General features: G+C 43.3%; 1 protein-coding gene across 1 annotated transcript; it reads right to left on the reverse strand.

The window, feature by feature from the left end:
- Window positions 1-6,322: 6,322 nt before the first annotated feature.
- On the reverse strand, window positions 6,323-57,837 carry SLC6A12 (solute carrier family 6 member 12). Its single transcript, XM_083572357.1, has 15 exons — window positions 57,563-57,837; window positions 46,867-47,078; window positions 43,695-43,829; window positions 41,948-42,088; window positions 38,066-38,153; window positions 37,399-37,531; window positions 35,397-35,531; window positions 31,755-31,858; window positions 30,147-30,271; window positions 28,657-28,769; window positions 26,686-26,823; window positions 26,243-26,345; window positions 19,846-19,946; window positions 19,045-19,215; window positions 6,323-9,765 (listed from the first exon to the last, which is right to left on the reverse strand). The coding sequence occupies exons 2-15, from the start codon at window positions 47,072-47,074 to the stop codon at window positions 9,619-9,621; spliced, it is 1,842 nt and encodes a 613-aa protein (XP_083428483.1). The 5' UTR covers window positions 47,075-47,078; window positions 57,563-57,837; the 3' UTR covers window positions 6,323-9,618.
- Between the last annotated feature and the right edge of the window lie 14,252 nt (window positions 57,838-72,089).

Raw genomic sequence — 72,089 nt, forward strand, 5'->3', positions numbered from 1 at the left:
GACTGCCTCTCTGGTTGGATGGCTCTATCAGGGGAGCAAAGATCAATCCCCTGTGTCTCCTCCTCACCTCCCATTTGTGCCATGGAAGTTTTTCTTTCAAAACAAATAGCAGCTGATCCAGATTGTGACTGAAGTGGAGGGCAAAGGCTTAATGCTCCCTGGGCCCTCTGTCAGGGTTGATCTGGATTGAGGTACCCATGCTTGCTATTTACCCTTTCAAATGCCATTCATGCCAGTTGCTAATTGCGTGAAAGGCATTATTTCCTGTTTGGCACTCAGAGGAGCCATCAATGGATGCATTATGAAAAGCACATGACAAAGAGATCAATCATCTTGCACTGAAGATCACTTAGAAGAGGGGTGAGGGGGCCTTTCATGGTTCAAGAGCCACATTTCATCATGGGCAAAGTTATGGGAGCCCGCATGTCAGGAGGGGAGTGGCCAGAGGCAAAAGTGGGCAGTGCAATGCACGGCATTTCTCTTTCTAGCCATCCAAAACCAGAGGTTCTCTCTCTCTCTCTCTCTCTCTCTCTCACACACACACACACACACACACACAGCACCATCCCCCATCCATTCAAGCAACAGGCATGATCACAGCTCAGGGACCAGACAGGCAAAAGCATTCAGAGTCTACAAGGAGGAGGACCAGTGAGATGTGTGGCCTGGGGTGAGGGGATGTCATAGGGAGAGTCTTCAGAGTCAGATTTAGGGTCATGTTAGACCACTGGACCTAAATTTCCCATTCTTGGCTTTGACAAAGAGGCTCACTTTTGTTGGTAATCAGTTCTGAGAAGTTTAATTTTTGGGGGGTGGGGAAGCCAGGTGTTTGCAGACTTCACACCCTGCTCTGAGAGGAGCCATTGTGGAGCTCAGCAGCTCACACTCTGAATTTCAATTCATTTCACATTTAAAGGCGAACTTACCAAATTCTCATTTTCTGAAACAAGATGTGAACCGAAACAGTGATTCCTCAAAATGTGCACTTTCCTGAATTTTGTAGTTCTCCAACCAACTCAGGAGTGCAAAAAGGCATACAGTATGGTAAAATGTATGTGCACAAAAATGCATATATTGGTGAAAATAATGTACAAAATGGATTACATCAGGCAAACTTGCTTTGCAATAATGTGTATTGCCTATAAAAAGTTGTTTAGTGGGAGAAATTTGCTGGTGATGCTACAACGGCAGCAAGAATACTTATAGCAAAGCACTGGAAGACTCAAGATCTACCCACTCTGGAAGAATGGCAGATGAAGTTGATTGACTGTATGGGACTGGCAGAAATGACTGGCAGAATCCGCGACCAGGGAGAAGAGTCGGCAGAAGAAGATTGGAAGAAATTTAAGGACTATTTACAGAAATACTACAAAATTAATGAACTCTGAAAAGATGTTGGATTGAACTTTTGTGGTCTCTAGCTGTTATGATAAAGATAATAGGGATTAAAATTGTTTAAGTCATTAAATTTAAAAAGTTGAGTGGAAAATAAGGCGTTACTTTAAAAGGAATGTTAAGAGATTAGGATTTGCTGGATTAACAAGTTGAACTAGAAAACAAGAAGGGGAGGCATGAGGAAGTCAAAGAAACATGTTATTGAAAAATTGTTACTGAAATTGACTTGTTTTTAATATTTTTCTTTTTTTACTTTTTTCTTTTTGTGTTTGTATAAAATTGGAAAATCTAATAAATATTTATAAAAAAAGAGAGAGAAATTTGCTGGTGAATTTTCATGAGGACTTTTTAAAAGAAATCACAAACTGAAGTAGGAATGTGGGGAACTTAATTTAAGATTGTGAAAATAAGAAACAGAGGGAAACTGAAATTGACAGATTTGGTCATTCCTACCTATGAGACAGGCGATGTCCCTTCTAACTCTATGATACTATGATTCTATGACCCTGAAACTGGAAATTGTGCACTAAATATATATTAAGAAATGATTTAGTTTAATGTACATATGGTGAAACAATCTCTACAAAATAACAGTTCAAAAATGTAGACACCTGTTGATGGCTCCAAATTCATCTTGCTGAGTGGCTGGAAAACAGTCAGATCACTCAAACAGGAAAGATTCCCCACATGGGTAAATACAGTTATTAGCTCCAAAGATAGCACCTGTTGGCCACTCAGTGATTGCTCACAAGTGCTGCATCACTTCAGTCACAGACACTTCCGAAATGAAAGGGCTGCTCAGACCATTGTATATAGACACCATAGCCAAAAGGCATGTATTGTCACAACTATGGTCCATGATGCAAAGCTTCAACGGAAAGATATTTATCTGTGGAGAAAGGAAAAGAAAATTGAACACCTTGAGGGGAAAATTTGAGCTGCTGACTATATGAACATCCGTTGTGAAGTGAAAGGCTTGACATTTAGGAACAAAAAACCCCACAAAACCATGGTGAACTTAAACCATTTTAAATGGAATGGAGCAACATGTCCCATCATCCTCAGAAATGGGTGAACACTTCTCAGTTTGATTTAGAATTGGTTTAGTATTTACCAGCTTTCTTTGTGAGGAAAAAAAAGTCCTAGTGTTGGTGCATACACACTGATGTACCACAATCATGTATGTTATGGCATTTCCCCCTAGAAAGTCTAACATGGGTTCCTTTGCCTCATAACCTATGGCAGAGGGCTGCTTGGAAGGTCACTTTTCACTGCCATAGGAAAAGGGTCATAACTCAGTTGTAGAGCACAGGCTTTGCATTCAACAGATCACAGAATCAGTCTCTGGGAAAGACTCTTTGCTGAAGTCCTGGAGAGATGCCACCAGTCAGTGTAGGCAACAGCCAGATGAATGGTCTGGTGGTTTGACTCAGTATAACACAGCTTCCTCCATTCCAAGCAAACTTCCTTATTCAATTAGGGTGACCATGATTACATACAAACTTGCTCAATGAATTCCAATTTTTAAAAGGATATTATGGCAACACTGTTTCATTTTATTTGATATGTAGGAACCCTTCAAACATCTCATAGCATTCCAATCAAATGCTGGTGCATATTTTTTCCCTGACAATGATTTATCTATCTTCTGTCCATTATTTGGATTTTCTGACTTGCACATCCATTGTCTCTCAGTAGTTAGTGTGTTTCTTGCTTTATACAAGATCACCCATGATACACTTCAAAACTGACTTTTCTCTTCCTCTCCCCATCTTATGGTATTGTATTGTTAAGGTGATTGTCTCTGTTGTTTGTTGCTGTTTTTGCCTTATTTTTACCTGTATTTCAAAATAACTTTCCATGTCAAGCAGAGGGTTTTACATCTGGGATGGAGACCAACAACCCTATGAAATGTTTACAGGAAACAATTAAGAGAATTGATTGGCCACTCACCCATCAAAAGCTTGCTTGGTCAAATGTACTCTGTCTGTGTAGTTCAGAAAGCAAACAAGGTGAATTTTATTGAAAGTTAAGTGAAAGAACTTCTCTGCAGATTGACTACCAAGCTGCTGGTTTTGTGGTTTCACAGCAACAAACAAGAGTTTCATCAAGAGGAAAGGGGTAATATTAAGTAACTTCTATGACTGGGTCTCATTTTTGGCAACTGGTTTGTTGAACCCCGATAGCTTGTGTGCAGGATCTGAGTTCACCTTCTGAGCCAGAGAAGAACTTTGTGGGGAATTTATTTATATTATTCAATTAAAAATATGTTTATACTGCCTTTCATACACAGTAGCATACACATCAGATGTTGATGGCAACATTTAACAGGAGTGTGTAATACCATCTGCATATAATCTTTTTTAAAACAAACAAACATTAAATTTATACTAATCACATTTTTCAAGGACTTCCCAGTTCCTTAACATATTGCAGCATGAATAAAGATGCTGGACATCCCAGCAGAGTTGCCAGGAACGCTGCCTGCATTTCTTCCTGGGAATTCCCTTCCTTTCTACATGACTTTCCATGCCGAAGCTTGATGAACTGGAACAGACAGACGGATCTAAAAATAAACACCCTACTTGAGAGAAAAGGGTTGTAGGTAGGAGGCACAGAACTGTGTGTGTTGTCTTTTTTTAAAAAAAGAATGCTTTTGTTATTTTCTTTTATACTGTTTTTAAGATTCAGTTGTTCTGCTCTCCCTGCTTCCCAAAGGCAAATTCATGCTTTCTTGACAACTGGTGCACTGGCAAATGAAGCATAAAATGACAGCAACATTCACGGTGGAAGGAAAAAAGCGGGGGGGCAAGCTCGTGAGCAAGCCCCTTTTCTGGTACCCATGCAGTATATAGGCTGATCCATTGGGGCTCAGCCCTATCAAGGAAAATGCCAATTTTTCCCCCAAAACGTTTTACCCAACATCTCAATAACATGCTCTTTCCTGTTACACAGATCCTTCTACAATCCATTTTAACAGAGAGAGGCTTTTTCTGTCCATCTCCAATCCGTGGCCAATCAAATCTCTGCACCACTCAGTCAATCTCCATCCAAAAGGATTGCTATGGCCAGGAGGTCCCACCCATCTGTCCCCAGACCGGGGGGCGGGGGATATGTTGTAGTAATTTTGATCTTACCAGAACTACTGGCTGTTAGTCCTGGCTGTGCAGTTTCTCTCTCACTCCTGTTGTCATGATGGCAGCTTTATAATAAATTTCATTTTATCAGGTCTGCAGTCTGGGTTGACCTGAGTCAATACGTTTGTTTTGAGCATGCTCAGAGTTGTTTCCTTGAAGGCCACACCTTGTCCTTGTTAGCAGTCCTGTGTGGCACCTTTAACCAATTAAGGCTGCAATCCTACACATATTTATCAGAGAGCAATCACCATGGAATTCAGTGGGGCTGCTTCTGAGCAATGGACAGTTTCTTTGGCATGAACCCACATTAGACATTCGGAACCATGGTAAGACTCTTAGGTGTTAAATAATAATAAAAATGTGGTGTTTAAAAACCCACTGTTTCTTTGCAAAGGTGACTAGGGAGAGAACCAGAATAGCTCGGAAATACACAACATTTCTCCTGGGAGAAGAGCAACTGTGACAATTTCTCAACCAAAGTAAAATACTTTTCAGTTTACTTAGGTGCTAAGTATTTGTAAAATTGCAATGCTTAAGTGTCCACATTATTTTTGCAAGCACATGTGCTGCCATGAGCAGAGGTGTTCACTGAATTTTAATCCTATGCACACTACTCTGACCTCCTTTCCAGGAGAGGGGAATGGAATGTCCCTCAATTTCCAGTGTCCAGGTTGTGAGTGCCATTGCTTATGAGCCAAAATGGCACCATGCAAATAGCACCCACTGGACTGGGGGTGAAACCACAACACTTGCAAAAATACAAAAAGCAATTAGGAAAAATCTGAGTTGAGAGGACCATACACACACAAAGAATTTCTTCAGTAGTCACAGAATGCTGAACTCCAGTCAGGCCAGCCAACAACAAGATCGCTGTAAGGAGCCTCTACTCCAGCCTTTCCCAACCTGGTGCCATTCATGTGCTTTGGATGACAGCTCCCATCAACCCAAGCCAGCATGGCCTGTAGACAGAGATGATGGGAGCTGGAGTCAGCATCTGGAGGGCATCGTGCTGGCGTATATTTCCATGAGCTCAGAGATGCCTGCAAGAGCTTGGGAGTGCTTAACTTTTTACAAGAGACTGAGGGTAACAATTGGAACCAGGCAGATACAGGAGGAGAGGTAAGTGAGCATGGGTAAGTGATTGAGGCTTGAGATTAGAACCATTTGTATATCTAGTCCATAGAACCATAGACTTGTAGAGTTGGAAGAGACCCTTAGGATCATCTAATCCAACACCCTACAATGCAGGAATATGCAATTGCCCCACACAGGGATCAAACCTGCAATCTTGGCACTATCAGCACCACACTCTTAACCAACTGAGCTATCCAGGCATTTGGAGAAACTGTACCATAGTTTCTCAGAAGTCTGGGGTAGGGGTGCCTGTTCTTTTCCTTTTTCTCCCCCCTACCTTGAAGAAGAATGCCACTTTGCAAGACTGTCTTCATTCTCTACCAACGGTGTGTGTTTGAAAGGTTGAAAGACAAATCACAGGCCTCCTCCAGCAAGAATTTTAGCTGATCTCAAGGCAGAAGGGGCTGGTTCTGTTGAGGCAAGAAATCCGCTGCATGCTCCCTCCTGACCTTCTGTAAAGTATCAGTCAAATATTTTCTCTTGCTATTAAAATGAAGCATAGGTTGTGTCCAACTTCACGGCTCAAAAGCGCCACTCCTTCCATTAAATTCTGTCAGCTGCTAATAGATTGAAATTCTCTGGGTTTTTCTCTTGACCAGAGGTTACGTCTTCTGGACCTCCTCTTCTCCATAGGAAAGAAAGCAAAACCACAACCATTGTTGGTTCCTAATTAAAGAAATGCTGTTTATTGCGTATATCTTAAGTACAAAAGTTTATGAAAAATATAAAGATATAAATGTACATCTATGACAAATAAAACTCAGTGAGCTGGTGTCGCCAGCTCTTTCTTCCTGTGCAGCCTGACATTTAGCCAATGATGCATTCCCCAGTTTGGAACAATCGGAATCAGAAGAATCTGTATTTGCATCAGCCACTAGCCATAGCAATAAAACAAAACAAAATGCACTAAAGACAGAGGTAAAAACTTAACTATACAAAATACATTTGGGAGGTTTACAACAATAATCAAATAATAGAACTTATTCTAATTGCACCTGCTAAAAACCTTGCTTTTTCACTGTCACCTGATCATCTTGATCTGCTAAAAGAAAGGACATGGTAGCAAAGGTTGAGAGGCCTGGCATGGACAATAATAGAGGGGTAATAACCTCACTCCTCAAATCTTTATAAACAGTGCAAGCTAGAAGCACATGAGCCACTGACTCTATACTGGCATCACCTCATGGACATAACCCTTTTTCCAGTGGAATTTTTTGAAATCAAGTACAGCCGAAGGCAGTATATTAATCTTGTGAAAGTGAAAGTGCATCTATATTTTCAAATTGTTAAATTTTGCAAACAGGGTGCCAAAGGAACATGCACGGCCATTGCTGGCAGCTGAGAGATTGTCAGATGGAAGTACTATTTGGCTAGATAATGTGAAGACTTGTGGGGCTGTTGTGATTTGCAAAATAGTGGTAGCTTAGGATTCTGGCAAACGGCATGGACATCACCTGGCTGCAAACCTATTGCCTCCTGTTCTTCTGTGGCACTCTGCCAGGAACTACTGAAGACCGGGAATTGGCCCAAAGTGATAGGAAACACTTCAGTTGCTTCATTTCTGCATACCAGGCTGCTAGGGAAGGCATGGGAGCAGAGTAAAAAACAACCAGTTGTCAATCCTTTATGGGATGTCTTCTGAACACACAAATGCTGTAAACAAGAGTTAGATGGCTTTTTATGAACATTCAAGTTGCTGATGAACACCTTGGAATTAGGAATAACTTCTGCTGGTGGGGGGGGGGGAACCTGACAGATCAAAACTCTGATGAGCACATCATTTCCATGGGCTTTATTCAGTGTTTTCTGTCCACTAGCACAAGGGTACTTGTGCAAGTGGGTGGCTGAGTTTTAATGTTATGCAAGAGGAATCTACTGCAACAGTTGTGCTAGCAGAAACTTGTTCCATACGAGACTGCAGAGTCTATTGTACAACAAAGTTACCAGCAAGCTGCTTATGCATTCTCTCATGCATCAGTGCTCCATTGGTGCAACACATTTTTCCTGTGAAACAAGTATACCACCAAGAGACTTCAACTTAGCGCTGCATTGGGTCAAACTATTGTCTACAAACAGATCCTATGAACATTCGAAGAGACTCTCCTAGGTAAGCGTGCATAAGTTTTGTCATAGCAGAACAAGAAACAGGCAGCTGTTCTGGGTCATTGTGGGACATCTGAATGGTGACTCACAGACCCATATACCTGACATGAGGGCCAAAGGTAGGTGTTAGTGCTGGTGTGCCCTACCAGGCACTTGGCTCTCAACAACTGGTCAAGGAGTTCCAAGTGCTGAAATGGACCCTGGCTCCACATCTGCCTCCTGTTGACATTCGTGGTGTATGATTTGACCATTTCAGGACTAGCCTTTCCATTACTGAGACAGCACACCTTGCCCAATCTAGGGGTGGAGGTGAAATTTGGCTCCACTTGCATTTTAATCCAAGTTTATGTAATTCACACTCCTTGAAGCAATAGGCAAACTGAGATGCAGTAAACCTTTAACTCTTTTGCTCTCCAAAATTCTGCAAGGAATACAAAGGAAACACAATGCAAATATGGGAGAGAAGGGTTGGAATCAATTGCTTATCATTTGAGGGCTGAAAGCAACAACAGCAGCAATTACTGATCATACTCAATGGATTTCCGGACATGAGACAAATAAACAAACACAGGCAATTTCCACTCCTGTTTCCATTTTTGTCAGATTTCTCCAACATCCCTAGCTGCAGCCACAACATTCACAATGCAAAAAGAGTTCCCTCTTGGTGTTTAGGATATTGAATTGACCTTGGTTAGCAGTGAACATTTACACAAGAAATAAATGAAAGCAAACCAGGACTCTGTGCGCAGAAATTGATTTTCTAGCTTGTTGCGTCTTCCATTTCCCTCCCACCCCCACTACCTCTTATTTTATGCCACAGACCATATGCCAACCTCTGTATCACAAATGCTAAGCTAGCATCATGCGGTCAGAGACTTCAGCTTTGTTATCTCCTATATGATCCAGACTGTCCTGCACTTCTAATGCAGTTTTGGCTTTTACTTATATGGCAGTTGCATTCAACTTGCATTTCTCAGGTTTTTCCAGCAATTCAAGGATGTCACACAGAGCTGAATCAAACAATGCATATTCAAGCTGAAATACTGTCTGCCTGCTCCATTTCCTTTCTGCACTAATCTCTTCTCAAAGGGGGAAAAAAGAGAAAGATCTTAAGTGGCTTTGACATGCTCTTTTTCTGACAAACTCATCTTGCTTCCAATTTATCGCCTTTCCCCCCTCCAGGGCCTCCTGCGTAATGGGAGAGGCTGAGTGATCAAGCTCTGGTTTCTACATCCAAGTGAGGATCGTTGCCACTCTTCTTAAGATAAAAACAAAAAAGGAATCTCACCTGCAGCAGAGATCTTTGTGAATTTTAAATTTAAAAACAACGCAACAGTAATCCACCAAATTTGCTACAATTCCTGCAGTTAGGTCATGCAGATATGGCTGAAGATTCAGGTGTTCAAGGAACATGAAATGTTTTTGCCAGGGAGTTAAGCCAGCAGTGGAAGAAACTTTCAGGAAGTCACTGGGAACTTGAACTGGCTAGCTTTATTCACTGTCTTTTCCGACATCTTGCTGCTAATTTATTTCTTATAAATGGGGAGGAGTGTATAGCACAGTGGTTAAAGCACCTGTGTTGCATGCACAATATGCCAGGTTCAGTCCCCTAGCACTGCCAGTAAACAGGAATTCAGGTTTCCTCTGGACCCTTCACAGACAATTTTTCACCTGTACAGTGACTGTTCCATTGGCCCTATTCCAGTCTGTATGCTAAGTAAATGCAAAGGGAAGAAGGTGCTGGCATCTTAAGAGACCCTGAGTAGCAACTCATCCCAGATGTAAGCAGAAGACAAAAGAAATAAGGAGAGATGTCTCCAGAAGGTAAAGAAGTTCTTCCCTGGGAGGTCTAGAAGTTGGTTTCCTTCTCTGTGGTGATGAGCACATCCTTGCATGGATGTTGACCTCCCGGCTTGAAGTACTGTCCAGATAAGGCAATCAGGTGCTTCTTGGGCTGGGGCAAGTCCTCTGCTGCAGAAGTGAGCTGGCGTAACCGCTGTAGAAAGACAAGCAGGGAGCAGACAATGTAGCTGTCAATATAGCTGTAAGCCGACAACCACTCAATAGCCATCTGTATCCATTGCTCTGGGCAAAGACATTCCATGAGCAAATCCATTGTACTTCCTAATGCATGATTATTGGAAGACACATCTAAAAGAGCAGAAGGGAAACAACGTAACATTCTGATCCATTTTGCCTTTAGGCTCACTTTTTGTCGACATGTGGTAGAGCCCAATAAACATTCAGCAGTGCTTACAGATGAGTGGATAGGTAGTGCGGTTGGCACAGGTTTGGGGAGAACAGCAAAGCATCCTGGGACACCTCAAAGTGTGATCCTCCAGGCCTCTCTATCTGGTCCTTGGGACATTCCCTAGGTCACACCTCCTCAGCCACACCCCTCACCCCAGCCACACCCCACAGTGGAGTGATTTTGCCTGGCTGGAATGTGTCCTCAAACTCTGATAGTGCTTCTTGCTCGTCTAGATGAATGACAGAATAAAGGTGTGCATTAGTAGGTGGTTCCCCTGGAACTGCTCCACAGGAGCATGCAGCTGCAGACTAGGTCACAGGCCCTTTAAAACAACAGCTCTGCCAAGGGGACAGAGTCATTTGAAAGACAGGCCCTGCTAGCCTTTTTATAGCTTTGTTAGCTGAGACATCTTGCCAACTCAAGTAGCAGGGCCCCATGGGAGCTGACCAGGGTCCTGACTTGCCTCGTTTCAGACATGACTCACTGGATGAAATTCTAAAATTCATTGCCACGTCCTCCGTGCACCCCAACCCGCAGGAGAACAATATACTAATCCGTCTTATTTCAGCATTAGATTCAGTAGGCCAGAGCAGTATCTCTGCTTGTGATAATGGACAGCTTCAACTACCCTTATGTTAACCAAGTAAATATATGTTTGGCTTGAAATACAGGTTGGCTGTGTTTCAGTTGCTTTTGATTTCAGCAAGTGCATAGCGATAGATGGACTTCAAATGCAACCTGAATCAAATTCCTCCCCTATGCTACTTGTGGCTGGCAATGGTGGTAATGGTGACCTCTTGGTGGGTGTGCTGGGACAAGGTTGGGACAAGGTTGGGAGAGGGGTGGAATGACAGCAGCCCCACAGATACATTCTCACCTGGAGTACCCCTGATCTCACTCTCTTGCCTTGCCCCATCTTGACAACTGCAAAGCTGCCAATGGAAGGATGCTGTCGCCTCCACCCACCAGCCTCACAAGCCACTGCTGGCTGTGCTGAACCTTCTTAAGCTTCACGTTTTTCAGGCTGCTGCACTGCCTGCCTTTCCTCCAGAGCAAGCCCTCAAACAGCTTATTTGTAACCATCATTTCAAGCAGTAGCAGTTCACTCCAGCCATCAATTTAAGGAGCAGGGGACTCCTATGCTCACTGCAATGCCAATGCAGATTAGCTGCCCTACTGTGGAATGCAGAAATGCTGAATCACTTAATACAGTGCCATTTTTTTCAGTCCCATGGAGTTGCTTTCTCTTTTTGATAAAATGCTCAAGATCTGGCACAATCTGGTGCCATGGCAAGAGCATCCACTTATTATTAATACTAGTAATGTTAATATCCCGCCTTTGGCTCAGACCGAGACTCAAGATGCCACACAGACATATAGGAAGTACCTGTCTAAAACAATAGAGGAAAACAGCACCCTTCACTTCCTTAAACTAAAAGCATGTGCTAGCATAGGTCAGTTAAATGTCAGAATTTGCATCTAGGAGTTTTGCAAAGTTAATTAACCTTGGCACTTCACAATTTCAGAACTGGGTACATTGCTCTGATTCATGAAGCACTGGTTAACCCAGCTGCGGTGAGCAACGTGAGGCCTGGAAGCTTGTGATGAAGCCTTAAGAATCTCAGTTCTCTCTCTCTTTTTTTTATGAAGTCTCTAGCCCTCAGGATCGCTGAGAGGAGTTTGAAAAATATGATGGCAGGAAAGTACATATGCCTGCCTGTTCCTATCGTTACTGGAATCCCAGAAGCAAGAAGAAATGCTTTCATTTTTGAAAGTGTTTCCTGGAGTTAATTAGTTACTCTGATGTTTCTACAAAAGCCTTCTAAACATAATAAATCGAGAATTCTTCATGTGAGCAGAAGGCACCAAATCAGAATGATATGTCAGCAAGGGAGTGGGCTGCTAACTGAAAGGTTTTTTTTAATCATTTAATTTTTCAAAACTTTTCAAAGACAAGAATAAATTCACAGAAATGCAGTTTGCTGCAAAGTGTGTAGGTTGTTGTTGTTTTAAATCACTTCTGGGATTGACTCAAAGTATGAGGCCCCTTCCTCCTCCCAAACCCATGTCAAATAGAAGTGACTTTCAGTAACGCCAACATGGTGCACACTTTATAGCATAAAGTAGGAGGAAAGTAGCAGAAGGGATGTAGCTCAATTGTAGGGCAACTGCTTGGCTTGCAGAAGGTCCCAAGTCCAATCACTGGTGCTTCCAGGTATGGATGGGAAAGATTCCTGTCTGAAACCCTGGAGAGACATCGCCAGTCGGTATAAAGGTAAAGGTAAAGGGGCCCCTGACCGTTAGGTCCAGTCGTGGCCAACTCTGGGGTTGCGGCGCTCATCTCGCTTTATTGGCCGAGGGAGCTGGCGCACAGCTTCCGGGTCATGTGGCCAGCATGACTAAGCCACTTCTGGAGAACCAGAGCAGCACACAGAAACACCATTTACCTTCCCGCCGGAGTGGTACCTATTTATCTACTTGCACTGGTGTGCTTTCGAACTGCTAGGTTGGCAGGTCAGCCAGTCAGTATAGGGAAGACTAAATTAGATTGAGCAATGGTTCGATTCAGTAAGAGGCAGTGCCCAACAACCCATTCTCACAATGTCCAGCCAGATGCTTATGGGAAACCTGCAAGCAGGACCTCAGTGCAACAGCTGTGGCTTCCAGCAACTGGTATTCAGAAGCATTACTGCCTCTGACAGTGATGCCCTGTGGTGTAAGGTGATTGGTATGTTACTGGACCTGCCCACCTATCAAAATTGAGCCCCGAAGCCCCATCTGCTCACAGATTTTGCAACACAGCTTCAGTGTGCAAAACACATGTGGGGGGGGAAATATGTATTTCACATAAATATGCCTATTTTGCATTGAAAAGCATTGCAAATGTGTGTTTTATGTACAAAGCACATAGAAAACGTGCCCAATTTCAATGTGGGCTTTTCATGTGCTCTTTAAAAAAATACTCCACACAATGAGGAACGGAACATTAAATGCCAGCAAAACTGCATGCAGATGGAATCAGCCTATTTAGTCCACTCCTAGCTGTAAACCCTCTAGAGAAAGTGTCGGTTTGAAAATGCTGTAAATAAATGAATAAAGCAATAGCAGGAGCTAATCAGCCAGCCTAGGCTGCTCCAAGAAGGTTCCACTTCTCCTCTTGGTCAAATGCAGCTCTGCAGGCCTCTTTTCCTGGTCCTCAGGATTCCCCCGAAGCCACAGCCACTTCCCTGGCCATGTCCCTCATGGCCCCCTGCTCGGCACTCTCCTCAAGTGCTTTTGCCTAGCTGGAATATGTCCTTGTACTATTATAATGCCATTTGCTTGTCTGGATGGAGAGTAATATGTGTCTATATAGGAAGGTAGAAACATCTGACTTCTGCATGGGTGGAATGTAGCCTCCTGTAAGAATCCCATCCATTGCACCGCCCACTATTGCCTCTAGCCCCGCCCACAACTGGAATGATGCCTGCAAGGGCGGGGGGAGAGATCCCCTGCCAAATATAAATGGCACTTGGGTTTCTCACTAGTTCTTCACTGCCTGTATCTTCACAGCTGGTCCATATTTCCCTAGGAGATTTTCTTCAAATCTGAATCTATCATGTGACAAAGCACAAAGAGAGGTTCTGATGCCCCCCCATGACCAGGTGAATAGTGCTATAAACACAGGATATGTGTTTCTATTTGAATTGGTGGCTGTTCTTCACAATGACCTTCTCAATGTCATTTATTATTAAAAGAATTGTTATGACAACTCTGTTCTCATCCGGTTGTACTTTAAGAATTGCATTTTTTTGTTTCGTTTTTACTATTTTTCTAAGCTACTTGAATGATAGAAGAAAATATTAGCTTTCCTGTTATGCAATCCAGTTAATATCAGAAATTAAGCTTGAAGTGCTGTTCTTGCTTTTCTGGGTTTCCTAAAGGCCTGGATTTCATTTCTGGTGGAATTAAGTAACTTGGCAAACCAGATCATCTTGCTGCTAGGATGTTTTGCACTGGGGTTTTTAAAAAGATAATTATATTTGTTTTGTTTTACCTAATTAAAAGTTGTGCAAGAATTGCTCTGAACCAAATGATTTAAAAAAACAACAACACACAAATCTTTATTATTTTAATTTTATTAAAACAGAAAGTGGGGAGAGTTGATATTTGTTCCATTTGTATATATTTAATTGTTCTGTTTTGTAATGTTTTCCCCATCTGTGCATGCTAACTATATTCAGTGGTATTTGTTATGGCCTTTGGCTACGACAATAAACTGAAATCAACAAGGCAATCCAGTACAAATGGTTTAATGCTGTCTATTTCTTGGGTTATTGGTGCTGTAGTTTCTTTTTATTGTCTTAAGCTGATTCCACACCAGGGCCCTTTAATGCTGCTCAGGCATTGCTGTTCCACAGCCAGCTGGAACAGAGGCTGATTCAAAGAAGCCAGAGCATCGTAGGGCAAAATGCATATGACAGAGACATAAAGACGCATTGTGTGGAGGTGTTTATGTATTAATGCTTGAAGACTCCAAGCCGAGATGGGTGAGGTGAAGTGCTTGATTTTAAAGGAAAGGATAGATGATATAGTGAGCACAGCAGAAACCTGGGGGAATAGTGACAGAAACAGTGGGGGGCTCTTATCTTGAGATAAAAGTCTATAGGAAGAACAAGGGAGGGCATAATGAAGCAGACACCAATATGTATGTCAAAGACATACAAGCTAGAAAGCCCCAAAAAGGGCAGACTCATCCACATACTCACTGTGGATGGTAATACCTGGAGCAAAGAGTAAGTTAGTACTGGGAACATACAGTCGTACCTTGGAAGTCGAACAAAATCCATTCTGGAAGTCCGTTCGACTTTCAGAATGTTCAAAAACCGAAGTGTGGTTTCTGATTGGCTGCAGGAAGCTCCTGCAGCCAATCGGAAGCCGCTGAAGCCCCGTCGGACGTTCGGTTTCCAAAAATAGTTTGCAAACCGGAACAGTCACTTCTGGGTTTGAGGCGTTCGGGAGCCAAAACGTTCGGGAACTAAGTTTCTCGACTTTCAAGGTACGACTGCACTAAATGTCCAGAATTATCCTGAGATGCTGAATGAAACTAAGGAAGCATCCATAAGAGGAAATGCAACAATGGCCCAATACCTTCACATAGACTGGTAAATGTTAGTTCACATAAACAAAGAGGTAACATTGCTAGATAGCCTAAATGACTATGCCCTAGAACTGAGGAAAAGCAACCCTAGACTTAAAGTTACATGGTGCCTCTGGTTGCTCTCTGATGGTAAAAGGCAGCAGCAGAGACCTATTTCTTATCTTAGCGGTGTGGTCTCACAGCACTAAGATTGCAGGTGCTGCCTGAACTTTGACAATTCATTGTCGAAAAGAAGTCAGAAGCTTATCTCTGATCTTAGAGCTAGGGTGCTCAGTGCTAAAAGCGAAGATAATAAATGTCTTATCTCCATCCCTGATGTCAGGTGAATGACAGGTAGGTGTGGTTTGCCCAAAATGGCCTGGCAGGCCAATTCGGAGGCCTGGTGCCCTAATAAGACCCATGACCCAGAGGTCTCCTATGCCTGGGTTAGTAAGACAGACCTTACCCTTACAGAAGCCTTGCTGGTTTTGCTTCAGCAAGTCTCGTTTTTCCGTATGCTTGGTAATTCTATATTTATGCTTTCTACCAGCTTTCCCAGAACAGATGTTAAGGTAACTGACCTGTAACTTCCCAAATTCCACTCTGGATCCTCCCCCCACCTTTAAATGGAGTTACATTGGCCACTTTCTGGTCCTTGTTGTGTAGAAGAGAGAATTTCAGCAGCTGTAACTTGCCAGGTAGCTACACTTGCACTCCTCTTTTGTAGCTAGCCAGTAAATCAACGTCTTCATAATAAGTGTGTAAATTAAGAATTGTCAATTTCACATGGTTTTTACTTTCTGGAAATCACTAAGGCTACAGTCCTAACCCCATTTGCCAGGGAGTAGTCCTCACTGAATTCAAAAGGACTTACTTCTGTGCTGTTAGAGTGTTGCTCAGAAACCTATTAAATTACGGCAATTATTATTATTCCTTTTGAGTACAATCCTCAACAATGGAGATATTCACATCGCTAAGCTCATCATGTTATGACTTGAAGACAGGAAAGTACTGCATATTGAAGACAACACATTTAAAGATCATTTAAAGATCTTACAGTTAATACCTCAGAAGCAGTGAATTGAAACCTCCAGAGAACAAAGAATATTCCCTTTCATTCCACTTTGACCGTATGAGGCATGCTGTGTCAATACAGTTGACTGGAAATGGTGCAGCTGTCTTCAAAGGTGTTAAAGGCAACATCAAGGTAGAACCAAATTGTCTTCTGAAAGCACACCTTTGCTTTCCCTCTCCAAACAAAAAGTCAAAAACTCCACTAGCAATTCACTTCCTGTCAACGAGTGAGCCACATCCCTCGTTCCCCTTCAGGCAGGTGCCCTCCTCATCACACACAAGAAAAAGGGTCATTGTACTACATGCAGCTGTGGATACACCCAACCAGAAACAGTGAGGTCTTTTTATAATTTAATATTTCTGATCTTTCCTTCCCACTGCATATTTTTCATTTGTTTGTGCCCTTTGCCTCATCTGTGTGTCTTCCTCAAGGCCCCCCTTCCTTTTCTTCCCTGTCCGGGGCTTTGCCTCACAACTTGTCCACCTGAGGTGGACATTAAATCAGCGCCGGCGTACAGCCTGTCATTCCTCATTATGTTAGAATCCCTAGTCAGTAAACAAGGGCCTGCGGGCACAACATCACCTTCCCGGAGGTCAGAGCACTAGGAAGGGCACCCTCTGCAAAGTTCATTCTCTTCGGTGCTAGTGTGCGAGATTTCCCAGCCACTTGTCACTGCGACTTAAATTGCCTCACCAGGAAACACGCAGACGCACCACCCAACGAGGTGTGCGCCTAGAAGATTGCATTTCATCCTTTTCAAATTATCTGCCATTCCAAAAGCTGCAGTTTCCAGCAAGCCCACAACAATGATCTTGCACCAAAAATGCACAAGATTAAAAGTCAACGGCTCGATATAGACATCACATCAAACTGTGGTTTGTATGAAGCATTGTTTAAGAACCCCAGAACAAGCTGCAAGGGTTCAAATTGGGGTGAGGGAACTTTCTTCTATTGAAGGCCTCATTCTCTCTGCAGTGGTCTGCCAGGGATTTCATGCCAGTGGTGGAAGGAGATAACACCAGAGGCAGGCAGGACTGCCCCTTCTCTATCTTTCTGCCACCTCTTCCCCACTCCATTTGCCTTCCCTCCCACTTCCTGCCAACAGGTAGCTGGGGACTAGACAGATCATTCTTGCCAGAGTTATGAACTGATCGCCTGCAGAGAGCTTTCCCCTCTCATCTTTCCATCACTCCGCTAATTTTGGCTCCCTTCTCTATTTTTCTTCTCCCAAGGCTGCATAAATTTAGGTCAAGGTCTGCAGGTTGCCCACCCCTGTTCCAAATTTGCAAGCAAATCATAGTTTAGAACTTCTTGGTTGCTCTCATCTGCTCAGCACTCCAACCTTTAGAGGTGGAACAAGAGCTGTAATTTGTCAGTTCAGACACCGCATCAAACCATAGCTGTGACAAACCCTGGTCTGCCAGCTGACTTCAAACCACGGTCTCTGATTTGAGTTTGCCAATCAGATTTTAATGACTTGACTTTTAGCATGCTCTTGTTATACTGATTGGGTTTTTAACAACTTGGGGTGTTGAAGGTGGGTTAAACATTTATTAAATAAATAAATAAATAACATCAACATCACAAAGCACAAACAATGATCTGTCCATTCACACATTACCCAAAAACAGAGTAAACTTTCCCAAACCATAGTTTGGCATGATTCCTGCTGTTGTATAGGGGTCTTCCTTTCCCCAAACAGACTGGCCATTACCTTGATGTAACAGTCCAACAAGGGCCTTGCATAAGACTCTTGGTCTGCCATCCTCAATCCAATGTATGGTGGTAATCTGCTGTTCATGGGGAACTGCATGTATAGCAAGCCAGGTATGCTTTTAAATATGCTAATAAGTTTTTAAAAAAGGAATGCCTGCAATTAAGCAGAATTCAGGGTTAGGTCCTCTGAAATAACCAGAGCATTGCTTCATGGCTTAGGATGTCACTAACATCCAATTATTTTGGGACACAGCAAACCAAGGCCATTCTGACTTTCTGTACTACAGTGAAAATCACCGAAGCTGCCAATTTCACATCTTGCAAGCCAGTGAACAGCCCTGCCCAATAGCAAACCAAAGTTCTGTGACCTTATTCACTGCATGCACAGTTATAAAAGAAAATGTTATGAAAATGATGTACCGATGGTATGTAACACCTGTGAAGTTAGCAAAAATGTATAAGATAAGTAACAAATGTTGGAAATCTAAAGAAAAAGAAGGTACCTTTTTTCATATGTGGTGGGAATGTAAGAAGGTAAAATGCTTTTGGGAAATGATTTATAATGAATTGAAGAAAATGTTGAAATATACATTTGTTAAGAAACCAGAAGCATTTTTACTAGGCATTACAGGTAATGAGATAAATAAGAAAGAAAAGAAGTTATTTTTATATGCAGTGACAGCAGCAAGAATATTGATGGCCCAGAAATGGAAACAGGAGGAATTACCTATGATAGAAGAATGGAGAACTAAAATGATGGATTATGCAGAACTGGACAGAATGACAGGAAGGATCCGGAATCGACGAGATCAAAGATTTACAGAAGATTGGGAAAAGTTTATCCAATATATGCAAAAACTGAGTGATAATAAAATTACATTTGTAACCTTTAAGGAAGCTCTGTGAGGGGAAAGGGTTAAAAGGGCAGAAATGTGTAAAAAGTAACAATAGGAAGGAATGGCAGACAAATTGAGGGAAGTCAAAAAAGAGAAGTAAGATGTAATTAAGATGTATGGAATGTATAAATTTGTTTTTGTATTTGAAAACTAATAAAAATATAATATATAAAAAAAACAAAGTTCTGTGACCTTAGAAATGCCTCATTTTCTTTTACCTCTTTTAATGATCCTTTGGTTTTCAGGAGGATGAACACAGCGTACAACGGGATGCAGATAATAGAGGACAGCGCCATCAACCAGCCCACAGCAATACCCCATGGCGGATATTCGTATACTTTGTTATACGTGAGCGGTGCGTACCTAATGAGTGAAAACAGGAAGGTGGCCTGAAGAAGACAAAAGCAGAAAGCATGACTGCTATGCTAAGTGCAATGAGAAGATAACTCTGGAAAAGAGCTGTATACTGATATTTATAACTTGATACTTCGTAGCAGAATGATTTAAGCTGTGGAGAGGAAGACAACCCACACTGAACCTGAGTCATGGTAGCCCATGGAGAGGTGGTTGTGAAGATCCTCTTGGGCTGCCCTTCCTGACCTGGCACCCTCCAGATGGTGTGGACTACAGTTCCCAGCTAGTATGACCAATAAGCAGGGGTAATGGGGGCCTTCTAGCAGTTCCCTCACTGCGAGAAGTGAGGTTACAGGGAACCAGGCAGAGGGCCTTCTCGGTAGTGGCACCCTCCCTGTGGAACGCCCTCCCATCAGATGTCAAGGAAATAAACAACTATCTGACTTTTAGAAGACATCTGAAGGCAGCTATGTTTAGGGTAGTTTTTAATGTTTGAAGTTTTATTCTGTTATTAGTATTCTGAACTACATTGTTACTTTAGCAACACTGCAACAGAAGAACAAGAAGTTCTTTACTGCAATCCTCATGGAAAGTTCAGTGTTTCATCCTCATTCAGAGATGCATTAATGACCTAAAACACGGCACAAAAGATACAATCTACCTACCAGACAAACTCCAGGTGTGAGAAAGAGCCAGCACACTTTAACCAAGGGCCATGGTCGGTAGCCAATCATATCCTCGATGTTGTCATAGAAACGGTCTGCTCCTTGATGCCCACAAAGAAAGAGAAGGATGGTTTTTAAAAAATCAACATAAATCCATAATATTATGAAGCAGATGACACAGATTAACTTGATTACACACACACACACACACACACATCCAGGCAATCATCAGCTCTGTAGTTTGTATGTTTCCATTCCCTCTTTTCTCCAAATAGATCTGGGCAACCTAACAACAACCATATCAGGAGACCATTTTGTCAACTTCACGGCTGACTGGGGTTTTGAAGCTGGGTTTCCTATATCTCAGCCATCACTAGCCCAGGGATGGGGACCACCTCCAAACTCCCATCATCCCTGAGAATGGGTCTTGCTTGCTGGGGGAAGTTGGGAGTCCCCACCTTGTTCAGAGGGCCACAGACTCCTCATCCCTGTTCTAGCAACTTCACTTCATCACCAGTGATGAAGTAAACTAAGAAGATCTGGCTGTTATGAATAAGATTAAATGGTGTATTCATATCATTATGTTTTTATATGTGTTGGAAGCCTCCCAGAGTGGCCGGGGCAACCCAGCCAGATGGGCAGGTTATAAATAATAAAATTATTGTTATTGTTGTTAGGTCATTTTTTAATGAATTGAAGGGAAACCTGAAAACTTCTATAGTGCTTTGGAATGCAAACAAAGTTCTGTTAGAAATAACTCTTTTTGGTGATTTACAAGGCGTTTTATTTATTGTCTTCTCGTATCTTATCTTCAGAGTTAAAATGTTTTATTGTTCTTTTTCATCTTTAGGCATAATGCTGTTTTATGTTCCATAAAAATAGCAGTTGTTGTTCTTATACGGTTGGTCGGTTTTAGTGGTGTCTTATCTGTTTAGTCATAAGGAGTGCTGGGTCTGGTGATTTTTATAAGCTGGGCTGGGGGGGGGACACCCTCTGAAGATTGGATTAATCTTTAGAGGTAGGGTGAAATTCTAAGAAGTGTCGAGGTGGGGTGTTATGAGATGGCCAAGGATTCCCCTCATCCTTTTTAACCCAAAAGAAAACCTTCAAACCAGAGTTTGGCCACTCTCAGCAAGAGGGCCATATTTATTGGACAAGGTTCTTACAGGGTATGGCAGACTGCTTCCTTCATGGATGTGGGGAAGATCTGCCAGTATCTAGTTCAGGACATTCCCAACCAGAAGCCACAGCTCTGCCACCATTCTCTGACTCAGGGGATGAGTCCTTTGCAGTACCTCTGTCTCTGCTGCCTTGAGGACTACAGAATGAGGTGATTCCCCTTTAACAACTCCTGCAAGGCAAGGCCTACCACACTCCCGTTTTTTCTGCTTACACAAGGCTTTGTGTGGCATCAACTCCCTGCAGAGGCAACATCTACAGTTGTTACTGGCTTTCAGAGCTGTCCAAGGTCCTGTTCTTACCTGCCCACATTTCACTAGCACCAGTCACTGCCTGCTTCCACTATGAGTCTCTACCTCCCATGGCTCTGGACATTAGGCAACCCTGCATTGCCTAAAAACCTGTACAATGATCCTTCTTGCCAGAAGAGAGTGGGCACTGCACAGTTGCCTAGGCAACCCAGGGATGCTTGCCTAGCTTCTGGGGCAGTGACACGAGGAGACAAAATGGCCCTCTGTTGCCTAGGTGATTGTACAATGCTCACTCTCTACCAGTGACAGCAAGCATTGCCCAACCATCTAGGCAATGCAGGGATAGTTGCCTAAATTTCTGGTGCTAGGCTGGAGCATAGCACTAGCAGTCTTCCTGTGCTGCGGGCATTATTATTATTATTATTATTATTATTATTATTATTCACTTATAGGGCACCTAATGTTTTCTAAGGGCTGTACATATATGAAAAGATAAGGCATGTTTCCCTTAAAAATCACAATCTAATAGATATTACAGAAAAGAGGAGGAAATGTAGTTAGAAGAGGAAGCAGGGGTGCTGGATCCCAGTCAATCTTGATGGCCTGGCTAGTGACGAGACCAGAGTATGGCTCCGTTCATCTCTACAATCCTGGGGCAGTCACTGAGCCACCACAACCCAACCCTGCCCATGGTACACTGGTGCATTTCACTCCCAACAAAAACCCAATCCTCCACATTTTACACCAAATTTGTGGGTGATACTTTAACCCAACGGTACTTTATTCAGATCTATGGATGAATGTGTGGAGGTCAGGAACTGGAACTGTAGGCTCAGGCCTGCTCCCTGCTCTGTGAACATTTGAAATGGAGTATCACAAAACATTAGCCATAACTTGTCCTGCTTGTAGCACCGTTGAAGTTAATACTAGTTTTTAAATTTCAGGGTCAAACAAGCAGCAAGTACCATCTCTCTGTTTTCATCTTCAGGCTCTGACTGAGCAAACAAAGAATCATATTCCAAAGCCCGTAGCATTTAGACAGAAATGAAAGAGTTGCATTTAATTAAAAAGTTACTTCTGGAGCTGGGATTCAGAGTCAAAGGTCCAAGTGCCTGATCCCAAGTGGCTCAGTCTCTCTGTGAATCACAGCAAGTAAACCACTGGCAAGTCACTATGAAACCTTCCCCACACCCCAATGCACATATGCTTGCTGTGACATCAGGGAAGATTAGCGAATTGAGATGCAAGCAACATCAGAAGTCAAGGATGACTTATTAGGAGATACTGAGATACAACTTTTTATAAAAAGCGGACATTTTGCTAGTTCAGGGGAATGGTAATCTAGTGGGTGGGGAAACATTTTAGATAAGTAAAAAGTGAGTAACCGCAGCGATTTGGGACATATTCACCAACACTGCTCATCTGCTAGAGCATAAGACTCTTAATCTCAGGATAGTGGGTTTGAGTCCCATGTTAGGCGAAAGGTTCCTGCCTTGCAGGGGGTTGGACTAGATGACCACATGGTCCCTTCCAACTCTGCAATTCTATGATTCTATGACTATGATAGCATTGTTAAAGCTTTCTTTACTCGTCTGCCTCCTTGCAGAAATGCTGCACTGCAAAGGTTTCAGCCCAACCCATCAAAGGCAAAGGGTGATGTAGTAGAAAGCAATGGAACCTGACACGAATGGATTTACTGAGTCCTTGAATGGGGAGGTTGGCATGCTCTATATTTCAAAATGATGATGAAAAAAAATTAATCAGGCTTAAGGAGTCATCAGTTCAGTCAGCCTGCGCTGCTTTCTGGCAAAAGTGGAAGCTGGAAGAAGGATGTGGCACAGCCTCCCCATCCCCGGTCATCTATTCAAAAAGATTATGTACACTGCCGTAGAGAAGGGCCTTGAATAACTCCTTAGGGAGAGCTTTGTTTAAGTAAATGGAGGTGTTCGCTGTTATCCTGGACAACCTAAAGCACACAAGCTGAAATACAGTCACAAAGCAGCAGTCCATGGAAGCAGTATGCGCCGTGTGTCAAATAGCTTCTTGGTCCCTGGTCATCCCAGCAACTACCACGCAACAAGGTGCTCCCCATGCCCCAAGAAATGGTCAGTGCTCCACCTCTGTACCATAGTATATCTTCAGCCTGCTCCTGATTGCTCACCGGGCATAGGTGTCCAACTTGCAACGCCTCTGCCCAAATACAGTGGTACCTCGGGTTACGTACTTAATTCATTCTGGAGCTCTGTTCTTAACCTGAAGCACTACTTTAGCTAATGGGGCCTCCTGCTGCCGTCGCACCGCCAGAGCCCGATTTCTGTTCTTATCCTGAAGCAAGGTTCTTAACCCGAGGTACTATTTCTGGGTTAGCGGAGTCTGTAACCTGAAACGCATGTAACCTGAAGCATATGTAACCCGAGGTACCACTGTACTAGCATAACCATACTTAGCATTTTAATAGTACATCTCAGGCATTCTGAACACGCACCCTCCCCGCCTATTATTGCAGAATCCTTTATAACAGTTCTGAATCAAAGGCCAGAAATATTATTACCCACTCACTCTGAATATTGCAGAGAAAAGCTGAGGGAACTGCATATTACCCTAATCTTAATGCGATCTTGCAAGTTTGCAACTGGGTAAGATCCGAAGGGGGTGGGAATATCCCATTTCACTCTTTGCCACACCAATTCTGCCTATCCGAAATTGTCTGTGTGCTTGTGCAAGAAAGATACATTTATTAGAAATTATTAGAAACAGGCCATGGATTCATTTCAAGGCCACACAGAAAATTGCCCTGAGCATTCTTTCACCCAGTGCCAAACCTGGTTATCTAAGATTCCAACAGCTTAAACCCGAATTCTTCTCCAGCAGGAGAAGATCTCTTTCTGAACAAGTAATCTTGGGGTCATATACACTGGCGCTGTTCAGAAAATGCTCCCTGGGCTGTGTTATTATTCCAATCTTTTTAAAACATGCATGGTGTGTGAGAGAGAGAAAAAGAGGGAGGGAGGGAGGGAGGGAGGGAGGGAGAGAGAGAAGACTCCCATCTAGACTCTTACTTTTGGCAACTGCAACAGCAACAGCAACCAAAAGTTGGCTGGAAGTGGCATACTCCTTTCACAGAAATAAAGCCATATGCAGGAAATCCTCAAATCTTTGTCACGATGTCTGCTTGACAGGCAGGGGGAAAGCTGCCAGGCTGTGTGGGTGGCACCATCATGGCTGCCAACAGGCAAGTCTGAAACATGTGTCTTTATTTACGATGTTTGCTGTAAACCTTTGCAGCATAAGCAAAGCAGATCTGGGCTGCCAAACTACATATCCTCAGGTGGAGAGAGGGCAAGAGGAGCAATAATCCCTGGGCACAAGTTGCCCGTTTACCTACATGGTATTTCATGCCACCATAGAGTGAGGTTCTGGGATGGGGGAGGAAAGAGATTTAGAATGGAGTGCATATAATTAGGCATGTGAGCTTGCACACAGGAAATCAGGGGAACCTTCCTAAGCCTTTCCAGAAAAAGCGTCCAGTATACCTGAAGGAGCATATCCACCCCCATTGTTCTGCCCGGACACTGAGGTCCAGCAGTTCCCCCACTGCGAGAAGCCAAGTTACAGGGTACCAGGTAGAGGGCCTTCTCGGTAGTGGCACCCGCCCTGTGGAACGCCCTCCCACCAGATATCAAAGAGAAAAACAACTACCAGGCTTTTAGAAAACATCTGAAGGCAGCCCTGTTTAGGGAAGGTTTTAATGTTTAATAGGTTATTGTATTTTAATATTCTGTTGGAAGTCGCCCAGAGTGGCTGGGGAGGCCCAACCAGATGGGCGGGATATAAATAATATATTATTATTATTATTATTATTATTATTATTATTATTATTATTAGTCTTCCAACAAGTCCCTCGTTTGCAGAAGGAGTTGCTGGGATGTTAACACTGGGATAGTTCAGGATGGGCAACTGGCATAACAAGAGAGCACACCAGTCAAATATTGAAATTAACCAGCAGGAAAAGCAAATAAACCTATTTTAGATGTACACCTAAACATGTCACACGAATGAGATAAGCATGTGTTGAGAAATACACTTGTCATGCAGGTCAAGAATGTGATAACTACCTGCCCCGAGGGGCACACCTTAGGATTGGGGTGTGGAAACAACAACCAGGGGAAAGAAAGACGTAACATCTTACAAGGACCGGAAGAAACACCATGGACAGAATAACTTCCACACACACTGGAAGAACAAGGATATAGTCTGAGTTCCTCACTTGTAGTTTTATAAATCATTTAATGTGTCAACACGACTCGAAGTTATTAATATTGCAGTTGTTGTATAAAGGATTATTATTATGACTGGAAGATTATGGAAATTAATAAGATTTTGGAATGCAGAAATAAAGCAAATAATCAAGCCATCAGTTCTAGCATGCGGAGGGCCACTTTATCTAAATTATATAATTCGTTACTCGAACAATTGGTATTAATAATTGCATTATAAATTGGTATTGTTATAATGAGGCTGTTATTGGATTGTAATTGAAAACTAATAAAAATTATTATTATTATTTTTAAAAAGGAAATGCAGGTTTCCTGCATGGACAGCTCAGGAGACAGACTCAGCCTTGCACCCTGTTCTCTGCTGCTGAGCTGTTTCCTGCTAATTGGCAGAGGAGAGATCAGGAGAAGAGAAAGTTTAAACTTCCCCCTCCCCTCTCCCTGCTGATTGGAGGGAAAGATCCTTGCAGTAGAGAAGGAGGGCCATTTTCAGATGCTGTTTTCAGGAAGACATGCATTTTTGTGCACATTTCAGGGTTGGAAAAGTGTATTGCAAAATTCAGCGAAGCGTGATTTTCAAAGGACAGTTGCATCTCAATTCACACATCATTTCAGGAAGTGCAAACTGTGGATATATGCCTTAAAATGTGAACCCAAACCAAATTTCTCCCCAATCCCAGAACTTCTACATACCATAAACCCATCCAATGCAGACGACTTCAAAGATAGCGAGGAAAAGCAGGCATGTCCCACTGGCTGCATAATAATCAAACAGCTGGAAGATGTACATTCCGCCCTGCAAGAGGCACAAAGGGGAACAATTTTTGGAAGCCAAACATCCAGTGCGACTTCCACGGCTTCCAATTGGCTGCAGGAGCTTACTGCAGCCAATCAGAAGCTGCGCTTTGGTTTTCGAACGTTTTGGAAGTCGACCAGACTCCCGGAACACATTCCGTTTGACTTCCAAGGTACAACTGTATAGCATATGGAAATGCAAATCACATTGCAGCTTCTTCTAACCATTTATGTGAGCTTAGAGTGCTGGATAATAATGATTGTATACTATTGTGTGGTTAATGGGGCAGGTGTTATTTCCAAATGCCTCTTCTGCCCTCCCACTGAACTCTGCTTCTCACCTCAGTGACCAGTAGCAAGCCAATCAAGTAGCAGATCACTGCAATGCCCAGGATCAGCATCTCCCGACGTCCTTTCTTACGGAAGATGTCCGGGAACAAGTCAACAATGGCTGTCACCAAGCTCTCAACACAGACAAACTATGGAAGAAATAGTCGTATCAGGAAATACCACGTTCCAGAGCTCCCCTTCCTCGGTCCTCCCTCTCCTCCAATTTCCTTGTCAGTGTTCACTCTTAGCCAGGCATAGGCAAACTCCGACCCCCAGATGTTTGGGACTACAATTCCCATCTTCCCTAGCTTAAGAGGACCACTGGTCAGGGGTGATGGGAATTGTAGTCCCAAACATCTGGAGGGCCAGAGTTTGCCCTTTGCCTGCTCTTAGTCATAACTTCTTGTAGCCATAACCCGGTCACACACATCTCCCAGCACATGCAGGACTGGACTTGAGATACACTGCTGGAAACCAACCCCACCCTGCCACACACAGTGTTTGCAATGGCATGCCTCAAGTGGCCTGAATCCTTCCATGTGGGTGTGTGCATGACTGCCTTGGCACAAGTCAAAGTGGCTGGAAGCCAAAACTTCCCCTTGCCCCTGGGGAGGGTTTGTAACTCAGCGATGGGAGAACATTTTTTCTGCATGCAGAAGACCCGCGGTTAATTCTTGGCAGCTCCAGTTAAAAGGCTCAGAAGATACCTCCATACAAGACCCTAGAAAGACTGTGCCAGTCACCATAGACAGTACTGCATTAGATGGGCTGTCATCTGTGTGTGTGTGTGTGTGTGTGTGTGTGTGTGTGTGTGTGTGTGTGTGTAGATCTATAAATAGTGGCCACCATGCATTGTAATGGATGCATGTTAGTATATCCTTAGTTAGCCAATTCAGCTGCTTTTTCTTCTCTAGACTGGTGACTGGGAGCAGCCACCGAGATCACATAACACCAGTCTTCAAAGACCTACATTGGCTCCCAGTATGTTTCCGAGCACAATTCCAAGTGTTGGTGCTGACCTTTAAAGCCCTAAACGGCCTCGGTCCTGTATACCTGAAGGAGCGTCTCCACTCCCATCGTTCGGCCTGGATACTGAGGTCCAGCACCGAAGGCCTTCTGGTGGTTCCCTCACTGCGAAAAGTGAAGTTACAGGGAACCAGGCAGAGGGCCCGCCCTGTGGAATGCCCTCCCACCAGATGTCAAATAAATAAACAACTATCTGACATTTAGAAGACATCCGAAGGCAGCCCTGTTTAGGGAAGTTTTTAATGTTTGATGTTTTAATGCATTTTTAATCTTTTGTTGGAAGCCGCCCAGAGTGGTTGGGGAAACCCAGCCAGATGGGTGGGGTAGAAATATATTATTATTATTATTATTATTATTATTATTATTATTATTATTATTATTATTATCTCTCCCCACCGCATAATATTTAACCATGTAAGCAGCTTGGGAAATGATGTTTCATTTGGGAAACCAAAAAGGGGGGGAGGGGGGGAATGGATGCAACAAGAAGGAAGTTTGCATTTGTGTTAGCAAAATCTGTGGATCGTGACGGCTCACCTGGCACATTCATTACCTGCCTTTAGGCTCCAGGCAAAAACATTTCTCTATAACCAGGCCTTTGGCTGATTAACATTCTATGGCCTTTTAAATGTGTTTGTGAGAGGGGGTTATTGGTGGTGGTTTGTTTTATTATGTATTATGTATTTTTATGTTGTGAACTTCCCTGTGATCTTTGGATGAAGGGAAGTATAAAAATTTAATTAATTAATCAGTTAATTAATTAATAATGCACATCTGATGCAGGTCGAAGTGACAGCTTCCCACATCTTTTCACCAATCTATACAACAAATTAATGCTTATCATTTATTCTTGTCACACCTTTTTTCCAGATACCATTTAGTAGGTTTCCCCCTGCAAGATACTATTACAGACATACCACCCCCAAACTCAAAAAATGATAAATATTTTTCCATACTTGACTGTCCAGTCCCAAGAAGATCAGCATAAGGAAGAACAAGCAGGCCCAGATCTGAGACACAGGCATCATGGTGACAGCTTTTGGGTAGGCGATAAATGCTAATCCAGGACCTACCAATTGAGCAGAAACAGGTGAACTGATGTTTCACTAACCCAATAGATAAACTGGGTTGATCTAGACACATCTACATCTATCATGAGGTGTCTTTCCATGTACAACAAGGTGGAGGGAAAGGGCCAGATTCAACTACCCCATTCAGCTGTCAGAAATTGGTGCAAGGACTTCCACTAGCAGAACAGAACTTTCCGCTCCCTCCCATCATGTACCCTGTGCATCCCCCAAATCTGCTCTGGAGGATTTGGCAAAATCCCAGAACAGTGAACAGGCGGGAGGAAAGGAGAGATTCTTCCATCAGACAAGCATATAATGGTTGTGCTGATAGAACAATTTCCTTTGCACTACACAAAATTCCACCCAAACAGTTGCATCAAACCAAGTCATACTCATCGCAGACCTGTTCACACCAATGGACTCAAGTTAGTCAAGTCCATTGAACTCAATGGGTCTACTCGGGATATAATTTATTGGATACAACGCAGTGCCCTTTATCTTTCTAACCAGATGCTCAATCTAATATTTTATGCTGGCCTTTCTAGCATTTTTTTTTAACCTCCTTTAGTGTCTTAGTGGGACCTACAACAAAAGATTCCAGGTTCTGGGAACCCATCCACTCAGTTCTGGCCCTCTCATTCCCAGCAGTCAGTCTGGATTCCACACCCTCTAAACATGCTCAGTCCATCCCATCAGGGTGGGGGTCTATTATTCCTCCCCACATCTATTTTACCTTCATAACAACCCCACCAAGTAGGTTAGGTTTAGAGCTTTCTGGTGGAGTGGGGTCTTCCCATTGTCTCGATGGTCTCAGTCAGTGGATTTAACTAGCTCTCATAATGATCCATAACTGAGCTACTATATGAAAAGCCAGGTATTGCACAATAATACAGAATGGATCACATGTTCTAGGAATTTTTGCTGGGCGTGAATGCAATCTTGGCTCTGAGAAGTGGCATGAAGATATGCATTATTCCACTCTGTTTATGTCCTGATATGTAATGTCAGCTGGTTCTGGCCAAAGAACAAACTCAGAACATCAACAGTTTTAGAGGCAATAAAAAATGTTTTCCACCCGTAGTCCTGATAACTTTTATGTGTCTCTTCAGGCTTGGGAAGGGCCATAGCTCAGTGGTAGAACATCTGCTTTGCATGCAAAAGGTCCTGGGTTCAAACCCCAGCATTTCAAGGTAGGGTTGGGAATGCCCCCTGCCTAAAGTCCTGGAGAGCCACTGCTGGTCATTGTGGACAATACTGAGCTAGATGGACCTATGGGCTCAGTATATGGCAGCTTCCTGTTCATGGGTCCATTCTTAAGACCCCAAGCCATGCTTTATATTTCACCAGTCTCTTTGTTGCAGTCCCTGCATGCTCACCTGATTCAGCCACATATGAGACGGGCACACCCTGTTCGTGCGCCATGAAGCCCAACACGGAGAAGATGGCAAAGCCAGCCACAAAACTGGTGGCACTATTCAGGAAGCAGAGCATAAAGCAATCCCTGCCGGGGCAAAACAAAGGTGAGTGGGTTACAACTGGAGGATGCTCCTGTCCTTTGCACCACCAGGCTGGAGGTGGGGCTTGTGCATTAAATTAAAGCTCCCCCTCCACCTTTTATCCAAGAATTTGAGCACCGGATCTACCAGTACTCATTAGCAGAGCAAACAGTTTGAAAGGCAGAAGATCTTACATTCAAGCCCTCACATCTCCTGATAGGTCTCCAAGAGACCTTTGCTAAGGAGCGTAGAGTATGGTTCCTAGTCTCGTCATAGTCAACAGTGTTATGACTTCATATATGGCGTGTGTGTGTGTGTACACACACACACACACAGAGGCCATCAGTCAAAAAAAACCCACACCCCAAAAGCAACCATTAAATCATTGTTGGCTGAATGTCCTCACAAAATTAATAATTAATCCAGGTCATTACTTTATTTACATTACTTATGAAGAGCCTTTGTAGTCTGCCCTTCACCTCAGTGGATCCCAGAGCTCAGTACAAAACGGAGAAGGTATAAAATCATATAAGGCACAATAACAAATCATCAATAAACAATAAGAGCAGCTAAAATAACAGAACAGGCTAACCTGCTATCAGCTAAATGATAACCACTGCAAATGCAGAGGCAAAGTGACAAGCCTTTAATTGGCACCAAAATTATACGTGTATTGGCACCAAGTGGACTTTTATGGGGAGGGTATTCTCCAAGTGGCAGACAAGTCTCACTGCGAATGAGATTTGTTGAATCATGATGAGCATATTGGGGGTGGGGTGCTGTCAGGGAACTGCCATCGGAGCCAAGAGTGGAGGTAAGGCTCCCCAACGATGCAGGAGAAGGGACCAGCAGGGAGAGAGAGAACACTTCCTTTGGGGAAGGAAATCGGCGTGACACCAGGAAGAAAGGGGAGCAGGGAAGGACTTCGGAGACATGCCTCCAAGACTCTTCCACAGAGGCCAGCGGGGAGAGCCCAGGACCTCCACTGGCCATGCCCACTCTGCGCAGAAGACTTCCACGCAGGGAAGCTAGGTGGAGACTTGGCGTCAAGCAGCTTTTATGTTGGAAGAAGTTCAGGAAACACCCACTGACGGATTCTGCCAGTGACTGACACAGCCACGGAGAAAGGGCTGTCCAGCCAGGGAAAGGTTTAGCCAGACAACGTTGCCTAGAGCAGCAGCCCCCTTACGCACGAGCAACCCCAATTCCCTTTACAGGTGCGATGAAATAATTTGGACAACTCAAAAGGAAGCATCATGAGTAGAGGAAAATCCATGTCCAAAACTTTGGTGGGGTGAAAAATTCTACTCCAGTCATGGAATTTGGAATTGCTTGCTGCAGAATCCCAAGGGAGTCTGATCACAGTGAAGCACAGCTGAGCAGGGTTGCAATATTCCCCAAAGTGAAAATCTGGACAAAGTTTTTGACTTTTTTGTTTGTTTACTTTTTGTCAAAGTAGCTGAGATTTTTTGGGGAACATCTCCTTACCTGTAGCAATTGTTGTTGTACTTGTTGTAGCTGCCCAAAGCTATGAGGCACCCCTGGCAGATGGCATAAGAGAAGAAGATCTGAGTGCCTGCGTCCATCCATACCTAGAGCAAAGCAAAGGGGAATCATGTCTAGATTCAGAAAGCAAACAATCACAGTCTGGCAGACAGGGCATCATTTGAGATGCAAGGCACAAATCCTGCATCTGTGTCAACTGCTGTGCTTAGGTGACGTCTTTTATGCCCATGTGACAATTGCTGCTTTGGCAACAGAGTGGGAGAAGCCCTATTAACTTTCTTGTGTTAAACGTGCATTCTTGACCTTTGTAATGTTTTATTTTGAAATCTTTAAGATAATATTTCAGTTTCTTGCTTATTACACTGCTTTGAATGCACACTTTATATCCAACTTTCTTTGGTGATGTTTTATTCTGGGATGTTTTATTTGATGGTTTAAGGTTTTTTTAAAAAAAAACCAACAACATATAAAGCGGTATATAAATGAGATGACTAAAGATGAAGATGCAGTACCTGTCATTTCCATCATGCTATACATTTAGCTGAGCATAGGGACAGAGGAATCTCTTAACTTCAGTTTCCCTCACTTTGTTCTCTTCCCTACTTTATGCTTCGTTTACTCCATTTCTGCATTTGCACATTTTCCTACAAAACATTCACAAGAAAATTCATGTGCATTTGTGTGCAGAATTCTCCTCCTAATATGTGATTTTTTTGTATACAATTTTGCACAATATATGCATTTCTGGAAACTTCCTCCTCTAATGCAATGTAGTGTGTATGTGTGCTTTATTTTCATTAATATATGTACTTTAGGGCACACTTTGGGGTTGAGAACAGTATTGCAAACTTCAGGGAAGTGAAAAATTCACTGTTTTTAATATACAGTGATATCTTGGTTCTCGGACTTAATCCGTTCCGGGTGTCCGTTCGACTCCCGAAACTGTTCAAAAACCAAGGCACAGCTTCCAATTGGCTGCAGGAGCTTCCTGTACTCAAGCGGAAGCTGCGTCGGACTTTCAGCTTCCGAAAATCGTTCATAAACCAGAACACTTACTTCCAGGTTTGCGACATTTGGGGGCCGATTTGTTCAACAACTAAGCCGTTCGAGAAATGTGAGTTATATAAGGGTAAAGGTAAAGGTAAAGGAACCCCTGACCATTAGGTCCAGTCGTGACCGACTCTGGGGTTGCGGCGCTCATCTCACTTTATTGGCCAAGGGAGCCGGTGTACAGCTTCTGGGTCATGTGACCAGCATGACTAAGCCGCTTCTGGCAAACCAGAGCAGCGCATGGAAACGCCGTTTACCTTCCCGCTGGAGCGGTACCTATTTATCTACTTGCACTTTGACATGCTTTCGAACTGCTAGGTTGGCAGGAGCAGGGACCGAGCAACAGGAACTCACCCCGTCGCAGGGATTTGAACCGCCGACCTTCTGATCGGCAAGTCCTAGGCTCTGTGGTTTAATCCACAGCGCCACCCGCGTCCCATGAGTTATATAGGTTGGTACTAAAATGCAAACCCTTGAGTCTTGAAAGGGTTGGTCCCCCATATTCTGTCTCATTCATTTCCACTTGGCCTAGGAGGGCAGGGCCCTAAATGATGCCAGCTGCAGTCTGTTTCTACGAAATGTTTTGCGTTGCTGGCTAATAATTGCTACAATTGCTAATACTACCATATTTATGAAGCATGTCTGATATATTTATGTTTTAGTTGTGCCCATTTACTGATTTGTTGACTGCTTGGCTTCGAGCATTATTTGGTTGCTTGTGCTCTCCGTTCATTTCTTGGCTGCTGAAACTATTTGTTTAATCTGCTTTCTGGGTTGTATTTTCAGCTTGCCTTGGTTTTATTATTGTTTATTTTCTATTGCTAAAGATATAAGTTAACAGCAGTGGCATGTGGGGTCGGGTGGACCTGCCTGCCCAACGTTGGCAATGCGACTGATTATCTGCTTGGGGTCATGTGGTCATGTGATCATGGCGCCAACAGAGCTACAGACAATTCTCACACCATCACCACCCAACATGTAAGCAATGTATGGGTAGCCCGTGTGATCAAAAAGCATGGTAGAAATGTCTTTAGAAACAACGGACACAAAACACCCTCTTTAAAAAAAATAAATGGCAATGGGGCATAAACCTGTAGCAGAAATGGATAGCCCGTCACTAGTTTCATATTCAGAGTAGCCACTTGTACTGTACAGTGGTACCTCGGGTTAAGAACTTAATTTGTTCTGGAGGTCCATTCTTAACCTGAAACTGTTCTTAACCTGAGGTACCACTTTAGCTGATGTGGCCTCCTGCTGCTGTGCCGCCGCCGCCGCCGCGCGATTTCTATTCTCATCCTGAGACAAAGTTCTCTGTACAGTGATTTTTTTGGTAAAAAATAATGAGATGCCAGTGCTCATATCTTGATCAAAGTGCTATGGGTACCTGCACAGTAAAAGGCTACAAAAGTAGATGGTACTCTGTACCAGCAGGTATAATCACAAAGAAGCATTGCATCTGTGAACCACCAAAATAGAGGAAATCCATCCCCCCCAAAAAATCGTAGTGCAGAAGAATTTCATAATATTTGCATAATATTTGCTGGTCCTACTCAGAGTAGAACCATTTAAATCAATTGCCCTGACTCATTTAGGTGCATTTATTTCAGTGGGTCTACTCTGAGTGGGACTTAGTTGATCACAACCCAATTACTATAATTTCAGTAGCAATGCAACACATCTCACTACAGTGAGAAGATGGTGGCCTCTATGCCTGCTCAGTCTGAATGTTAACTGCTCAGTCTGAATGTTATCTTTAAACCAGTCTTGGACCCAACAGCCTATCAAATAGAGGACTGTCCACTGTAAAAAAAAATAAAGCACCCAGCTACCCTGTTCATAATTGTTGAACCACAAACTATGCAGAAATAGTTCCCATATTTCTAATATTCCTGACTGCTTGCAGTTGAGATGATAACTATGTGATTTTTTTCAGGGGTTTTTCTTTGGCTAGAAACTCTGGCCTCTCTGGGGAAAATCTGACGTTATCCATGAGAAACTCAAGCCAGATCCCAGTAAATTAGAAGAGACATTATCTTTCTCTTTCTTAATCATTTTCACTTAGGGCTCGGTGAAGCCATCTGTCAGGTATTGAATATTTAATAGAAGCGGCCGCATTTGCTGTGCCTTAAGTGCCAATGGCCTAACATATCCATATTTTAAAATATTCTGGCAAACAGCAGTCCTCGTGCTAGAGTAAACTTCTGCTGCCCTTTAGAAAGGGCTGTTGCCTTTAAGGTGGAATGCTAAAAACTGCTTTAGAGGGAGCAAGGTTGCCCTGTGTGACCTAGATATTTTTGTCCATGAGGATTCTTTTTTAAAAATAAAAATAAATCCAAACTGATGCAGAAATATGAACTTAAGATCGGGAAAAATGAGAAACTGAGAGAAGCTGACAGATTTCCCATCCTCTTTAATATGTAATATTTTATGTTTGCGTGGACATTTTATTGTACTGGTTTAATCATGTTCTTAGATCTTTGGTTCTTCAGGTATTTATGGAGGAGAAAAATCAGATCTTGTGATTTCTAGCCACCAAATTCAAGCCCATCAGATCAGAATCATCCATAAACTCACCTGGGGATCTGCTAGCCTTGAAATGTCTGGCTTCAAATAGAAGAGAATCCCTTCGGTTGCACCAGGAAGAGTGACTCCTCGAACCAGCAGAACAATCAACATCAGGTAAGGAAATGTGGCAGTGAAGTAGACCACCTGCAGGCAAGCAGAACAGAGATGTAGAGACAAAGTCCTCCTGGACTTAGGACTGTGATCAGGGTTAGAGAAGGAAGGTAATCCGAGAAAGTGGAGCTTATTTACAACATACTAAGATCCAAGACACAATCAACCCATGCAGGGGGAATATAGAAATAATAAGGTTAGTACTAGGTACTTAAACATACATAACCCTGAAGAAAGGTATGACAGTTACAGCAATATTATGGGAATATTATAACAATGAAACAACTAAATTCACTGGGCATTTTAAAGGTGCTAAAACAGATTATTTTATCTTGGGCTGAGCAAAAACTTTTTTTTTAACAAAAAAGAACTATTGTTGCTGCTGTTAAAAGCAGGTGACATTTAGGGACGTCTCATTGGCAGTCAGAACTGCCAATCAACTCAAGCAAAATAACTATGTTCACATATCACTCTAAGCCAAGCCATGGTTTAGTGTGAATGTGCATAGGCTTCTGGATCAGGAGAAGGTGGCTGCTTTGCTTTTCCTCAGTCATTCAGCTGCATTGCTTCACTGCACTGCATTAACCACAGCTCATGGTTTCAGATTACAAGACATAATCCATCGGACAAACCTTGGTTAGTCTAGAGAGAGCTAAATCGCAAGCCTGGGTTCAGACAACACTCTAAACCAACCCATGGCTTAGCTGAGCTCTGTAGTAGAACCACCAGGCAGAAGCAAAGCACCTGCCATCTCCTCTTCCAGAGCCCACACATTTGCACTAAACCATGGCTTAGCATAACATGTGAACTAATATTATGTGTGAAATTACCCAGCATTCTTGGGTGACAGAGCACTGCACATTTCCCTGCCTCCAACATGAACATGCTGTGAGCCAAGGATGCTGGAATGCACCTTGCCATTACATCACCACACACGGTAGGTGATGCTACCTGAAATTGACCCTCGGGTTTATCTTCGGCTGAACGGAGGGATGAAAGGAATCTGCGAGCTTGCCAAGGAGTTGATCAGGTCATTACTGAGTTATTTGCAGATCACTCTCCTTCCCAGGCTGAGAGGAAAAAAATGGCGAAAACAAGTTATTTATTGGGACAGTGTGATTTTTGCAGCTGCTGTTGAAGTTGCAGAACAATCAAGCACAGGACAGAGCAATAGAGAACTTCTGAAACAACAATGGGATATTAGCTCCACCCAAGGGATGAAGGAGAACAACAACAACCGGGACAGAAAGAAACATCGTGGACTGAATAATTGCCACACACAGGAAGAACAAGGATATCGTTTGAATGCTTCACCTGTTGATTTATAAATCATTTAATGTGTCTATACGAATAGAAGTTGTTAATATTGCAGTTGTTGTATAAGGGATTGCTATTTTGACTGGAGTGTAATTGAAATTAATAAGATTTTGGAACGCTGAAATAAAGTAAATCATCAAACCATCAATTCTAGCATGGGGGGCCACCTAAATTACATAATTTGGCATCTGAACCTTTGGTATTAGTAATTATATTATAATTTGGCATTGTTATAATGACATAGCTGTCAACGTTTCCCCTTTTTTAAGGGAAATTCCCTTATTCCGAATAGGATTCCCCACAAGAAAAGGGAATAGTTGACAGCTATGTATAATGAGGCTATTATTGGATTATTGTAACAGAAAACTAATAAACAAATATTAGAGAGAGAGAGAAGTAGAGAGAGGAAGGAAGGAAGGAAGGAAGGAAGGAAGGAAGGAAGGAAGGAAGGAAGGAAGGAAGGAAGGAAGGAATTGACCCTTGGGTCTCCTCCCTCTTCCTTTCTGCTCCTCCTTTGACACAGGGAACCTGACAGGTCAGATCAATATATTTTAGGAAATGACAAGCACACGGTTGCTCCTACTTTGCCAGTGGACTTGACTCCTTTCCAGATGCAGAAGTAGCAGATGATCCAGGCCAGCAGAAGGCAGAGAGCCAGTTCCCACCTCACGGTGCCCAGATTATGTATCCCATCCGTTATTCCCAAAACTCTCCTCCTGCCAGTGCAGATTAAAAGACGAGATACAGGGTGATGTCCCAAGCCTGACATTTCACTATTAGCCAACTCCAGCCCCTTCCTGATTATTTTGACTTAGACCCCCATATAGTCGGTTTCCTTTAGAACCCATCACTTACAGTGCCAATGCTAAACGACTTCCTTCATCTTCCTCCATTTGATCTTTGTACTTGGTTTCAATTTATCTTTTTATCTTGAGCAATGGCCACCGCCCTCTTTCCACAGACTTCCCCTCCCCGCTCATCACATTGCATGGTTTCCCCTCCTTTGGACAGTGGACATTTAGCCTTTCTATCTTGCACAGAACTTGAGGCATACAAATGTTCACATCCTTGTCCCTGGCTTTCTTTCAGTGCCCCTCTCAATAAACACATGAGTTCCCCTTTGCCTGGATCTTCTGTGCATGCTCCTTGTAACTTCCTTTTGCTGGAACATTACAGAGGCCACATTCAAAAGTCTTCTGCCTTAAAATTATTGGGGGGGGGGGAGGAATCAGAAAAATCTGAATACATACTCCCAGAACTCAATGGCTGGAGAGGTGGCGTTAGCTGGCATGATATTGTCCTCCAAACTCGAGCTGTTCAGAAAGTCCACACAAAGAGCTGTGGAAAAGGAGAAAGAGATTGGGTGAGAGTCTTCAGGGCTTCAACAACATTCTGGCCTGACTTTGACCGGAACCCTCCCCTGCCCAGAGTTTCAGAAGGAAATGGCAGCTCCTTATTTATACAGAATCCAGATGTTTGTGGTATGCAGGTTATTACTTCTCCTCCTCCTTTCCCCCACACACTCGCCTTCTGTCATCGCTTTGCATTCATCCAAGTCCACCCTCACTTACACATGGTGGGGAGGGGCTGTGAGAGAGAGAAGTTTATTAGTGAAATTCCTAGAGAGGGAAGTAAGTCGCAGAGCATCTAGCAGTGGTGGCGATAGAAGCTAACAATGTATTTTAAATGAGTAATGAAAGCCCCAAGAGGAAATGCAAGAGAAGGAGCAGAAATTAGCAAATGTTAAACATAAAGCAATCATCATCATCATCATCATCATCATCATCATCATCATCATCTTTTTGGAAGGAAAGACATTCACAAGAAGCAGGACATTTGGAGAAGCAGGACTGAACCTTTCTTGCAGTGGTGCCATCAAGGCAAGGGCAAGGCTGTGGGGCAGGTGTCAGTACTGCCCCCTACACACACACACACACACACACACACACACACACACTCATAGGGTGGGCTCTGTGTCTTACTTCAGAAAGGGCAGATCTCTGTTTGAAGGAGCCCTCTCTCTATCTGAAGAGTTGTCCATGCTAAAGATGCAGAAGAACCACAAGAAGAGAGAGCAGTCAGGACTTTGACATTGCCCATCAACACTTAGTGCCTGGGGAGCAGACTGAGCAGCCGCCTAAGACACTTGGTCACTTTCTTTCCAATACAGTGGTACCTCGGGTTAAGTACTTAATTCGTTCCGGAGGTCTGTTCTAAACCGGAAACTGTTCTTAACCTGAAGCACCACTTTAGCTAATGGGGCCTCCCGCTGCTGCTGCGCCGCCGGAGCACGATTTCTGTTCTCATCCTGAAGCAAAGTTCTTAACCTGAAGCGCTATTTCTGGGTTAGCGGAGTCTGTAACCTGAAGTGGAGTCTGTAACCCGATGTACCACTGTATTGTGGGAAATTCATACAGTGTTTTGTTTTGTTTTGTTTTGGTGGTGGTACAAATCAGCACAGAGGACCATCACCTCTTTCTTTGTTGCCCTTGGCAGCCATTGTGTGCTGGCACGCACATCAAGAAAGGAATACTAGCACCTCTTTTTTAAAAAAAAAATACCCCAAAAAGCATTGGGTGTGTTGTATTCATTTTTAAGTGATAGTGATAATTTTAAAATTGCCTCTATGTATATAAATCTTCAGATATAAATCTAAAAATCAAATATGGGTCCTCTCTTTTGGTAATGCCTCTAGGGTGGGATAAGAACTACAGTGTACAGGAAAGTTTTTAATGTTTGATGTTTTGTCGTGTTTTTAATATTTTGTTGGGAGCTGCCCAGAGTGGCTGGGGCAACCCTGTCAAATGGGTGGAATAATAATAATAATAATAATAATAATAATAATAATAATAATAGCCCTGCTGAGCCAAGCCAAAGTCCAGCCTAGTCCATCACCCTCTTCTCTCAGTGGCAAACCAGAAGCCCACAGAAAATCTGCAAAGAAGGTCCTGAGTTTCACATCACACTCTGCCCACCTTCAATCCCAGCAACCATTCAGATATTCAGAGGCATACTGCCTCCAACAGTAAAAGGTAAAGGTAAAGGACCCCTGGATGGTTAAGTCCTGTCAAAGGCGACTATGGGGTTGTGGCACTCATCTTGCTTTCAGGCCATTTGTCCATAGGCAGCTTTCTGGGTCATGGGGCCAGCTTGACTAAACCACTTCTGGTGCAATGGAACACCTTAACGGAAACCAGAGTTCACAGAAATTCTATTTACCTTCCTGCCACAGCTGTACATATTTATCTACTTGCACTGGTGTGCTTTAGAACTGCTAGGTTGGCAGGAGCTGGGACAGAGCAACGGGAGCTCACTCCATCGTGGGGATTCAAACCGCCAACCTTCTGATTGACAAGCCCAAGAGGCTCAGTGGTTTAGACCACAGCGCCATGAGCATGAAGGACCCCAAATGCAGCAGGGCTGGCTTACTCCATTTTAAAGGAAGTGACGTTTTACCCATGGCCATTTATAAAGAGATGACCCTCACCTGCCCCCCCTCCCAGAGAGGACCATAAAGAGTCTAAAATTAGCAAACTATGGGCAGATCCACATCACACATTTAAAGCAAGTTTAAAGCACATGACTACCCTCCCTCAAAGAATTCTGGGAACTGTAGTTTCCCCTTCACAGAGATGCCATTCCCCAGCACCATTAACAAACCACAGTTCCCGTTATTATTTGGGGGGTGCCATGCTATTCAGATGTGCGCTGGATATGCTGTTAACTTGCGGCGTGGGTGCCTTACTTGGAAATTGTGAAGGGAAGGCCACCTACAGACTGGGAATAGGGATCAGAGCCTTAAGGTGTCATTAAAAATTAAGTGCCTGGTATGAGTAAAAGGAAAATGGCAATTTGTAATGTGGATAGACTTGTTCCAGCCTGCAGAGAAAGAGGCAAAAGACTGTAACAGAAGGCAAGAGGCATTCAGAGGCCAGGTGGAACCTCTGGCCTTGCTTCTCCAGGGCCCTGTGGATTCTAAATAAAATGAAATAAAGCAAAGGCTGACTGTACAAAGGTGCAGTTCACAGCCCCACTGCATGAGACTCTGGTCTCTTCAGTGACTTGAAAGAGAGAGGCAGGCAGGGGGGGTTGCAGTGTTTATTGCCATGTGAGGAGGTCAGTGGTACAACATTCTTATCCTTTCAGTCATGAGTTCAGAAGGTCATGTTCAGCTCACAGAAAGGCTGTCCACAAAGCCAGGAACCAGCCAGGCACACAAAGGCTTGAAGGGAAAAGAACTAGACTTTTTTTTTACTCAGAACAGAATTGACTACAACATATCTAAGGTGGAAAGCAAAGAGAAGAATGTGCAGTGAGTATTTCCTCTCTCTTTCCCCCCCCCCATGCCCCCAAAAGCAAAACAAAAACAAAAACCACTCTCTGGGTGTTGCACTCATGAGATTAAAACAGCCACAACCTTGTAAGGAAGCTCTTCACACAAGAGTTTTTCTTTCCAAGACATCATGAGGTCTTTTTAAAATAAAAAATAAAAAATAAAGGTACACCCCACATCTCTATCATCGTGATTGGGTTCAGAGAGAAAATAGGCAGTATCAAATCTTCTCAAAGACAAGACAAAGACGTATCACAAGCGCTAGGTTGCCTTGGTCCAGAGCCATCCCTAACCTTAGGCAGAGAATGATGGAGAAACCTCAGCCAACAGATTTGAGATAGGCTATTCTTCCAATAGTATCAACCACAACATCTGGGGTTCATTCACCTGCCCATCTAAGTCCTAACTCAGAACAGACCTATTGAAATTAATGGGCCTAAGTTAGCAATATACATTAATTTCCATAAGTCTATTCTGAGTAGCATTGGATACAGCCCAGTTTATGTTATCATCTGCCAATAATGTCCTACATAGGACTAACCAGTCAGTCTACGCAAAAGAATAAATGGACACAAATATCACATCAGAAATGACAATATTCAAATGCCAATATTTTTTGCTACTTTAAATTGTCAATTGCTTATTATATTTTCACCAGCAAGGGGGTGAGAAAAAGGATTTGCATTTTTAATTTCGTGTGCCAACGTATCTTGCACCTGAACCTATGTAGCAAAGTAAGAACTACAATTCCATTTCTTCAGAAAGCCATGCAGGAGGTGGCATCTTGCCAGAGTCATACCTGTGTTCCAGGTATTACTGCAGCTGGCCCAGGGTAGAACAGCAGCGAAGGAGTTAAATAGGTAGAACAGGGCCCAAGCCAATATGATGATGTAGTAGACATTCAGGAACGATTCGATGACTTGGGAAGCATAGCCAATTCCTGAGTGGGAGAGAGAGATAGATAAAGGTGATGGTTAAAAACAGACAAAAAGGGGCCATAATTTCCTGTCAAGCTGTGATTGAAAAAGACCTAGGTTTTCAGTTATTGATAGGACCAAACATAGTTCAGAGACTGGCCAGAAGCAGAGGTGGGGAAGCTGTGGATCTCCAGATGTCACTGCCATCATCCCAGGCTGTGCTCACAGGGGCTGATGGGAACTGGAGTCCAGCAATGTCCAGAAGGTCACTAGTTCCCCAACTCTGGTCTGAAGGCAGGTGAGATCCACATGCCTGTGGAGGGCAGAACCATTGCTTCACAGTGGGCAGGGCAATGGATGCAAATTTCATATTTGTAGATTCTTCCTCTTTGGCGATAACTCGTAGCCGAGTAAGATTGTCTTCCATAAACACGGTTTTAACAGTGAGTCCGTAAGTGACTGTGGAGGCCAATTCTGGAAACACACGTCCTTCCACAGTGGGGACATTAGTTCCCAGGCGGGAGTTGATCACGGTGTGGATTTGCCAAGTGTGCCTTCCTCTTAGCACGTTTCTCCCTTGCGTCCTGAGTTCGAGTGTCTTCAAAGCCCATTACACCTTTGGTACATTACACCAATTGGAGCGCTCGCAGACCAGTGTTTCCCAATTGTCAGTGTTTACACTACATTTTAAAAAATTTGCCTTGAGACAGTCTTTAAACCTCTTTTGCTGACCCACCAGCATTACGCTTTCCATTTTTAAGTCTGGAATAGAGTAGTTGCTTTAGAAGACGATAATCAGGCAACCGCACAACATGACCAGTCCAACGAAGTTGATGTTGAAGAACCATTGCTTCAACACTGGTGATCGTTGCTTCTTCCAGTACGCCGGTATTAGTTCGCCTGTCTTCCCAAGTGATGTGTAAATTTTCAGAGACAGTTCACACACACACACACACACACACACACACCTCTATCCTCCATCCAGGCAAGCAAGAAATATTACTAGAATTCAAGGACACATTCCAGGCAGGCAAAACCACTTGGGGGTGAAGCAATGGCCATGAGAAGTGTGGCCTGTGGGCCAGGCAGAGAGACCTGGAGGGCCACATTTGGCCCTTTGCATGAGGTTCCCCATCCCTGTTGTACAGGATCAGTTTGTATCTCTGCAGCGTAACCTGCCACTCCTAGTATAAACAACGCGTTGCAGGAAATCACTTCTCCCTTCAACTCCTCACTGCTGCTGCAAACAGGGACCTCACGTTTTTATCTTAAATGCAGAAAGACTTGCAGACTTGTGGTTCCTTGTTGCCGCCACCGCTTCTTCCTCCTCTGAATATATGCCCTTTCACACCTGCCTTGGCAGGGGCTCCGCAGTTTTAAACTTGTTCTGCTTCTGGCTGCTCCTTTGCCACCACCTTTTGACTCCGTATTGAGAACCAGCTCTGCCTCCAATATCTACACTTCAGAATGACTCGCCCTTTTGACTTAGACTGCAGTTCTGAACAGGTACAACGGCAGCTGGCTCTGAGCCATGCCCTGTAGCAGGGGAGCTCAGAGGGAATTAGATCAAAAAGTACAGTGCGTGTTTGGCGGAAAGCTACCAGGACTTCCCTTGTATTACCAACTTGCCTTCAAAGATAGGGCAGATCCGTCTCCAGGCAGTGATCCCACCCTGACCGGTATACTGCCCAAGGGCTGTCTCCAGCAAGAATACTGGGATCCCACAAGCAAAGAGGAATATGAGGTATGGGATGAAGAAGGCACCTGTGGGGAAAGAGAGCAGAGAGATAAGCTGAAGCAAATTCATTATTAACACCTTTGTTAAAAACAGGGGGAAGTGATATTTTCACAGGGCTGGATTAATGATCTTGCAAAATAGCTGCCTCCACAAATGCACATTAAGAGTCGTTCCTTGGTTTTCGAACAGCTTAGTTCTCAGACGTTTTGGCTCCCGAACACCACAAATCCGGAAGTGAGTGTTCCGGTTTGTGAACATTTTTGGGAATCCGCCAGGGCTTCCTGTAGCCAATCAGGAGCCGCGCTTTGGTTTCTGAATATTTTGGAAGTCAAAAGGACTTCCGGAACAGATTCCATTCAACTTCCAAGGTACGACTGTATTAGAGTTCCATCACCATTTTTTGTTTTTACAAAATGGAGGGCAGTGACAAACGAGAGCAGAGAAGCAGTGAGGAAGTGGAATCCTGTCAATAATAGCTAATAGTCAATAATGTGATGACAGAGGAATTTAAGATAGAGAAAGGTACACGACAAGGCTGCCCAATTTCCCCATTGCTTTTTATTTCGGTCCTGGAGGTTTTGCTAAATATGATTAGAAGGGACCGTCTGATTAATGGTATCCAGGTCGGAGCCAAACAATACAAATTGAAAGCTTTTGCAGATGACCTAGTTTTGACGTTACAGGAGCCAGAATCTAGTACGAAAAGAGTATTAGAACTGATTCAAGAATTTGGTCATGTGGCAGGATTTAAGCTGAACAAGTCAAAAACTAAAGTTCTTGAGAAAAATTTAACACCGATTGAGAAAGAGAGGTTTCAGAAGGAGACAGGTTTAACATTAGTTAAGAAAGTAAAATATCTGGGGGTTAATATGACTGCTAAGAACTTAAATTTATTTAAAGATAACTATGAGAAATGTTGGACAGAAGTGAAAAAAGATTTAGAAATATGGTCAAATTTGAAGCTTTCCTTGTTGGGTCGAATTGCAGCTATAAAGTTGAATGTATTGCCAAAAATGTTATTTCTGTTTCAATCACTGCAAATTTTGGACAAGATGGACTGTTTCAAGAAGTGGCAGAGAGACATTTCTAGATTTGTCTGGCAGGGCAAGAAGCCCAGAATAAAATTTAAAATATTAACTGATGCAAAGGAAAGAGGCGGATTTGCCCTGCCAGACCTTAAACTTTATTATGAATCAGCAGCATTCTGCTGGTTGAAAGACTGGCTGCTTCTTGAGAACACAGACATTTTGGATTTGGAAGGTTTTAATAATGTTTTTGGGTGGCATGCATATTTGTGGTACGACAAGGTTAAAGCACATAAAGCATTTAAAAACCATATTGTCAGGAAAGCATTGTTCAATGTCTGGATAAGATACAAAGACTTATTGGAAAATAAAACCCCAAGGTGGTTGTCACCAATGGAAGCGAAGGCTCAGAAAAAGCTCAATATGGAGGCCAAATGGCCGAAATATTGGGAAATATTGGAACAAGAAGGAGAGAAATTGAAATTGCAGAGTTTTGAGAAATTAAAAGATAAAGTGTGAGACTGGCTTCATTATTATCAAATAAGAGAGGCCTATAATTTGGACAAAAAAAATGGCTTCCAGGTGGAAAAATCAAAATTGGAAACAGAACTGTTAGATCCCAAAACTAAGATACTTTCAAGAATGTATAACTTGCTGTTGAAATGGAATACACAGGATGAAACAGTTAAATCTGCTATGATTAAATGGGCACAAGATGTTGGACATAACATTATGTTTGCTGACTGGGAACAGTTGTGGACCACCGGTATGAAATTTACGGCATGTAATGCCTTAAGAGAGAATATTATGAAAATGATATACAGGTGGTACATGACACCAGTCAAGCTTGCAAAAATCTATCATTTGCCCGATAATAAGTGTTGGAAATGTAAAGAAAATGAAGGTACATTCTTTCACCTTTGGTGGACGTGCCCAAGGATTAAGGCTTTCTGGGAGATGATCTATAATGAAATGAAAAAGGTATTTAAATATACCTTCCTGAAGAAACCAGAGGCCTTTCTCCTGGGCATGGTCGGCCAATTGGTGCCAAAGAAGGACAGAACTTTCTTTATGTATGCAACAACAGCAGCAAAAATTCTCATCGCAAAGTATTGGAAGACACAAGATCTACCCACCTTGGAAGAATGGCAGATGAAAGTGATAGACTATATGGAATTGGCGAAAATGACTGGCAGAATCCGAGACCAGGGAGAAGAGTTGGTGGAAGAAGATTGGAAGAAGTTTAAAGACTATTTGCAGAAACATTGTAAAATTAATGAATGCTAAAATGATGTTGGATTGAAATGAAGTGGCTTTAGCAATAAGGTTAAAAAGAATATGTAAAAATGGACTGATAATTAGATGAAAATATAAAGTTATAGTATGTTAAGATATAGAATTAAGATAAATACAACCCCCCCAACTACTCCCCCCCCCTCAACAGGAGGCAAGGGAGGCAAGCACCCACCCAAGCAAGGTGCTCCCCTCTCCCACTGGCCCCTCCCTTTTGCTGGACTCCTGTCAATAACATATGCTACTATTTTTTTCAGTGATCATGCGGGACACAACTCATCCACATAGAGATATACTACGCCCCTTATGTGTGTCCCCCTCCTCAAAAAGGGGAGGGGGTGAACCGAGCTCACAGTTCTTTGACACAAAAAAATGATCGCACAGTTTCAAAAAAAACTATCTTGTGCAAGGCTGTGGAAATCTGTTATCTACTTTGTGACAAATGTCTAGCTCATAGAATAGTCCTCTTTGCAATAAATCTGCTGCACAAAATATGATTAGCAGGTGCTAAGGGGACCATCTTACCTAATGACATTTTTTTAATCTGATATATTTTTAATTAGTTTCTTCATTGCACGTCGTAAATTTTATAGTGAGTTTTATGTTTAGTCTGCATATTGCATATGGCTTGCTGTATTGCAAGCTTAAAATGCGCTGCTACGATTATTTTTTTATTGTTTCCGGATGACCAACGGCTACAATGAAATAAAGGGCACTAGAAAAATTGTGGATGCTGTGCACTTACCACCTCCGTTCTTGTAGCAGAGATAAGGGAATCTCCATACATTGCCCAGACCAATGATCTCCCCAGCCACAGACAGTAGAAACTCCACTTTGTTGGTCCACTGTCCTCTGTCTTCAAGCTCATCCTTCCTCTCTTCTGGCTTTTCTTCTACCACTGGCACAACCATAATCCCACTGGATTCCGCATCCCAAGGTCCTTTGCTTTCCATGGCTCTGAAGGGCAAGGGATGGCAGAGGGGAAGGCAGATCACATGACATGGGGAATGAATTCTCATAGGATTCCTATCAAGCTGTTTTGTTTTGTTTTGCTTTGCTTTGCTTTGTCCAAACAGTTTCTTATGTTCAAGGTGAGCATGAGCAGTTTGCATCTAAGAGTGAATCTATTGAATCTGCACTTTCCAAAATAACATGAGAACTAAAACACAGCCATCCTTCAAAATTCACACTTCTCCAAATTTTTAGATGCAATTCTCCAAACAATGGGGTTTTTTTAAATAAAAAAATGCATATATTAGAGATGATGTGCATAAAAATAAATATATTCATGAAAACTACATCCAAAAGTGCATTATTTTAGGCGAAATTATCAGCAAAGAATGTGTACATTAGTCAAAACCACATGCAAAAATGTATTTATTCAGTGAAATTTGCACTAAAATGCTGGTGAATTTTCATGAGGATCTTTTTAAAAAACAACAACAACCTAAGGCCTGCTGGTATAGGGCAGTGCACACATTTTATTTTATTTTCTTTTATTTTATTCTTATTATTTTATGCAGCAATGTACAGAACTGAATTTAAGGTTGGAAAAATGAGAAATATAGACTACTGAAATTGCTACTTGAGGCGGACCTTTGTGGGGGAAATGATACAGGGTTGTATCTACTCTATTCATAGTACATCCATTGAAATGAATAAACCTAAGTCGTGTCCGTTATTCCAATGGGTCTACTCCAATTATGGCTTACATTGGATTCAATCCACAGCCCTCACTGGTCTAAAACCACTTCTTCACATCTATGTGAATCAGCAATGGCCAGAGTTTGAGAAAGGAAGGAAGGAAGGAAGGAAGGAAGGAAGGAAGGAAGGAAGGGGAAGGGGAAGGGGAAGGGGAAGGGGAAGGGAAGGGAAGGGAAGGGAAGGAAAGGAAAGGAAAGGAAAGGAAAGGAAAGGAAAGGAAAGGAAAGGAAAGGAAAGGAAAGGAAAGGAAAGGAAAATTTAAAACTTTGAATGTAACTGTTTAACCAGAAGTAACGGATTCTATAATCCTTATCTAGCTGAACCATTCCTCAGAAGCTTTGCATCACTTCAGTCTAATTCGCAACAGCTTAGGCAAATATAGGCTTGCCCTGGTAGTAACCTTGAGAACTTTCATCTATCAGTAAAAGCAATAACAGTGAAAAGCAAGCTAATTTATATCTGTGAAGCCATTTTTGTATATGATTAAAAACCTGAAGAAAATTCATCATTGCAAATAAAAAAAAAACCAGTGCACATCCTACTGCCTGCACAATTATAACACCCCAATATTTAATTCAATCCAAAGACTAAACTCAAATAGTGTGGTTTATATGTGCTATTTGAACTCAGTATTTTTGAATTTCAGTGATTCAAATTCTGAACTTATATTTTTAAAAATCCCAAATACCTAACCATAAGATAAATTGCAGTGAGACAAGATTTAAAAACTCCAGTTTCTCTTGACAACCCCAACAGCACCACCACAAGGCACACAATAACCCTTCCTACAAGGGACCATTTTTCATTCATTCCAGATATTTATATACCACTTTTTAGGCAGAACTCACAAGACACTTTGCGTAAGTTCCTTACAATGAGACCTTTTCTTTTTAAACTTTATATAAGGCAGCAGGGAGCCTGACTCCTGAAGTTGTTTCTGCTTCTCTCCTCAGGGCAAGATGCTCCCTCAGAAATCCCTGCGGCAGCAATTGTAGGGAGAGGCCGCCACAGGAAGCTGGATGGTGGCAGTGCACAAAACTATTTGTGTTTCTCCCCTTTTTTCCCTCACTCCTGTTTCCTCTCCTCCATCCCAGGCCCTGCACCCTCCTCTCCAGTGTGGAGAGCCAGTGTGGTGTAGTGGTTAAGAGTGGTAGACTCGTAATCTGGTGAACCGGGTTCGCGTCTCCGCTCCTCCACATGCAGCTGCTGGGTGACCTTGGGCCAGTCACACTTCTCTGAAGTCTCCCAGCCCCACTCACCTCACAGAGTGTTTGTTGTGGGGGAGGAAGGGAAAGGAGAATGGTAGCCGCTTTGAGACTCCTTCGGGTAGTGATAAAGCAGGATATCAAATCCAAACTCTTCTTCTCCTCCTTGTCCTATCCCATATTGCCTTCCCATGTCTGTGCCTCGCATGTGTCAGCAAACCTGATATGCTTGCTGTATAATGACCCTGACCCAATGAACCCTATTTTCACCTTGTCCTTTTTCACTGATGGCCTGCCACCTGCTGCGCTGAGGATCAGCTTCGCTGTTTGCAAACACACACACACACACACCACCCTGCTTCTCCAAGATCCTCAGATTGCTAAGAGAGTCATCTGCTGTATCCAGATCTGTTGCAAACATGCCATCTGGCTGATCAGCTAAGGAAAATGCCTGTTCAGCGCAGATGCCTCCTCCATCTCGTCAGAGCTCCATGGCTTGTCAAGCGAACGAAAGCCAATGCTTTGTAATGGAACCTGTTCTGAACTGTCACAGTCTTCACCGCATTCCAATTTGCGTCTGCCAAATGCAAATCATCAAGCAGAGGAAAGCTTCGGACAAGGACAACGCTTATTAGCAATGTCATTACGGGCAGACAGCAGAAGATCTAACTTCAATTTATTTGCTTATTAGGGATGAAAACAAAGCCTATCTCCATAGCCAACCTGTTTTTATAACTATTTACTTGCATTATGAGAACACTCGATCAGACACTTGTTCTGATGAAGCACAAACCTTGACGGTCTTACAGCGATGCGGAACAGAATCTTTTCTGCAGAATTCTTTTTTGTCCATTTCATAAGTTTGTTAGTAGAAATGAATGGATGCCAAGTGCAAATGTAATATTAAGCCAACTTGGCAGTTTCAAAAGTTTTTGACTTTGTTTACTGCATATAAATGCAAGTAAAGCAAACGTGCTAAATTGGATCCCTCTCTAGGGCATCAGGAACATTTTTGGTGCAAACTACCTTATGGAGATTTGCACACTGAAAAATTTCCCCATTCAGAATTTTTCAGAAAATCCATACCACTGCAGAAATCAGAATTCGAAGTTCCTGCAACTTTCCCCAAAAGTACATACTTAGTATGTACAAAATCCAAGGTTTAATCACTTCTGCCAGAGAAATCCTGGAGAACAGCAGCCAGTCAGGGTAAACAGCGCTGGGCTAGATGAGGCTATTGGCCAAAATCTGTTATAAGTCAGCTTCCTATATCTTATTTTTTTAAAGGCAAGAGGAGAAAGGGGAGTTCTGTAGATCGATTTATCATTGCAAAATTCACAGACCACTATGAAATTGCTAAAAGACTATTTTAAGCGCTTCATATAATGTGGCATGACGCTTGCAAAGCACTCCCAAGTCATATGTCCAGTATGATTAAAGCCTGAATTGTGTCTCTCTGTTTGTAGGATTCATCAGCGCCATTCCTTACTGGCGCCTCTACAGGGATGGACCTGGGCTTGCTGAGCTCTGTAGACAAGAATCGGAATTGGAATGGACAAACTGATGAAAATCCCTGCACAATCTACAACATGGGGAACCTCAAACCAACTGGAGGTCAAATGTGGCCCTCAAGGCTTCTCTAACTGGCCCTCAGGACTCTCTCCAGCCCATACCCACTCCCCAGACTACACCTTTCCCCACCTCTGGTCTGTGCTTTGGTTCACCTTTTGCTGGTGCAGGAATAGGATCTTGCCTCTTGCATGCCTAGATGGAAAGGTAGGGATCCATGCGCCTGCAGGCGCATGTGTGCATGTGCAGTTCATATATATATATATATATATATATATATATATATATATAATCATTACATTTTCTAATATACATTTCAAAATAACCATTTAAACAACCTTAAATCAATGACTTCCCTTCTTCTCTTTCCATGGTTCATTTTGCATATCATACATCCCTGCATATTTTACATGAACCAAACCATTCAGTAATCTATTGTTACATCTATCAAAACCTATATACACTGTTGAATTTATCTCAATGCTACCAGCATTTTTAAATGAACACAATTTTCACCCATATATTCAGTAAACATTTTCCAGACTTCTTTAAACTTACATTCTTCACGTTCTCCTATTCTACATGCTAAATCTGCAAGCTGTGCATATTCCATCAGTTACCATTCTTCTTTGGTTGGGACCTTGCTCATTTTCCATTCCCCCTTCATTTTATTTACTGCAAAAAGTCTGCAATTTCAGGAAAGTTGGCTGGTAACGCAGGACCTCCCATTCAACTATAATTGTGCAACCTGAGTTTGCTGGTTTGTATGCATCCCACATACAACCACAGAGCCTAGGGATTGCCAATCAGAAGGTCGGCGGTTCGAATCCCTGTGACGGGGTGAGCTCCCGTTGCTCAGTCCCTGCTCCTGCCAACCTAGCAGTTCGAAAGCATGTCAAAGTGCAAGTAGATAAATAGGTACTGCTCTGGTGGGAAGGTAAACGGCGTTTCCGTGCACTGCTCTGGTTCGCCAGAAGCAGCTTAGTCATGCTGACCATGACCTGGAAGCTGTACGCCGGCTGCCTCGGCCAGTAAAGCGAGATGAGCGGCACAAGCCCAGAGTCGGCCATGACTGGACCTAATGGTCAGGCTTCCCTTTACCTTTTATGCATCCCACCTGAAAATTGCAAGCCTGCAAGTGCCTCTAGTCGCAGTCTTTCCCAGTATAGTGTGATGCATTTGTTTCTGTTTATTTTATAATTGTGTGTTTGTGTGTGTGTTCCTAAATCCGCATTTATAGGTATAAATTAGCATATGTAAAATTTATTCAAATCTGCACCCTCTTTCATCCTTTTTTTAAAATGTGTTGCATTTCCTCACCTCCAGCAGCCATAGCACCACCATTCCAATCCAAATTGGGTCTCCCTCGGCTGTATAAAATTTTTTTAAAGAGAGACAGCAGTCCATTCACAAAGTTTGTCCGTATAAGACAAGGGTATCAGGTTTACAATATAACAGTTTGTATGCAGTATATATTGCTGCCGGACTCTGCATTCCCATTTCCAGAAATTTTGCAAAACACCTTTTCCCCCCAAGGATACTATGTATGGATACTATAAGAGCTAGTCTAGAAAGAGTGACCATTTCCGAAATGGAAGGCAGGGGACCTTCCATTTTGAGTTTGCAGATTGCACTTGGGGATCCTTAATTAAAACTTCAATCCCATGCACACTTACCTGGGAGTAAGCAAACTCGGTAGGATTTACTTCTGAGTAAATATGCAGAGGATTGCACTGTAGCACGCTCATGCCTTCAATTCCTGTTCACACATGTAGCAATAAAATCAACAAAGTCCCATAAAAGATATACCAACACAATGGAGATGACTATAAAGGATTCTCCTTCCTTGGAGATTTTAAAGCAGAGATTGGATGGACATCTGTCTTGAATGCTTTATTTGAAATTTCTGCATTGCAGGGGGTTGGACTAGATCACACCAGGGGGTTCCCTTCCAAGTCTACGGTTCTATGATTCTATTAACAAGTTAGCAACCATTCTTATCCTAGCTCATCAAAGCCCAGAGCAAATACATTTTTGGCTGCTGTGGTCCTATACATACATGGGAGTAGGTCCCATCTAACTCAGTGAGGATTACTTCTAAACATAGATATGGCTTATAACACCAGGGTTCCCCACCACCAGCACCGCCACCTATTGCTTCATTAAAAGGGGAGGTTGCTTGGGATTCCTAAATGTTTGGTTTGGCACAGCCCTGTCTCAGATGATGTAGTGCGACTCATGCAACACGCTGGTCGATTAATATACACAGAACAACAATTATACATACTTTATCAACCTTCTGAGAAAAATGCAAAACATAAACAAAGCCACAGAGACTTGCGAACTACCCAACCTAAGATGAACTTATAATGTCTGGTTTCAACAGAATTTTCAAATGCTTAACTCAGTCTTTTAGATAAGTTCATGAAGATACCAACAAAAGATAAGTTCGGTGTTATTCACAATACCGAGAGATGCTAGTGGAGTTGTAGATAGATGTTAATGAAGTTGTAGACAATAAAGTTGTAGACGACCAGGTGCCGGCGTTTTGCGCCTGTTTCGCCCTGGCAGTCCAAGTAATCAAGAGGCCGCTGTTCGCCCCCGATGGGGCCCTTTTACAGGGGCCTTCAGGTACCACACTCCCAAGGTGGTTTTCCAGGCTTCTTCAGAAGTCTAATCTCTTTTTTTTTTTTTAATAAGATTTTTATTAAGATTTTTACATTACAAAAAATAAAAACAAACAGAAAAAGAAAAAAGAGAAAAAGAAAAAAAAACCTTTCCATCACATTATTTTTCATTTACTTGTTTCTTGGACCTCCTCATACCTCTCTTTTTTGTATTCTAATTCACTTTATTAACTCAGCAATTTGTTTCCCTCTTTATTCTACCCAAATCCTTGTTCTTAAATTGTTACGTTCTTAATGTTTTACTTTTATAAACCCATTTTTTTTTCCATATTCTTTTAACTCATTACAGCTAGAAATCTCTTAATTTTAATCCAACATTATTCTAAAATTCATTAATTTTACAATATTTCTGTAAATACTCTTTAAATTTCTTCCAATCTTCTTCCACTGACTCTTCCCTCTGGTCTCGGATCCTGCCGGTCATTTCCGCCAATTCCATATAGTCCATCACCTTCATCTGCCATTCTTCCAGAGTGGGTAAATCTTGTGTCTTCCAATATTTTGCAATAAGTATTCTTGCTGCTGTTGTGGCGTACATAAAGAAAGTTCTATCCTTCTTTAACACCAATTGATCAACCATGCCCAGGAGAAAGGCCTCTGGTTTCTTCAAGAAAGTATATTTAAATATTTTTTTCAATTCATTATATATCATCTCCCAGAAGGCCTTAATCCTTGGGCACGTCCACCAAAGGTGAAAAAATGTGCCTTCATTTTCTTTGCATTTCCAACATTTATTATCGGGCAAGTGATAAATTTTTGCAAGCTTGACCGGGGTCATGTACCACCTATAAATCATTTTCATAATATTCTCTCTTAAGGCACTACATGCCGTAAATTTCATACCTGTGGTCCATAACTGTTCCCAGTCAGCAAACATTATATCATGTCCAACATCTTGTGCCCATTTAATCATTGCAGATTTAACCGTTTCATCCTGCGTATTCCATTTTAACAGCAAGTTATACATTCTTGAAAGTATCTTAGTTTTGGGATCTAGCAATTCTGTTTCTAATTTTGATTTTTCCACCTGGAAGCCAATTTTCTTGTCCAAATTATATGCCTCCATTATCTGATAATAATGGAGCCAATCTCGCACTTTGTTCTTTAGTTTCTCAAAACTCTGCAATTTTAATCTATCTCCATCTTGTTCCAAAATTTCCCAATATTTCGGCCATTTAGCCTCCATATTAAGCTTTTTCTGAGCTTTCGCTTCCATCGGTGACAGCCACCTTGGGGTTTTATTCTCCAATAAGTCTTTATACCTTATCCAAACATTAAACAATGCTTTCCTAACAATATGATTTTTGAATGCTTTATGGGCTTTGACCTTATCATACCACAGATATGCATGCCATCCAAATACATTATTGAACCCTTCCAAGTCCAAGATGTCTGTGTTTTCAAGAAGTAGCCATTCTTTCAGCCAGCAGAAAGCTGCTGATTCATAATAAAGTTTAAGGTCCGGCAGGGCAAATCCACCTCTTTCCTTTGCATCCGTTAATATTTTAAATTTTATTCTAGGCTTCTTGCCCTGCCAGACAAATCTTGAGATATCTCTTTGCCACTTCTTGAAACAATCCATCTTGTCCACAATTTGTAATGCCTGAAACAAAAACAGCATTCTCGGCAATACATTCATTTTTATAGCTGCGATACGGCCCAGCAAAGAAAGTTTCAGATTTGACCATATTTCTAGATCTTTTTTCACTTCACCCCAGCATTTTTCATAGTTATCTTTAAATAAATTCCCATTTTTTGCTGTCATATTGATCCCCAAGTATTTAACTTTCTTAACCACTAATCTCAGTCTAATCTCAAAGTCTTGATATGTATATTGATATTCAGTCTTAAAGTGAATACTCTTTCTTGGCTTAAGCTTAAGAGACTGATTTGCTCAGACGATGGCATTGGTTGAGATGAGGGATCATCAACAGTGCCCTTTGGACTGCCCACAATTCCCTGTGGTGGGTGGGCTGTCCTGCTGCACACCTATGCAGTTGAGAGAGCCAATCTGCTAAGCAATCAAGACATTGCAGTTCATCCCAAGTGACTTTTGGCCAAGTTAATCTCTGCCTACATCTCTGTGGAAGCAACTCTCTTTGCCAGTGTTCAGAACAGGCCTGCCAAGCCAGGTTGAGGAACAGCCCCAGAGGTAAAGTCCAAGGTTTGACACCTTGTATCAGCAATTGCTAGTTGAAGGAGTGGCGCAACTGTGCTCACAGCAGCAATATTAAGGTCAATAGATAAGGAACTTCCTTTAGGAACTCTTTTAAATTATCTGCTGCAGGCTCACATACAGACAAATTGATATATGCAGCAATAAACCCCGCATGGGATGATGCACGGCTTGCTCAAGACATTTGGGAGCCTGAGGCAAACCACAGAATGGCATCCTCCTCTCCACCAGGGAAAAATGGGTGCATGAAAAGCTACATCAGGAAGAAGAGTTTGGATTTGATATCCCACTTTATCACTACCCGAATGAGTCTCAAAGCGGCTAACATTCTCCTTTCCCTTCCTCCCTCCCACGAAACACTCTGTGAGGTGAGTGAAGCTGAGAGACTTCAGAGAAGTGTGACTAGCTCAAGGTCACCCAGCAGCTGCACGTGGAGGAGCAGGGACGCGAACCCAGTTCACCAGATTACAAGTCCACTGCTTTTAACCACCACACTGGAACAGGAGGGGTGGGAAATAAAGATCTACATCAGGATCTGCTGCCCCATGGATCCTGCCGCCCAAGGCAGTTGCCTCACCTTGCCTCATGGGCGGGCCAGCACTGGGCTGATGTGTGCTCATTTGAGGACAAAAACATGGGCACAAACGTGTATGCTGATGTCGTGCTTGCACACTGCGAGGCATGCAGAAACATTTCACTGATGTCACACAGCCCCGGGTCCCTTCTATCATGGAGGCAAGAGGTATGAATGAAGCAGTATCCCTGCCCCAAAACATTGGCAATTGCCAATGGTATTGTGTATGACCGCTCCAATAACATCATGAGACCAAATCATTACGGATGCGCAATAAAAAGAATATATCAAGGAGCCTAAATTTGTTTCACAGAGGTATTAGCCCGGCTCACATACACACACCAAGCACCAAACCATGTTTTCCCCAAGGTGCTTGTTTTCAGGGAAGCAATCTGATTTCTCAACCTCAGTGAAATGAAAACAAATTCTTGGAGTCTGGTCTGCTGTTTTCCATACATGTACACACAACACACACCACTGGGCCTTCAGTCTGCAGTGTTTCACAATTCATTTCCAGCCTGTGATTCATATTGCTTGACCCTGTCATGGCCTGTTCTTCCACACCCACATACAACTTCTTCATTGCCCTGTTCCTCTCCATTTCCATCACTAGGGATAAGGGAGCGTGTCCATTTCAGTTTCTGCCCATTTTTCATTTTTCCAACTTTAAATTCAGTTCTCCACATTTCCACATGTATGCGATTTTTTTAATGGGCCCTTGTGAATATTCACCAGCATTTTAAATGAGGATTTCTCCCAATATACACAATTTTGCAAAGCAATTTTCCTTACTATAACACATTTTTGCAGGTGTTTTCCACTGACATGTGCATTTTTATCCAGGTATACAGTATGCATTTTTATGGTACGCATTACTTGGCTGCAGAACTGCACTGAAAATTCAGAGAAATGTGAATTTCAGAAGATGGCTCGGTCTCAGTTTGCAAATTGTTTCAGAAAGTGAAATTTTGGTGGGTTCATCTTCAAATGGGAACTGAATCAGATTTCTAATCCATCCCTACTCCCCACACTATTTTCCTTAGGGCTCCCCAGTGGAAAGGAGTGTTAAAAGGGGGGCGGGGAATCCTGCTTAGAGTTCCCTCAAGGCCAATTCATTTTATCAGCATGCAATCCTAGGCACACGTGGAGCTGCACTTCCCAGAATCCCCTGGGAACAGGCATTGACTGTTAAATCACTCTGTAAATTGTAACTATGCGTGTTGGGGAATAGGGGTCTCTTAACAACACTCACCACCCTTTACAAACTAGACCTCCCAGGATTCTTCGCAGGGGAGTCATGACTGTTTAAAGTGGCATGGTGCTGTTTTGAACGTATATTGCTGATGGGGCCAAAGCCCCACTGAACACAGAGGGGCTTAGGATTGCGCTGTTAGTCTACTCTCCCTGGGCCAAAGCATTGCTGTCTTCGGTACAATTTCCCATGTTGCATTGTGCTGCCTCTCAAGGCTTCTCCGACTGAAGCAGGGCCCCAAAATCAGTGACAGGCAAAAGGAAAAGCCACTCACCCGAGGTCCCACAAACGCCTACGTCTTGTTCCTGTTAGGTCACCGCAAACCAGCTGGGGAATGCCACAACATCAACAAAATATTAAGGAAAAAGCAAATCCGGAGCCACTAAAGAGAGAGGGGGAGAGAGCTGGCTGAGCAAACAAACCCTTCTCTCTCCTCTTTCTCTCCTCCTCTTTTCCCTCCCCTTACATGAGATATTCCAAGTGAATTATCACCAGAGTTCTCTTGTGGGTGGAGGGTCAGGGTGTGTATATGCATTTCTGAAGAGGGGGGAGAAAGGGCCCTCTCTCTCTCTCTCTCTCAGATTACCTTATAATACTTCTCTTTATGAAGCAGGGAGAGGAGAAGGCGGGAGGGAGGCCAGCAGGCAGGCCAAAAATGTGGAGACCGTGATCATTTCACAACACTGAGGGGGCGTTTTTCACACATGCGACTTGTGCCGTCATAAATGTGCTTGCTAGGAGGTTAACTCTGTGGGACTTGTGCCCAAGTAAAAAGACATCGCAATTGGCTGTCAAAGAGGGAGGGAAGGAGGGAGGTAACAACTGGAACCATACATTTCTAGCATGTATAAAGCACATAGCTCCCCCCCCTCAAAAAAAATAAAATAATCCTGGGAACCATAGGCTTTTTTTTTTAAGGGTGCTGGAAATTGGAGCTCTGTGGGGTGTAATCTACAGTCCCTGGGATTCTCTGGGGGAAGCCAGGTGCTGTGAATGTATTTCTTTAAGCAAGATTTCTGTACCACTTGATTGTAAAACACACAACTCTAAGTGTTTTGCAAAAATAAATGTATGGTGTGGGCATGACCTTGTGGGGGGTGTTCTTGTCACCATAATAATGCATCAGAAGTGGGTTCATGCTGCTTTAATTTGCTGTGCAATTCTTCCTGAATGCTACCACATTATTGCTGTTTGAACGGACAACGAAAGTGAGCCGCAAAGTGGGCCCGTCTTCTGCAACTATAGCATTGGATTTATCCATTTCATTTCTATTCTCCACTCTCCTGCCTCAAAAATGCTTGGGATGACAGTGTTTTACCCTCACAAGAACCCTGGAAGGCAGCCTAAACTGAGAGGCAGGGGCTGATCTAAGTTGAGTTGGGAAACAAATAAAATAAATGTTTGTTTGTTTGTTGAATAAACAGGATTTAAAAGTTATTAGCTTTGGTTAGATTGCGGAAGAAACAGCCCACCAAGTCCATCCTGGCAACAATTTGGGAAACTTCATACAGGATACTTATTTATGAAAATTCGTAAATGGATACAGCGGTAGGGGATGCAATCAAAGAGGCTTGTATCTTCACATGTGCTGGCATTGCGAGGTGGTATATAAGCACTGGGAGTTAATTTTCAAGGAATGAAATTTACAAAGCAAGAGCTTGCTAAATGTATGGGAAGGGGAGAATGAAGGAATGTCACATAAATATCTAATTGGCTTTATGCAGCCAGAATGAAGATTGCTAAAAGCTGGGAAACTAATGTTGGACAACTGGCTGCAGAGACAAGGGCATGCAGCCAGGGCCATGAAACTAGCATTTAATGTAAGGGCTGGCAAGGGGACAGACCTCTGTGCTGCAAGTTTCTTAATTGTATGCCTTGCTTCCTCCAAGGAAATCAGGGCATTATTCATGGGTTCATCCTCCAAAACAATCCTGTTATAGTATCTTGGCCAAGAGTCATGGGTTGCCTAAGGTAACCCAGAGAATTGATGGTTGATCAGAGAGCTGAACCCAGATTTTACCTGTTCCAAATCCCACAGCCTAGCCACTATACCACATCCAAATCAGGGCCAGGTTCTTTAAAAAGCAATTAGTCTCTAGTTCCCAGTGCATACTGCTAATCAGCAACACTCCAGAATGGCACAGTTAAGTTAAGCAAACAGAAGCTATGCTCTTTTTAAAACATCTGGCAATAAAGGCTCTCCCACGCATTTCCGAATTGATAAACCCTTCATACAATATTCACATTATTTGCTATTGTACGTTTTGCACCACGCCCGGTTGCACCCACTTGACCCTTCTAACATTAGAGCACCTTCCCTGAACCACTGCCTTGAAATGCCCATAGATGTTATTAAAAGACATAAATAAGGAGGAGACTGGGTCAGTTTGCATGACCGGAAAAGTGGGGTGAGGGAACACAGCAGCTGAATGTTGAATGCCACAGCCTTTGTTCCCAGTGGCCAGGCTGCTGAGAACTACATGGCAAACAGGCTCTGGGTCCGACTTGTTTTCAATTAGTTTACCTAACAAATACAATTTCTCCTTTGACTACTATACATTCCTGATCTTGACTATGATATCTTATATTCCACTCTTCCCTCAGCTGTATTTTCATATGATACATCAGAGAAGAAATGAGAGCCCGTGTGGTGTAGTGGTTAAGAGCGGTGGACTCGTAATCTGGGGAACCGGGTTCGCTTCCCCGCTCCTCCACATGCAGCTGCTAGGTGATCTTGAGCTAGTCATACTTCTCTGAAGTCTCTCAGCCCCACTCACCTCACAGAGTGTTTGTTAGCCGCTTTGGGACTCCTTCGGGTAGTGATAAAGCGGGATATCAAATCCAAACTCTTCTTCTTCTGGGCTTGAGGTTCTAAGGCAGCAGACCTTGAATACCAAATGGCAAATCACTTTTGAAACTAGGGGTACTTTCTCAATGAACAGTAGACCCATGTGCCATATCCTAAACCCTTTTAAAACCACACTAGGTACCTGATACTCTTTTTATATCTATATAAAAATTCCACCAAACCATATTACCCCATACAATAACATTTTCATTGAAATATGATTAGGCAGCCAGATGGTTTGCTTTTTTTAAAAAAAGCAATGTTGAATAGGCATCATTGCTTATGGCAGGGGTCTAGAGTAAAATGCCAACATTTTAAAGAAGCTAATTGTTTAAACAAGACACTTTAAAGAGGCAATCTTCTGCTGCTGAAGGAATCGCAGCAGAGAGTCAAAAACTGAAGATTTGCATGAATGAGGAGATCCTATGACAAGGATTAGAAAACCTTTGTATTTGTAGGGAATACTATATGAAGTTCATTTGGGAATTTGCTATCCTTGCCACATGGCTACACAATCTATTAAAAAACTTTGTTGACAAAAAAAAGTTCCAAAGTGCAATAATAGGGTTCAACGGACAGAAGTTTGTCGATCTGTAATCGAAAAGTTTAAAAGTCAGTTAGTGCTGCCACCTATATTGTTCTAGCCAAATTAGGAAATTTATAAAGTATCCTCTGAAGGGAGAGGCCCCAGTCACCTTTAGCTACAGAAGACAAAGCCCCAGCCCTGCCCCTTGGTTAAAACAGTTTCACTAATTACTAATTTCTGGGCACAATTCAAAGTGCTGGTCATGACTTATAAAGCCCTATATGGTTGTATGAACCTGACGAGGCGGTAAGATCTTTGAGTGAGCATCTTCCCTCTGTTCCATCGTCATCAGAAGAGAGAGCCTTTTCCATGGTTGCTCCCATATCACGGAATTCTCTCCCAATAATGGCTCACTTGGCTCCCTCTTTGTTATCCTTCCACCAACAGGCTAAGACCTTATTCCAAAAATTAAGGTATATACAATACTGATCACTGGACCGCTGTCAGGGCAGGCTGTTTTTAATTGCTGGTTTTAAATGTGTTTGGGTGTATTTTAATTATTGTTTTAAACTAATTTGCTTTTATTACATTGCATTTTATAATGTTGCTTTTAAATGTATGCCACCATCTTGAAGGATCAGCATTTTCCTTCTCCTAGGTGCGCTACCTTCCCAAGTTGACAGGCCCATCTGCCCCTCACTTTCCTCTACAGCATGTGCAGAAACTGCTTTCTTGACTGTTGGACCCACTATTGATCTCATCCACTCAATCTCTCAGAGTCTGTCTTCAAATGCAAGGGAAGTTCCTAACTCACCAAGAGTTTGAGACCCATTGGCTACCCTCACCTGGTTTAGCCAGCTAGTTGAAGCCATTCCCATGATGTGAATGCTGTTGCATGATGGCAGCTTCTAGGAGCCACAGGTGAGAGCTGAGTACAGGGTGTGGACCAAAAGTGGTCAAACTACCCCACAAGGAGTACACTGTGTCCCCCAACACCCCATACACCCCAATTTTTGCTTTATTTACAAACCACCATAGTATCAAAAGGGACGCGGGTGGTGCTGTGGGTTAAACCACAGAACTTAGGGCTTGCCAGTCAGAAGGTCGGTGGTTCGAATCCTCTCGACCGGGTGAGCTCCCATTGCTCGGTCCCTGCTCCTGCCAACCTAGCAGTTCAAAAGCACGTCAAAGTGCAAGCAGATAAATAGGTACCGCTCCGGCGGGAAGGTAAACGGCGTTTCCGTGCGCAGCTCTGGTTCGCCAGAAGCGGCTTAGTCATGCTGGCCAAATGACCTGGAAGCTGTACACCGGCTCCCTCGGCCAATAAAGTGAGATGAGCGCCGCAACCCCAAAGTCGGCCACGACTGGACCTAATGGTCAGGGGTCCCTTTACCTTTATCTTTTATAGTATCAAAAACTACATGCGTTCCCAGCATTCTTTACTGTCCCTATGCAAAGTATCTCCATTTGGCCTGCTAACTGCACACCAGACATGGCAGAAGACTAATCTGCTGGGGCTGGTCCATGAGGGCTATGAGGCTGGTCCACTGCCCCACCAGCCTCAAGTCTGCCCTCAGCCATTTCCCACCTGCCTGCTTTTGTCTCTCCACCTACCAGTAGACCAGCTGTCTTCCTCCCTGACTGACACCACCACCCACTGCTGGACTAATCCCAATGTTTGGGATTCAGTTATTCTTCCATAACCTGTGTTGTGCTGCAGTCTCCTTCCTGTCTTACCAAATACTAAACCTAACAATGGGAACAAGCTACATCTCAGCAGTTTTCTTCTTCCGACAAGCCCTCTTCTTCCTCTATTCATCTCTTGCCAGCTGGCAGAGCCTCCTCTGTCTCCTATTATGCTTGGCCCTTTTCTTCCTGAAACAGGTGCAGAGATTTTAATAGAACTGCTTGGGCTGACTCACGGCCCTCCCACCTGGTCTGTTAACACTGCGGATGTCTTTCTGAAAGATCCATTGGGAGATGTTCCAGGGAACTCCCTTCCTGTCGCACAAGCCTTGTGCTGGAGACAGAGAAAGCAGAAGTCCACACAGAGGTCAGCTCCAGGCCACCTATTAATTGAGAATTAATCTTGATTTGTTTGCAAAAGCTTATGGAGATGTATGTTATATAATGCTGGCTGTTCAGTGATCATTCATTCTGATTTGCTCCTGGGGAAGTTATGTGACCATGCACCAAGCAATTGTTATCCCACACAAGAGCTGTTCAACTGTGGATGGCCATCTGTCATGGATGCTATAGCTGAGATTCCTGCATTGCCCAAGATTGGACTTCCACCTGTGGTACTTCTGTGCTTGGTATACCCTTTTCCACTTCCTTGCTTCTTTGGCTTAGGTTTGCTCTTGTCAATCATCATGATGCTGGCCGGCAAGTTGTGGGTTTTGGAAAGACGCCAGACAAAAAAACCAACCTCAATCTAGATACAGTATTTGAGTTCTTATTTGTTCTCTATGTGCTTGACTGCATTCTGTCCCAAAGTCCTCCAGATAATATACACATGATTTGGATTTGATGTGCTGCCTCAGTTGCTAAGCACTTGGAATCCAGGTCTCTACCTCAGCACTTCCCAATCTGTAGCTCACCTGTGCAAGTGGGTTGCAGGCTCCATAAGTAAACCCAAAATAATTATTGGTTACAATCCTTAACTGGTATGATGAATATCACTTACAACTTTTGTTTTGTTGGCATATTATAGTGTTGTGTTGACATCTGCAGCTGAACTTTGGAAAGGCTCAAGTCTTACATTTTAACACTTGGGAACCGCTCTCTGGCAGCTGACAGATGATCCAGTGAGCATTTGCCATAAGGTGCTCATAGGAGTTAAGTAATTTTTTGCTTGGGTGCCTCAAGTCATGGTTATAAAATTGGCAAACCTGAAGTTAAAATGCATGAAGCAGGCAGCTGCTGAAGACCTAAGGTCCAAAATTCATGTGATAATAAATCAATGAGTCACCATACCAAGTAAATGTGGGCTTGTGGGTCATTACCCAATCACAGTCCCCTGATGTGCCCACCTGTATGATATGTGGATTTGTAAAGCGCATTTGTTGCTTTTTAGACATTTCACACATTACTCTTTCAGCAAGAAATCTGTAAACAGCTAAAAATGTGTTGTGTGAAGGCATCTGGATACATGTCCTGTTATAGAGATTCTAGGTGTTCATCTGTGACACAGCCAATGCCTGCTTGGGGAAGGTTGAATGAACAAGTGCTGCAGTCCATTATATTTAAGGATCAGCAAAGCCAGTTATCTTTCTGTGGCCTGACCCTAGACCTAGGTCACACACACCCCACACATTTAAAACACTGTCATGACACTTCAAACAGTCATGACATTCCCCCAAAGTATTATGGGAGCTGTAGTTAAGGATGTTAACAATTGTTGGGTCTCTATTCCCCTCCCAGAGCTACAATTCTCAGAGTCATTTAACAGTAAACTCTCAGCACCCTTAACAGCTCCCAGAATTCCATGGGGTAAGCCATGACTGTTTTAAGTCATATTGTAGTGCTTTAAACGTGAATGGCGCCCTAAGCCTAGGCTTTTGTGGAGCTCTCTTTCCAATTTATTTTAGTTTATATGGAAACTACATTTTTTTTCTCAAGAGTGGAGAAGAAATTTAGGTGGGGAAAGCTGCATCTCCATGAAGAGGAGACTGCCAAAGGATCCACTTGTCAAGATTATGCTATGTAAGCTGAAAGTCAGAGAAGGGATTTGTTACTCAAAGGCTGGGGAAACAAGCAAACAGATGCTGGCTGCTTTAAGCTTTCCATGCTGTCGCCTGAAATCTGGGGAAGAGATACCACCAGTGATTTTAGGGCTCAACTGCTCCGAGATTTTCCAAAGGCACAGCGGTGCACTTGATGGCCTTTGAAAGCTCCTACAGTACAATATGTACACAGAGATGGCAACACCAATGGTGCGGCTGGCACAGCTTACACCACAGAAAGGACCAGGCAGGTGGCTGGCATCAGCTCTGCAATGTCCACGATCAGTTTCCAAAGTGTGCACAGAGGCTTCTTAAATGAGGGACTTTTCATCTGCAGCTTCTGTAGCTCTGGTTTCACCAATAATAATAATAATTTATTATTTATACCTCGCCCATCTGGCTGGGTCCCCCCAGCCACTCTGGGCAGCTTCCAACAAAACACTAAAATACAATAACCTATTAAACATTAAAAGCTTCCCTAAACAGGGCTGCCTTTAGATGTCTTCTAAAAGTTTAGTAGTTATTTTTCTCTTTGACATCTGGTGGGAGGGCATTCCACAGGGCGGGCGCCACTACCGAGAAGGCCCTCTGCCTGGTTCCCTGTAACTTGGCTTCTAGCAGTGAGGGAACCGCCAGAAGGCCCTCGGCGCTGGACCTCCATTGGGCAGAACGATGGAGGTGGAGAAGCTCCTTCAGGTATACTGGGCTGAGGCCATTTAGGGCTTTAAAAGTCAGCACCAACACTTTGAATTGTGCTCGGAAACGTACTGGGAGCCAGTGTAGGTCTTTCAAGACCGGTGTTATATGGTCTCAGCGACCGCTCCCAGTCACCAGTCTAGCTGCTGTATTCTGGATTAGTTGTAGTTTCCGGGTCACCTTCAAAGGTAGCCCCACATAGAGCACATTGCAGTAGTCCAAGCGGGAGATAAGCAGAGCATGCACCACTCTGGCGAGACAGTCTGCGGGCAGGTAGGGTCTCAGCCTGCGTACCAAATGGAGCTGATAAACAGCTGTCCTGGACAATAAACAGCTGTCCAAGCCAGTTCCGTAACATGAAGCAGCCCATCCTTTTCTAAACTTTGAGCCATTTGTAACATAACACTCCTATGCCCAAGTCATGAACCAGGCCAGCAAGGTATTCCATTTGGACACCTAAAATCACCCTCCATATCCAACTGTAAAATGAAAATATTTCTTCTCTCTTTTTTTGCAGTTTTAGAATTCTGCCTGGCAATCGAACATTTAGGGTAAAGCCCTCTGAACAGCAGGAAGTCTGCAGTCCTTATAGATAATGCAGAAGGCTCCATCATTTATTTACTTGGAGTATTTCTGAATTGCCTTCCTGCCAAGGAACCCCTTGTCTGCTGCGGTGCATCTCAGGAGGCATGGGAGAAGTCTCCCCAAAACACAGGGGAGATGCAGCATTGAAAACCCTTGTGCTGAGGCAGCTCCTCCTGGCATCGTACACACTGTGGCAGCTCTTCTGTGTCACCAAGATTGTCTTAGGCAGGGAACCAAAACAGCAGCACTGTCTGACAGATGAGAAGATTCCTGCTAGATCATTAATCACTCCCTCTAATAGCAAACCAAGATGATGAGTGCTGACAAAAAATAGGGCTAGAATGAGACCTCTGAGAAAGAGGGAGGCATTCACTTACACAGGGGAGCAGACGTTTGCAGATGTAGAAAGAAAACTTTTTTAAAAAACAACAACACCACTATTGGGGCCAAAAACCAAAGGAACCTCAACACACACAGGGAGAACTGGGTGTTTGTTGGAGAAGTAAAATAGAAAATGGGAGGGAGCAGAGAATGTTCAGCTTGAGCTCCTCACACTTTTTGCAAGTTGGCAGGAAGCCTGAACAGGAGAACATCCTGACATTGAGGTGCACTGTCCTACATGGTGCAGGTCCTACATGTGCAAACACACCATTCCTTGAAGGTAAGGTGGGTGTTGCACCTTACCTTGGGCAAAACCATACTCAAAAACACATTACAGAACAGCTAAACTACAGTTCCCATCACCCCTTGCTATTGGCCGTGCTTGCTAGGGATGATGGAAGCTGTAGTTTAGCAATACCTGGGGGGGTGCAAAGGCTCCCCACTCCTATAATAAATCATAGAATCATAGAATCATAGAGTTGGAAGAGACCACAAGGGCCATCGAGTCCAACCCCCTGCCAAGCAGGAAACACCATCAGAGCACTCCTGACATATGGTTGTCAAGCCTCTGCTTAAAGACCTCCAAAGAAGGAGACTCCACCACACTCCTTGGCAGCAAATTCCACTGTCGAACAGCTCTTACTGTCAGGAAGTTCTTCCTAATGTTTAGGTGGAATCTTCTTTCTTGTAGTTTGGATCCATTGCTCCGTGTCCGCTTCTCTGGAGCAGCAGAAAACAACCTTTCTCCCTCCTCTATGTGAAATCCTTTTATATATTTGAACATGGCTATCATATCACCCCTTAACCTCCTCTTCTCCAGGCTAAACATGCCCAGCTCCCTTAGCCGTTCCTCACAAGGCATCGTTTCCAGGCCTTTGACCATTTTGGTTGCCCTCCTCTGGACACGTTCCAGTTTGTCAGTGTCCTTCTTGAACTGTGGTGCCCAGAACTGGACACAGTACTCCAGGTGAGGTCTGACCAGAGCAGAATACAGTGGCACTATTACTTCCCTTGATCTAGATGCTATACTCCTATTGATGCAGCCCAGAATTGCATTGGCTTTTTTAGCTGCCGCGTCACACTGTTGGCTCATGTCAAGTTTGTGGTCAACCAAGACTCCTAGATCCTTTTCACATGTACTGCTCTCAAGCCAGGTGTCACCCATCTTGTATTTGTGCCTCTCATTTTTTTTGCCCAAGTGCAATACTTTACATTTCTCCCTGTTAAAATTCATCTTGTTTGTTTTGGCCCAGTTCTCTAATCTGTCAAGGTCGTTTTGAAGTGTGATCCTGTCCTCTGGGGTGTTAGCCACCCCTCCCAGTTTGGTGTCATCTGCAAATTTGATCAGGATGCCCTTGAGTCCATCATCCAAGTCATTGATAAAGATGTTGAATAAGACCGGGCCCAAGACAGAACCCTGTGGCACCCCACTTGTCACTCTTCTCCAGGATGAAGAGGAACCATTGATGAGCACCCTTTGGGTTCGGTCAGTCAGCCAGTTACAAATCCACTGAGTGGTAGCATAGTCAAGACCGCACTTTACCAGCTTCTTTACAAGAATATCATGGGGCACCTTGTCAAATGCCTTGCTGAAATCAAGGTAGGCTACATCCACTGCGTTCCCTTCATCTACCAGGCTTGTAATTCTGTCAAAAAACGTATTAAACACCACTTGCCAGTTGTAAATTATATTCCTATATGTACCATCCATTCATTGACTGGATTCATCCCATCTGATTAATCCTACCCAATCAGACGCCATGGGAGCTATAGTGACTGAGTACCCAGGAAAGTTGGGTTCCCCAAGGGTTGTTGTTGTTGGCAACTGTCTGTCTTGAGAGACAATGGAGTGTGCCTCCGGGGATTAAGTCAAACCATTGGAGAATCACAGCGCTGATTCTCTGTGGCTGCAGAGACTCATAGCTTGTAACTGCTGCCTCCTGCATTGCTTTTGCTGCAGTCACCTCTCTGAGGCACAAGCCTGGGCAGTGTGTATGAAGGTCCTGGGCTACCCAGAGAAGAAGACAACTTTCAGCCTCACTGATGTGGTCCAAAAGGAAAGCAGAGCAATATGCCTGGCCCAACTTGGCTGCAGGAGTTGCTGGAAGGAGGCGCACAAGGCACCATTCAACCATGTTAGGGACTCCACTCCAGATCTGGGTAGAATTTACTCCTTAGCCTTTTCTTATCCTGAATATGTCCTGCAAGGCAGTGGGTATAGATTTTTCCCCAGGGTTTACTCCCAAAGCCTTTCTCGTGAATGAGTTCCCCAAGGGTACTCAGCAATCATAGAGTCATTTTTTAAAAACGAACCCTTAGGATGATGCTTTGGGATCAGGAAATACAGTACATGCCATGGGCATATTTTGGACTCTCTGCAGTGTACAGGAATCCTGTTGCTGCAGAAGACTCAGCATCACCCTTGAATCCAACTGTTTAAAGTTCATTTAAATTGCTTTTCCCAAATTCCAATCCAATTGCTGTGCAGGGCACCCAGATCACCAAAAGGAGCTAAAGTACTGGGGACACCTTGTGGCTGCTAGAATGAAGTTTATAATTTTATTTAAAATGCAATCTCAGTTGCTGCTGCTGTGAGAGATTGCTGAGGGATATCACCCACAAAGCTAATCAGTAAGACATCATGGGAGCTATATGTACTCAAATGGTCATTTATTTATTTTGGCCTGGTAAGAACATAGCAAGCTGCCTTATATACCAAGTCAGAGCCTTGGTATGGTGTTGTTCAGAACTGTCTACACTGACAGGCAGTGGAGCTCCAGGGGTTCAGGTAGGGGGCATTCCTAGCCATACCTACCTGAGGTGGCAAGAGGTTGAACCTGCATGCAAAACAGATGCTCTGCAATGGACTTTCCTGGTAAATAAAACTCCCCACTGGTACTATAGGGGTGTGGGGATATGGTTTGTTTGTTTTTTGGGTTGTTGTTGTTTTTTGCAGAAGTCCTCTGATTTACAATATATTCTAGTTCTTTGTCCCTCATTGTTTAAATAATAATAATCAAATGGCCAAAAGCAAAGGCCTCTGTAAACCACTGCTCTAGACCTAGGCAAGTTCATGCGAGCCTTCCGTACCTATAAGATCCCAGGTATAGCTCACCTTTACTGTGTTCAAGTGCTGAGCTGAAGTAATGCTGAATTGTAAGTGCCAAAACTTTCTCCCGCTATTTTCCTATTTTTCAATCAATTAATTTTAAACCAACTGCATTCAAAAGTTAACATAATTTCGGTGAAATTTCCACAGGGCGGGTGAAATGCAGAGTCTTTCGTCACACATTTTTGAGATGTTTGAAGCTTGCCTGAAAGCAGGGACGTCTTAACTGTTCTCTCTGGTGGCGCGTGGCGCCACAGCACTAGGCTCCCAGGGGCGCCGAGCGGGCCTTTTCACTGCGGCTGTGCGTGAGTTCGGGGCCAAGCGAGGCACTGAAGCGGCCTCCTGGCTCCTCCCTGCGTGCCTGGGATTGGCATAGGGCTGTCAAGGAGCCGGGCTGAGAGAGGCTTTCTCCAGCTTCCAGCGAGGCTCCGAGTCCCCGCCCTGCCCCAAAAGGAGGAGGAGACGAAGGTGGCTGCAGGTGGGGGTGAGCCAAGGACTGCGTCCCTCCCAGCCCCACGTCCCCTTTTGCTGCCTTCTGGGCAGCTCCCACGGCGTCCCTATGGCCAGTGCCAAGAGACTTCCTCTGTCGCTGTGCCTGCCCCCACCTGCTGCTTGGCAAGAGGGAGTTTTAATAGTTGGGTATGTGGTGGGGAGAGGGACACGAGTGGCGCTGCAGGTTAAACCACAGAGCCTAGGACTTGCAGATTAGAAGGTCGGCAGTTCAAATCCCCGTGATGGGGTGAGCTCCTGTTGCTCAGTCCCTGCTCCTGCCAACCTAGCAGTTTGAAAGCACGTCAAAGTGCAAGTAGATAAATAGGTACCGCTCCAGCGGGAAGGTAAATGGCGTTTCCGTGCGCAGCTCTGGTTCGCCAGAAGTGGCTTAGTCATGCTGGCCACATGACCCGGAAGCTGTACGCCGGCTCCCTCAGCCAATAAAGTGAGATGAGCGCGCAACCCCAGAGTCGTCCGCGACTGGACCTAATGGTCGGGGGTCCCTTTACCTTTACCTTTACCTTTACCTTTATGTGGTGGGGTATGATTTCTATTGAGTGCTGCTGATAAGGGTCCCCTGCTCTCCCCTCCCCACGAAATTAAAAGGGGCAGGGGTGGGGGAGCTGTTTCTATGATGTGGGCTGGATGAAGCATTGTAGCTTGTGCGTCACCAGCCGTCTGTCTCCACCCTTCACCCCTTGCCAACCACTTTTATATTCGGTATTTCTGATCTTGCAACGCAGCCTTGCGATTTCATTTTGCAAAGGTCACCTTCCTGGGGCAGGTGATAATTAAAAGCAATATAAAGGTATCATTTCTGCAGCAATGATAATCCTACGTAAATGCACCTGAGAGCAAGCCCCATTGCATACAGTGTCAGATTTACTTCTGAGTAGTGCTGCAGGAAGGCATAGGATATGGGAGGGGATGTCTGTCTCTCTTCTCTCACTGCTACCTCTCTCCCCCTCCACCCACTTCCAGTTTCATCTATTTATGCTAGTTGGAAGAAAGCTGGTGCAAAACATGACAGTGTAAAGGGACAAAAAGGGGCATGTGGATGGTGGGAAGTGGGGTTATTATTATTATTATTATTATTATTATTATTATTATTATTATTATTATTTATATACTGCCCCATACCCCAAGTCTCCGGGCGCTTCACTGAATAAAATCAAAATATAAAACCACAAAATACATAATCAAAATAAAAACAACATCCCTAATAACCTCCCACTCCCAAAACCACATTTTAAAAGGGCAGAGGATCGTCACAACATTTAAAGTAAGACAATTAACAGAGCCACTAGTTGGAAAGACCATGATCTCAGAAATTTCAGCAGGAGTATTTATTGGCAACCAAATTGGCTGGGTGCTTTTCTGATATAGTTAAGCTGCAGCCTAACTGTTTACTGGTTCCTTGTTTATGTTAAGCGTGGTGTCAGCTCCCTAAAAAAAGGTGAACAACTCAGGGGAACCTTTCCTTTAAAAGGTCAACAACTTTGGGGTCCGCCCCCCGCTTAAAAAAGGTCAACTCTGGGAAGCCGGGGAAGGAGGGGGCGCCGGAGGGATCTTTGCACCACGGCACCGGATATGCTTAAGATGGCCCTGCCTGCAAGTGTTCTTTCATTCTACAAGTCATTTCACCAGTGGCCTGCACTGTGCAGTCTTCTTTGCTGCAGATGCTTAGAAAGTTGAGGTAATTTTAATCTGTTTTAGCGTTTTAACTTTTGTATGTTTCTTGCTTCTGTTTTATCTTTTCTAAACCACTTTGTGATATATACTTTTACAATCAAGTGGTGTATTATGCAGGAATAGAATAGAATAGAATAGAATAGAATAGAATAGAATAGAATAGAATAGAATAGAATAGAATAGGATAGAATAGAATAGAAATTTGCTAGAGCTGGAAAACCAGTGAGATAAAATGTATGAAATCATACATGGAATCTGTGGGGTTTGCAGCCAAATCACAAGTGCATGTTTTGCTAGGACCCTTTGTGTGAGGCCACTTCCTTTGCCTTCTCAGTGCAATTCTGTAACAAATGTGATAATCCCTTACAGTTCCCTCTGCCTCTGACATGTGTCTGAGGCAGACATGTGTCTGGGGCTTCAAGTATGCACGCATGCGCACGCACACACACACTATTTTGAGACTACCAACTTTTATATTACAGTTACTTAGAAGTATTTTTCTGCACACTACTTTGATGCATTTGCTGCCTTCATTGAAATGTAAGTAAAACCTTTTGCTTATCTTACTGAAAATGTCTGGTTCATTCTCTGCAATGGGGGTGAAGAGAGGAAGGTCAGCAGATCACGAATAAAAGGGGATAAAACAGTATAACTTCGTAATTCTTAAGCTTCAGCAAACTGTAAAACATATAAGTGTTTTTGCTCAGCTACATCGGCTTCGCAGCCTGCTTACTTTTCCATTTCTCC

The sequence above is a fragment of the Podarcis filfolensis genome (genome assembly GCF_964270895.1).
Source record: "Podarcis filfolensis genome assembly, chromosome: 10".
In the NCBI taxonomy this organism is placed as follows: Eukaryota; Metazoa; Chordata; class Lepidosauria; order Squamata; family Lacertidae; genus Podarcis; species Podarcis filfolensis.

Bases quoted from the DNA above. Each gene is read 5' to 3' on its own strand.
- SLC6A12 (XM_083572357.1), bottom strand. From the start codon at position 47,074: ATGGAAAGCAAAGGACCTTGGGATGCGGAATCCAGTGGGATTATGGTT. The intron at 38,154-41,947 runs GTATGACTCTGG...CCTTTTCCACAG, and splicing joins CAGTAATACCTGGAACACAG to CTCTTTGTGTGGACTTTCTG. The intron at 35,532-37,398 runs GTAGGAGCAACC...GCTTGCCTGCAG, and splicing joins GAGTCAAGTCCACTGGCAAA to GTGGTCTACTTCACTGCCAC.